This window comes from Cryptomeria japonica, chromosome 8 (assembly GCF_030272615.1).
Source record: "Cryptomeria japonica chromosome 8, Sugi_1.0, whole genome shotgun sequence".
Lineage (NCBI taxonomy): Eukaryota > Viridiplantae > Streptophyta > Pinopsida > Cupressales > Cupressaceae > Cryptomeria > Cryptomeria japonica.
This window is the reverse complement of record NC_081412.1, coordinates 466,955,123-467,027,211: the sequence shown is the minus strand read 5'-3', so window position 1 is coordinate 467,027,211 and position 72,089 is coordinate 466,955,123.

Sequence of the window (72,089 nt, the reverse complement as noted above, 5' to 3'; positions counted from 1 at the left end):
TGAAGTGTAGGAGGATCATTAGGATCCTATGTTATGTTGTCCAAGCCCTGAAGATTTTCATTGATTGAGATTGGCTATTTCATAGATAGATTGCAGGTGAAATTTGTTTTCTCTTTTTTGAGAACAACAAAAATGGCGACTCTGCTAGGGAATAACAATGTCCTATAATTGCATTTTTAGTAAGGTTGAGAGAAGTTGTATTCACCTTGTTTATTACAGACAAACCCATGAGTCTGGCCAGTATTCATTTGGGGAAGAGTCTTAGAAGTTTAGAAATCTGACAGTTGTTTTCAGAATTGAAAGTGTGTGTCCTAGAGATTTTGTTGCTGAGAAATTTAAAAAAAAAATATTATGTGACTCTTGTTGGGACTCATTAAAATTGAGTCAAGTTTAGAGGCCCAATTCAAATTTTGCTTTGCATTTCCAAATAAGTCAGTTTGAATGGCCTAGTTTGCAAGAGTGCAAAATAGAGCTCAGTTAATCATGAAGGGGTTAGGCTCGAGATTCATGTCCTACACCTTTCATTTGGCATATTCAGTGATGTGCAACTTTTAGAATTCAATTTGGATAAGTTTATGAGGTACCCAGTTTGAGGGGTGAGCTGAAAGTAAACTTCATGTGCTCTCCCAAGTACAACAGCAACAATAAACTTCACACAATGTTTTTTGCAGTCAAATTTCCCCATATTCCTCCAACCTGGACATGGCGTTGAAGACTGCAAAAGATTTTAAATGTTTCTACATTGGCGTTGAAGGGACTTCAGAGGAGTGCAAAATAAACTCAAACAAACTGCAACAGCCTTCCCCCCCCCCCACATTTTTCATCTCTTCCTTGGCTGGACGTGGTGATGAGGAAGAGATGGCAATCAACTCCCCCTCCCACGTGACTGGTGAAAGGGGTAATTTTGAAACAGCAAATGCATTGGCAAGGTGTAAATTTCATGTCTTTCCTCCCTGCATTATGGAGTGGCAATTTGAAAACCTTTCACTAAATTTGCTGGTGGCATCAAGAAACTAATCCTCCCTCCCCTCCTGTGTGGAAGTGGCAATAATGGTTTAAAATCCTCAGGCGAATGCAAAGAGAATGGACGCCTCCTCCCTGTGGTGCATAGTATTGGGAGGGATTTAGAACTTTAAACAAGAGCATTTAGCAACAGGTGTGTCACCAAAATCCCTCTGCGTGGCAGACCTGTTGAGAATGGTAATGAAGGGTTTTAAAAAATAAAATAAAACAAAGTTTCAACAATGAAATCAGCCTTCCGTGTTGTGGCATGCTTGGAAAGGGCGCTTGAAACCTTCAAGTAAATGCAATTGGTATGCCAAATTCTCCCTGCAGATGAAACAATGGTGAATAGACCACATAAAACAATATTAAAACTCAGAGAGAACCTTCAAAATGCAGCTACAGGCAAAACGACATTATCCCACATTGACTGGGAAATGGTCTATTTTGGTGTTTATATGCAAAATCACACCCAACTATAATGTCAAAGCCTTTGGGCTTTTGACGGACGGTGCCTATGGGCACCCAAGGTGGGCCCACACACGGGCGCGGATCTCGAGGTGATAGAGGAGGTGATTGAGTGGCGACCAGTGGACCCCACGCAGGCATGCTTCTCGAGGCAAATAGGCAAATTTTGCAGAGAAAGGCCGGCTTAACTAGTGAGCATGTTGCAAAGGATCTGATGAAGCGCATGATTTTGGAGCCCGAAGATGCCTGCCAGTTAAACCCTGTGAAACAACAAAAAGAGGTAAAGATCGTGCATGTTTCGGGAGATCAGACGATCCGCGTTGTTTCGCGAAGGAAAGTTGCTTGCGAGTTAAGCCCAAGGCGAAAATACAAGGTTAAAGAGTGAGCAAGTTTGGAGCAGATCGACGACCTCCGCAGTTTCGTGAGACGAAGATGCACGAAACATACTGTCTATAAAATGGTGTTATATATTGTCGGAAAGCTCTCAGAATGAGGAATCTAGTCAAGTAGTTAATTTTGACAAATGTGGGATATTTCCAGAGTAGTTTTCACAGGAGTGAAATTCAGTTAGAGAGGAGATACTTGGCAATTTCAGTTGCAGATTTGATTTTCTTCCCTCCTCCTTCTTATTCCCAATTCTTCTCAGTTGTAGGGGTTCCAATTTTGGAGAGATTTTCTCCAAGGGAGAAATCTGAAATTGCAAGTTCCAGTGATGATATCTTTTTATTTGTGCAAATGACAGTGTGTTCTTCTATGATTTCAGTGTTGTCTTTACTATAGGTTTTGTTTCAATTTGCAGGCTCTCACATATGCAAGGCATGTGTGAGTTTCCATGAAATTGTCTCCAAAATGTACTCAGATTTATATAATTTCATATTATCAAGGATAATTTGAGTTGTCTCTTTTAGATTCCTCTAAGAGTGTAATGTTTGTCTTTTGGGTATTCTTCAAGGAAGGATTTAAATCCTAAAACCCAGCATTAATGATTTTGAATGCATATATATATATATATATATATATATATATATATATATATATATATATATATATATATATATATATATATATATAAAAGTATGGTTTTGTGACAGAGCAGAGGATTGTATTAATGTAAGGCAGTGATACATGAAAATTTAATGTTGAAAAGAACTTGCATCTGAGATTCCTCTTCCAGTTTTATGCATGACTCTGTGGCCTGGATAAGAAACTGGTCTATTGTAGCATTGAAGGGTTGTCAGAACATCATTCAAAAATCCAAAATCAGAATATCTTTTTATATTTTATGTTATGTGGAAGTGTCCCTCCATCTCATGATTCAAAAATGTTGAGTTGCAAGTGTGGATCTAGCCCATCTGCAGTAACCTCCTAGTTTTTGAACCTTTTGAGATCCATCTGCTTTTGATTGATGTCGTCTTGTGTGTAATAGGTCTGATTAAATGCATCAAAGGTATACTCGCCTAGGTTTTGCAAAGCCTGAAGAGTAGAAGGATTTATATCCTTGTCATGTTGTCCAAACCCTGAGGTTCTTCATAGATTGAATTGGCTACTTCATAGATCAATTGCAGGTGTTCTTGGGTTATCACTTTTGGTGAACAACAAAAATGGCGACTCTGCTGGGGAAGCTGAATAGAAATTGCCTAATTTCATCCAGTTAGTCAGTCCATTGTGTATGCACAGAGTGTAAATCTATTTTATGGTGAAGATAATAGTTCTTGTTCTAGATCTGTAACATGATATGTTTTACATGTCATATATTGTATGAAGGAGTAACAATAAAAGTTATATTGCTTAGTTGTGAGCAAGTCCTTGCAGGTGTATGCAAATTTTTCCCCAATTCCTTATTGGGTGGCGACTCTAGTCTCTGTATCGGTGCTTGAAGGAAGTTTGTATTCCAAGACTTTCACAAGATTAGTAGATAATCTTATGAATCATATTAAGGTGCAGATGGTTTAATTAGTAGATTCACAGATAAGTGCTTTCATCATAAAAGCTTGAGAAGAAAAGTGCAGTAATAGCCTAGAAGAGTGAATTGGTTGCAGCGAGATTGAAGGAGACAGTAAAGAATTTGAATGTGTGTTGAATGGTGTTCTGCTGTTCAAAATATCCTCTGTGCAAGAGGTGGCGACTCTGTGATAAAAGACCGTGCTGAAAGTGGAAGTTAATCTCTAGATCTACAAGTTTTATACAGCTGCAAAATCTCGAGGTATTTTCAGAGGTTTCAAATGCAAAACAATTTCTTCTGAAAAATTTGAATTAGTAAAATAGTTTTCCTATTTAGTGATCAGCACTAGTAAAGAGGGAAAGAGCGGATTTCAAAGTCCATTTGCATATTTATTCTGCTGAAATGTCTAGAGTATATGTTCTTCTGTTATAGTATGCAAATTTGGAAAAGCTCTGTGTCAAGCAATGTTATGAACAGTTTTAGTATAAGGATACTTGCTTGAAGTTTTTATCCAAAGTTATATAATCATTTGTGGAAGTAAGGAAGAAATGTGTAGTGAATTTTTTCAGCCCCAGTTATTTCCACATAGAGCCATGCCTAGTAAACCAGAACAACCATGTAATAGGAAGAGTTTTAGTATGAGGTATTATACTGCTCTAAACTTTGAAGGTATTCTGGGTTATCCAAATCCCATACCCACAGAAATTAGGAAGTATTTGCCAATTTTTAGTGGGAATAAATCAGAATCAACATGTCAACATTTGAAAAGATTTTTAGATTTGGTAGGAGAATTCAAAATTTGTCAAGAAGATATATGTATGAAATTGTTTATTCAGTCATTGAAAGAGGATGCAAGAGATTGGTTCTCTTTCTTGCCAGTGAATTCTATTACCTCATAGGAAGAATTAGTTTCAGATTTCATGGATCAATTCGATGAGAAGGTGAGTGATTATGACTTGTTGAAAGAATTCACTTATATACAAATCAGGGAAGATGAATTGGTACCAACATTTAATATCAGATTTTCACAAGCTTTGTCCAAAATTTCCAAAAAGTATAAACTTGATCATAAAGTATGTCTGGATGTTTATATGAGTGCATTTGATGAAAAGATGAGCTTCTTATTGAAAAACAAAGAACCCAAGACTTTGTATGAAGCTTTTAACACAGCTAGGGATATGGAAAATAACTTGAAGTTTGGAATCTTGAAGAGATTTGTGTCTGCTGTAGTTTCTCATTAAAGCACCTTCAATGGTGAAATACCATGTGAGACTCAGCAAATCATTCCGTGTCTAGGTGCATCAAGCTTTACAATTCCAAATGGTTTTGTTGATGCATGTGTTTCAGAGTTAAATGAGAGTCGAGAACCTCTGCTGTTAATGTCAGTTGTCTCTCATAGTAAGGATGGAATGATCAGTGGGAAGTGTAGTGAAAATGTTGATATAGAGGTAGACATATACAAGGGATATGTACCATTTGATTTGTATACCGGTTATGCTGATTAGGTGGCTGCCAACTACCAAGTGAATCATGCATCTCTCCAGGATAATATTAATGAAAATAATGATGGTGATGGCCATCAATCTTTACATGCTGCTGATGTATTTGATGTTGAAATACCAAATACAGAGGGATTACTAAGTGTTGATGTTTGTGCAAGTGAAAATGTGCAATATGATGAAAACTATAATTGTTTAGTGCAAACAATAGTTGATCCTCACTTAGATATTAATAATCTCAATTGTGTTGAGGATGAAGTAAATCTATTTTCAGATTTCACTTCTTCTAATCATGTTGATAATCTTTCTATTTTGAAAGTTATACACAAAGTTAATTCATAAAATTGTAATGGTACACATGATTGCGATAAAGATATAGCACACATGGATGGAGAAAATTTTACGGAATCTCACATGGAACAGCAAAGTGCAATGCAAGTCCAGAAGATTTTAGAACTTAAGAAAGCTCATGAGGTTGTGGATAAGAAGGTTCAGATATTGGAGAGCCTTCGAGCTGTTGATGAAGACCTTTTACAATATAGTGAAGAGGATTCTTTGGAAAAGGACTATGAATTGAATGCTTGTACACTTGATGAACATGCTGATCTAACAGATGGTTTTATGATAGAAAATTTTAGTGAACATGCTGAAAACTTATCTAATGAAGTAAATTGCAATGATGTTCATTTTCATTCTTTGGCTAATGATGAGTGTTCTATTGGTGAAGAAGATCAATTGTGGCAAGATAAGTATGATTATCTCAATTTTCAAAATGATGGTCATAGGATGAAATCTTATGAATGTGAAACATGGAACATTGAGGATTGTTCCAACCAAGTTTCAATTTCTTCTTTGTCTGATAAAGATGATTATGATGATTGAATGGATGGTGTCTTTAGCAATTTTACTAATGTTTTATTCAATGCTAATATAGATACGGACCAACCACTTCAATGTCATAATGTTCGTAAGGGGATTCTTCATTTTGTTTCTAACCCTTTGTATGAAGAAATAACTGATCAACCAGATGTTGTAAATGATAAACCAATCCATAATACTAATGAAATTATGAACAACAATAGCATGGGTTGTAAAAAATTACTTCATGATGAAGGTAAGAAGCATGGGTTATGTGATGATCATTTAAAACCACAAATAAAAGTGTTTCAGGTGGATGTAAGCCTGAAAGAGAAAGAGTTAGCTGAGGATTTGCTTCAACCAGAGGTATGCATTCTTTTCCATGAATGGGATGTTGAGAATGCAGAGGTTTTCAGTTTGATAAGCAAGGAGAGTACAGAGTGTGATCAACATAGTGAAGTGTCACATCCGGGTTGTAACATTCATGTTCCTTGTTTGCATCAGTTGGTTAGTAGTGTCCCTCATTCTATTGATTTAAATGGTAATAAGGCATGTGCTGATAGGAATTGCAATGTTGAAAATGAGTGTTTTATTTTTCAAGTTCAACATGATGATGTCCTTGCAAATGATAGAGTTGAGTGGGATAGTGAAGTGTATGGCAGCTTGTGGGAAAGCCTTTACGGTGAATTGTCTCATGTTTTTACTTGTGTTGAAGTAGTGTGTGATTACAAAGTTCAAAATCAGACCAAGGGTATGCACACTAGCTTTTTCAGTAATGAAACAAAAGAGGTGGATTATAAAAGTTATGCTCAGTTGTTATTGAAAGGTGCCTTTGTTTGGATCATAACATCAAGAGATGAGAATAAGATTTTTGATAGAGGTAAATGTTAAGATTGTTTGAGCAGCTTATATTCAGTTTTAAGCATGTTTGTATATCTTTTATAGTTGCTTTGCTTCATTTGTGTGGTTTTCAATAAAGTGCCTTGTTGTTTGGGTAGAATAAGGAAGCCCTGTTTTTGAGAAGAGAAGAGAAGAAGAATGATCTATTTTTGTGTGGTCTGCTGAACCATTGATTCTAGATTCTTGTGTTGATCTTGCAATCAACCATCCCCAGTCAGAGCCACTATTGGGACTCATTAAAATTGAGTCAAGTTTAGAGGCCCAATTCAAATTTTGCTTTGCATTTCCAAATAAGTCAGTTTGAATGGCCTAGTTTGCGAGAGTGCAAAATAGAGCTCAGTTAATCATGAAGGGGTTAGGCTCGGGATTCATGTCCTACACCTTTCATTTGGCCTATTCAGTGATGTACAACTTTCAGAATTTAGTTTGGATAAGTTTATGAGGTATCCAGTTTGAGAGGTGAGCTAAAAGTGCATTTCAGGCACAAATGCAGATTTTATTGAGTAGCCTGCTTTGAGCGATTACATCTTTTGCCCTATTGATCGTCATGGACAATTTCAAAATGGATTCAATTATATGCATAAATGTGAGTCAGTCTACAAAATTTCAAGTCTTAATGAATCCATTTTCTCAGTTTTTGAAGATCAATCCATTTGCAGTTTGTGTGGTTTGACTAGTCCCTGTTTCGACAGCTAGTCGAAGCCCTGTTTCGCAAAGTGTAAAAGTTGCCTCAGTAAGCGTCATGCCATAATGTTTATTTCGAGTTAATGCTGATATAAATGATGAGCTACATTTCAAATTTCAAGCCTCTGTTAATCCATTTGATCGGTTTTCAAAAGGGTTCATTTAGCCATCGTTTTCAGTTATCCGTACTTTCAGTGCTATATCAGTTAATGTAGCCATTTTTGTGAGTGCACCATTTGCATCCTGTCAGTATTGTGATCGAACTAAGAATTCAAAGTTTTAATATGTACTTCAAGGTACCTATGTTTCAAATTTGAGGGCCTACGGAGGCCGTTTGGTATTTTTGAGAAAGGTGTCATGTGTTGCCAGAACATTGACTTCATTAGGTCCTTAGTGTCGACAAAGCTAGTTTGTCATTTTCGTCGATTAATATCTCTTCACTCGAGACTTGTCTTGAGAAACCGCTTGGCAGTGTTCATGCTTGCATATCAAAGTACACGCCTATAAATTTTCAAGCTCCAAAAAGATGTTTTGACCGACTTGAAAATTACGTCTTCACGATTAAATGCGAAAATGTGACGTAAGTGCATGAAAGTTGCCAAATTCAGTCTGATGATCCGAAAATGATGCCAATCATTTCTAGAGGTATGGGTAAGGTTCCTGAAGCATTTCGAAGGTCAGTTGCATGAAAACGAAATTTTTTTTTAGTCGGACCCACTTTGGGGCCCAACCTGGCTCATGCCCGTGCATTTTTTTTTTGTGGCATAATGTTCTAAATTTTGTGACATTTTAGCTCCCTGGAGATAATGAAGAAAAGTGATTGATGCTATGGCTTACTCAAAATTGAATACGCCACATTGTTATACTAGAGATTCCAATCTTTTCTAGACTTAAGGAATGATGCTTGTAGCTTTTCAAAGCGGTACATAATGAGGATGCGAGGAACTATTTGGATATGCTCAGATGAAAGGGAGGTCTTAAAATATTTTAAGAATCTTCAAATAAAAACTTCAGCATTTCGCATTATTCTGTATTCTTCTTCCAATGACAATGTTTGTTCTAGAAGCACACGTGTCATTTAAAGCCTCCTCCCTGTTGAGTCCAGTGTGGTGTTTGAAGTGCTCCAGCAGTGGCTTCCACTCTCACGTGCTCTCCCAACGACAGCAGCAACAGTAAACTTCACACAATGTTTTTTGCAGTCAAATTTCCCCATATTCCTCCAACCTGGACATGGCGTTGAAGACTGCAGAAGATTTTAAATGTTTCTACATTGGCGTTGAAGGGACTTCAGAGGAGTGCAAAATAAACTCAAACAAAGTGCAACAGCCTTCCCCCCCCCACGTTTTTCCTCTTTTCCTTGGCTGGATGTGGTGATGAGGAAGAGATGGCAATCAACTCCCCGTCCCATGTGACTAGTGAAAGGGGTAATTTTGAAATAGCAAATGCATTGGCAAGGTGTAAATTTCATGTCTTTCCTCCCTGCGTTATGGAGTGGCAATCTGAAAACCTTTCACTAAATTTTCTAGTGGCATCAAGAAACTAATCCTCCCTCCCCTGCTACGTGGAAGTGGCAATAATGGTTTAAAATCCTCCAGTGAATGCAAAGAGAATGGACGCCTCCTCCCTGTGGTGCATAGTATTGGGAGGGATTTAGAACTTTAAACAAGAGCATTTAGCAACAGGTGTGTCACCAAAATCCCTCTGCGTGGCAGACCTGTTGAGAATGGTAATGAAGGGTTTTAAAAATAAAAATAAAACAAAGTTTCAGCAATGAAATCAGCCTTCCGTGTTGTGGCGTGCTTGGAAAGGGCACTTGAAACCTTCAAGTAAATGCAATTGGTATGCCAAATTCTCCTTGCAGATGAAACAATGGTGAATAGACCACAGAAAACACCATTAAAACTCAGAGAGAACCTTCAAAATGCAGCTACAGGCAAAACGACATTATCCCACATTGACTGGGAAATGGTCTATTTTGGTGTTTATATGCAAAATCACACCCAACTATTATGTCAAAGCCTTTGGGCTTTTGACGGACGGTGCCTATGGGCGCCCAAGGTGGGCCCACGCATGGGCACGGATCCTGAGGCAACGAAGGAGGTGACTGAGTGGCGACTAGGTGGACCCCACGCAGGCATGCTTCCCGAGGCAAATAGGCGAATTTTGCAGAGAAAGGTCAGCTTAACCAGTGAGCACGTTGCAGAAGATCCGACGAAGCGCGTGATTTCAGAGCCCGAAGATGCCCGCCAGTTAAACCCTGCGAAACAACAAAAAGAGGTAAAGATTGTGCATGTTTCGAGAGATCCGATGATCCGCGTTGTTTCACGAAGGAAAGTTGCTCGTGAGTTAAGCCCTGCAAAATGGCGAAAAGCCCAGGGCGAAAATACAAGGTTAAAGAGTGAGCAAGTTTGGAGCAGATCGACGGCCTGCATGGTTTCATGAGGTGAAGATGTATGAAACATACCGTCTATGAAATGGTGAAAGCTAGGTGGCGCACAGGTGGCAGGTTCAGTCAGCGGTCCAGTAGGTGAGCCCGGTGAGGTGGCAATGATGTGGCGCCTAAGTGGACGACAAGCAAGTGGACACGTGGCGAAGTGACGAGTTGTCATCCCAGGTGGCGCCCAGTGGACCCCATCGACCAATCAAGTCCTTCCACGTGGCAAAGTGTCAGAGCAAAAACCAAAATTAAAATCAGTTAATGATATAGTTTAAACTATATTAAAATTCAATAATTTAAATGATGTGCACATGTTGAGGATTAATTCGCTCAGGGTCTCATTTTTGCTCAAAATATGACGTGTTATATATCGCTGGAAAGCTCTCGGAATGAGGAATCTAGTCAGGTAGTTAATTTTGACAAATGTGGGATATTTCAAGAGCAGTTTTCACGGGAGTGAAATTCAGTTAGAGAGGAGATACTTGGCAATTTCAATTGCAAATTTGATTTTCTTCCCTCCTCCTTCTTATTCCCAATTCTTCTCAGTTGTAGGGGTTCCAGTTTTTGAGAGATTTTCTCCAAGGAAGAAATCCGAAATTGCAGGTTCCAATGATGATATCTTTATATTTGTGCAAATGACAGTGCGTTCTTCTATGATTTCAGTGTTGTCTTTACTGTAGGTTTTGTTTCAGTTTGCAGGTTCACACATATGCAAGGCATGTGTGAGTTTCCATGAAATTGTCTCCAAAATGTACTCAGATTTATATAATTTCATATTATCAAGGTTAATTTGAGTTGTCTCTTTTAGATTCCTCTAAGAGTGTAATGTTTGTCTTTTGGGTATTCTTCAAGGAAGGATTTAAATCCTAAAACCCAACATTAATGATTTTGAATGCATATATATATATATATATATATATATATATAAGTATGGTTTTGTGACAGAGCAGAGGATTGTATTAATGTAAGGCAGTGATACATGAAAATTTAATGTTGAAAAGAACTTGCATCTGAGATTCCTCTTCCAGTTTTATGCATGACTCTGTGGCCTAGATAAGGCACTAGTCTTTTGTAGCATTGAAGGGTTGTCAGAACATCATTCAAAAATCCAAAATCAGAATATCTTTTTATATTTTATGTTATGTGGAAGTGTCCCTCCATCTCATGATTCAAAAATGTTGAGTTGCAAGTGTGGATCTAGCCCATCTGTAGTAACCTCCTAGTTTTTGAACCTTTTGAGATCCATCTGCTTTTGATTGATGTCATCTTGTATGTAATAGGTCTGATTAAATGCATCAAAGGTATACCCGCCTAGGTTTTGCAGAGCCTGAAGTGTAGAAGGATTTATATCCTTGTCATGTTGTCAAAACCCTGAGGTTCTTCATAGATTGAATTGGCTACTTCATAGATCAATTGCAGGTGTTCTTGGGTTATCACTTTTGGTGAACAACAACTCTGTTGTGTGAGACCCATAAATCTGAAAGTGTTTTAGAGTGAAGATCAATGGTAAAATTTTATTCCTCTTCAGGGAGGTGGTGACTCTGTAAGAACGAACCTAAGATTTGGAGATGCTCTTCAAATTTTCAGTCAGAAGTGAAGTGAACAACAACAACAAATATACCCAGGTATTCCTCAAAAAATTTATGAGATAACTTTGTTCCTTATAAGGTGAAGCAAGTCACCAGGAAAAGGAGTATTGGTTCTAAGATTACATACTTCTTGTTTTGAAAAGTTTCAGTCAGAAATATGGTGAGAAGTATGTATGGTTATGAAGTTAATGACTGCATGTGTTTTGCAACAAAAAAAAAAGTTTGTAAAACAATAAGATGCATTGTCATGGTAATGGTTCAATAGATGTTTCAAAAGTGATGGATCTAGATGTGGTTCCTAGATCTAAAACTTCTTTGTCAAAGTTGAAAGACATTGATAAGGAGATTGAAATACATCTTCAAAAGCTCCAAGAAAAGTGCATCTTGTTTTTAAGAAGGAAAGTAGGGAAGAGGAATGAAGAATCATCATATGTTTTTTATGAAAGACTTATTGCTGCATTAAATGAGCTTCCAGATGATGTTAGACCCCATGAGTCAGTTTGGATTGAATTAGTTTTAGAGCTTGATGAGCCTAACTCAATTAATTTGTCTTCAACTTTGAGGGAAGAAAGTGTTGACAGTATTAAAGAATGGATAGATGGGATTGAAATGACTAGATCTGAAAATACACATAGTATTGAGTATAGTGATGGAGATGAATCTGTGATTGGAGATATCTCATATGATGCTAAAGATGATTCTTACTCTCAGCCTGGTAGTGTAGATGTGTATTCAGAGCAAGAAGAAAATTGTGAAAGTACAAGTTGTTGTTCAGGTAGTCAGGAGCCTGTTGAGGTTTCAGAGCTGAATGATATAGATCATCTTGTTGTTAAGTTCAATCCACAAAGTGTTTGCAACCAAGGTTATGAAACTATGTTGCAACATATAGCAACACTTTATGATCAACATGATAAAGGTCATGATGCAGATGCAAGTTGTTGTAATGAAAAAATAAATGTGCACAAAGACATGAGCACTGCAGATTTAATGCATGCATCAGATTGGGACAAGGTTTACAGTACAAAAGATGAAGCCAAGGAAAATGAAAATGAAGGAGAAGGTTCACTAAGTAGTGAACAAATCTCATAACTCTTAGTTGTTGATCTTCAGAGGTATACATCTAGAAATGTTCCCAATCTCTCATACCCAATCAGTATATGTTTTGATATTGATGATGTTCTTGAGGGTGTGAGGTATGATACATATGATATTTCTTTCCCTACATTTGATTTGAATAATGGAAAAGATGAAAATGCATATAAGGTTGATAAATGTGATAATGTGGATTCATATGTTGATATGAAATCAGAATTTGATATGCATTGTGTGGATCTTGGTGTTAAAGAGAAAGACAAATCTGAAGTGGTTTTCCCAGATTTGCAATTGGTAAATGAACAATTGACAGATGATCATGCATTTTCATTTTGCAAAAGGTTGATATAAGGTGTAATCAGCATGCTAAATTGGAGTCATTTTATGAGGAAATATTCCTCTCTATTTTGCAAGCCTGTATTATGGATGAGTGTTTTCCGTTTATGCAAACTAGCAATCTGCATGTGCCTAATGTTCACAGTGATCAGATGGAGCAGGGTTACTTTTCTCTTCAGCTAGGAAATAATTGTAAAGAATATGACAATTATGTGTCATTTGATGATCAGGATTCAGGGGCGGGTTTTGTTTTTCAAAGATTGAATGATTACCAGCATGTTGATTATCTTTTATGTGATGAGCTAATGAGAAGTTGCATAGTTTGTGATCAGGCAAATGTAAATGAAACTTCTAGCCTACCCTTGATTCATGGAAATGAAAATCATGTGTTTGACAAAGGTAAGAATTGATTCCAATTTCGATGGCTTGGGGCCATTTTGTAAATAATTTCTATATTGTATAGTTGCTTTGCTTCAGTTGTGTGGTTTTCAATAAGGAACCCTTGTTTTGGTGAGTGAAGCTCATTGAAGAATTTAAAAGAAGAAAAGTGATCTGTTTTTTTTGGGTGGTTTGCTCTGCCATAGATGTTGAACTCTTGTGTTGATCTTGCAATCAACCATCCCCAGTCAGAGCCATTGTTGGGACTCATAAAAATGTGGTGAATTTTAAGGGCACATTTCAAAAACTTCATCCTGGCGTGGTTTATGGCAGTTTTTGATTTTTTGCCTTATCAGCAAAACCTACCTCGATCGGTGGGACTTACCTCGATGAGGTCGCTGGAGTGTGGAACAGACCAGAGTAAGTTATCAGGTATCGAGGCGAGTAGTTTCAAGCTACCCCGATGATTCGATGAACAAGCATGGGCACAAAGTGGTTGTATCAGGTATCGGCTGGCAAGGTTCTCCCCTATGCTGATGACCCGATAGAAAAGTGGATAGACCAGAGTTGAGCCATCGGGTATCGGGTGGAGCGGTTTAATGTTACGTCGATGACTCGATGGAACTGCGGAGCACAGAAAGTCATCATCGGCCATCGGAAGTCAGGTTTTGATGTCTTCTCGATGACCCGATAAAAGGTGTGAGCAGAGGAGGTAGACATCAGTGACATCAACCATCAGAATAGCGCAATGTATTACTACACGATGACCCAATGTAACATCATGAAGTGGAGGAAAATGGCGTCAACCATCAGGATAGCATGTTTGGAGGGATCTCGATGACCCGATGGAAAGGCCTAGACATAAAGAACCTTTTACCCACATTGGCCATGGGGATGAGCATTTTGGTTTTTATGTAGAAAGCTCCATGCATATCAGGTGTCAAAGCTTAAGGGCTTTTGAGAAAGTGGAAACTTAGCGTTGGTGGGCCCCCCGCATGCGCGTACATCTCAAAGCGGCCTAATTTTGTAGCAAAAGGGGAGATTAACAAGTGAGCAGGTTGCAGATGATCAGACGACCATTGCTATATCATGAGATAATGGTGCTCAACTGTTAATTGCCACGACTTGGCGACAAACCACTAGTGGTGAACTATGGCCGGCAGTTAGTGCAAGCAATTAGGGCGGATGGTTAGGAAAATATTTGTTCCGACAGTTAGCTCGGGCCATGCTGAGGTGTCAGGAGAGGGATCCCAGAGCGAATCACAAGGTGCCACGTGGCAGGTAGGTGGTAGATAGGGAGGTCCAAGTGGTAGCCAGCTAGACACGCAGACAAACCAAGGGTGACTTATCGAACAGACTGTGGCTTCGATGGATCACTATAAGGACTCGCCGAAGGCATCAGTTTCATCAACATAAAAGGTATCGATGAAACTAGGGTTTCGATGAGACAAGAAAATGGCTAGTTGAAGAGGAAGTTTGGCCGAAAGAATGATATCCAACAGAACCAAAGATGACCCAACAGATAGGTAGTGCCCAGGCAGATCTCATGAGCAAACCAAGTGATGCCACGTGGTGACATGCGACAGAGAGGAGCAAATCAACCAAGGTTAACGGTCGGGCAGATCAGAGAAGATTGGATGGTGATGCAAAAGATCCGATGGCGGTCGCTATACCACAATAAAAAGATGTCCATCGAGTTATCATCGCGACTTGGCGACTAAGCACATGCGGAAACGGAAAGTAGCTCGCGTGTTAAGGACCAAGTGGTGGGACCCATAGAAAGAGTAATCCAGAGGAAATAAAGAGCAAGCAAGTCCGAGGGAGATCGACGGTGGTAGATGATCTGCAATCTGAAGATGCATGAAGAATATCCATCACGGATCAGCGACAAAGAAAAGACAAGGAAGGGCTTCATTCTGGAGGTGAGTCTAGGCCGTGCTGAGGTGGCAGGACTAGGACCCTGAAGAAAATCAAGATATGCCATGTGGCAGAGCGTGGAAGAAGAACCAAGGCAATCCCAAGTCCAGTGGCAGGCCTATGTGGCGGTTAGGTGGATCCGTGGGTGAACCAAACGTTGACACATGGCACAAATGGACAAAGCGATAGAAGGAACCGCTCAAAAGAGATAAAGATCTAACAAGTCAAGGATGATCTAACGGTCGAACGAGTTGATCAATAGTTGTCACCAAGTTGCAACAAAAAGTAGCTCGACGGCTATCGGCGTGACTTGGTGACCAAGTGGTGGGACCCGACAGGAAAGCGATCCTAGTGAAATAAAGAATGAGTGGGTTGGAAATGATCCATTTGTGGTCATTGATTGGCTATGCGAAGATTCACGATGAATAATCATCGTGGATCAGTGACAAAGAAGAGACAAAGAGAGACAAGGAAGTGGTGGGTCCGGCCATGCTCGAGTGGTGGACAGGTGGTGCACAGAGGGACTCCAAGGCCAATCCAGAGGTGACATGTGGTAGAGATATGCACAGGAAAATCAAAATTAAATATATGGTTCAGACTATAGGTAGAAATGTAGAAGATTTAAATAACTGTTGTGCCTGGTTGGTCGGAAGGGCCTGAGAGATTAATGCACCTAAGGGTTGAATTTTTGCCCAAGTATAGGCATATTGCATATCGTTGGAAAGCTCTTGATTCGAGGAATCCATTTTTATAGTCAAGTGTAACCCACGGCAAGTATTTTTGGGGTAGTTGCCTTAGGATCTCAGAGTTTATTTCTCGGTCAGAAAGATTAGATTTTCTGCAGGCTATGTGTGTGGGTAATTAATGAGAGGATAGGGTAGTTGCCACGGTCAGAGAATGAAATCTATTTTTCTTCTCTGGGCCTTCTTATTCTGAATTCTTATATTTTGGTAAGGGTCTAGATTTTTGTGAGAAAGACTCCATAATATTGGTTTCCAATTCTGAGTCTTTTCAGAGCTTGTAATATATTGTCCTTTTCAAGTAATAGAGTATCTTCTTGCTGCAAATGTTTTCTATTGCAGGTCACATATATGTAAGGCATATATACAATTTATTGGATTGTCTCTAGGCCTTCTCTTATTTTCAATAAATCTAGTTTTCAAGGGAGTTTAGGTTTGTCCTCTCAAAGTGAGAGTGCAATGGGTGTTCTTAGGTACTCTTCAAGGAGGAGTTTAAATTCTATGAATAATCATTTTGGATTCAGGATAATGTCTGGATATGTATGATCCTTTGTTTGAGTTTAGAATGTATTAATGTCGGGCATTAATACAGGGATATCTTTCTCAATAAATTGGATTTGCAATATAGGTTTTCAATTGCAGATTGACGTATGACTCCATGCCCGTAGATAAGGCACTGATCTTGCAGATTTTGGTGATTCTTAGAGAGTTTTAATAATGAAATATCCTTTTACTTTTATGTTTGTATTTTTGGTTATTCTACCTATCTCATGCTCCAATCTAGTTGAGATGTCTATGTAGATCTAGCCCATCTGCAGTAACCTCCTTCTTGGTTAGCCTTTTGAGATTCATCTACTTTATTGATGCCATATGTTTGTAACTGGTTATATTTTATGCATCAAAAGGGTGTCCCCCCTAGGTCTAGTAGAACCTGAAGTGTAGGAGGATTATGAGGATCCTATGTTATGTTGTCCAAGCCCTGAAGGTTTTTATTGATTGAGATTGGCTATTTCATAGATAGATTGCAGGTGAACTTGGGTTTCTCTTTATTGAGAACAACAAGTTTTGCAAGGCTTGATGAATTACTGAAGCATCAAAGAGACACTGGAGACACTAGAGGTCTTGGATTTGAGCATGGAGAAAGCTCCGGTATTGCAAATCAAGGGAATCCACCAAACAACTAGAATAAGAAATTATCGGTAAGGCAACCCAATGCACATTGATGCTCTGCAAAAAGAATTAGAAAATCTGTTTGATGGCAACACACACAAGAGCACAAGAAACAAAGGTTAGTGTTAGCAACAAAAGATTATCCTAAACAGACATATCAAGAGAGATATTAAGCATGAAATAGAAAGCATACAAACATAGAATAGATAGACTATACTCCTCCAAATGCTAATAAAGATGATCATAGTTGCTCCTCTCTTGTTCCTCTCCTCTCCAAGTTCCACATGAGTGTAGCTCTCAGCTTTTAGCACTAGCCATAGATGCCATATGGAGATTCAAGATGGTTGAATATGATAAGCAAATGCTATGCAAGTGTAGATAGTGATGCTATGAAAAAGCTCTATGCTAATACCAGTATAACAACAATACTCTAATGCTTCCTTCTTTGCTTGAGGAGAAGGGTTCTATTTATAGAAGAAATGGGGAAATGAAGGGTTAAGATTGAGAAATCTTAACAAGGGTTAGGATTGAAAGATATTCAATCCATGTGAGACTTTCAACCCAATCCCATGTTGACAAGTGTCACCATGAGGAGGCTTGAGAGGAGAGATAAGGAGCATTAAATGCTTGAGGGGACATGATTGTTATCCAAGGGGGTTGGGTTACGGTTAGGTTAATGGATATTCCTTTTATCCAAGGGATAAATGAATGTGCAAGGGTTAAATGATTACCTTAGTCAAAGAAATAAATGATTTGAAGAGACCCTTGAGTCAAAAGGATGGTTAAGTTAGAGAAAAGGTGAGTTAACCATAAATGGTTATGTAAGAGCCTTTAATGGTTTGGAAGACTTTAGAGGTTAACCATTTGAAGACATAAAGCCTTTAATGGTTATTGAAGACGTTGGAGGTTTTTGAGAAGTGACTTCTTTTTATTTAGGAATGTAACAATATTTAGGGGATGGATTAGGCTAATTAGGAAGTGGTTAGAAGAATCTAGAAGGGGGTTAGGATTGCAAGTAGATTTTGTAGGAGAATGCAAGTTGGAGGAATTTTGGGATTTTCAATTAAAATAAAATCATTTATTTCAATTAAATGGTGTAATTTGCATTTGGATAGATATTTAAATAAATATTAATTTATTTAGATGTGAATGTGAATTTTGGATTTTATTTAAATAAATCTTAATTTATTTATATGAGAAAAAGGAAGATAAAGCATTTAAATGCTTGAAGACTTTAAGGGAACCATTAAAGGCTTAAGAAGACTCTAGAAGGAAGCCATTAAGTTTGAAGACTTTAAGGGAAACCATTAAAGGCTTGAGAAGACTCTAGAAGGAAGCTATTAAGTTTGAAGACTTTAAGGGAAGCCATTAAAGGTTTCAAGTGGGTGAGGATAAATGGGATTTTAAATAAATAATTTATTTATTTAAAATAGTTGTGCAACTTGCATTTGTAGGAAAATGCAAGTGGGTGGAGGATAAAGGTGATTTAAATAAATGTTAATTTATTTAAATGTGAGAGATAGGATTTTGGGGGATTTAAATAAATATTAATTTATTTAAATGTGAGAGAAGATTTAATTAAACAAATACGACTTATTTATTTAATTAATGGTTTGAATTTGGTTAAGTGAATTAAATCAAATAAATTGAATAATTTATTTAATTGATAGGAGAAGAGGGTTAAGATGAATTAATTATTGATTGATGGTTAAATAATCAAATAAATACTAAATATCCATTTAATTAAGTGGACAGATTTATGTGACTACACACATAAATTTAATGGTAGATACTTTGTTTGTAATAAGTTTGGTCATAGAGAAAGTCAATGCAGAAATAGAGCAAATCGGAATAATAATGTTGTTCCCGGTTAGTGTTCAAAGTGTAATAAATATGGTCATAGGACAAAAGATTGTAGAATGAATGTGAGATGTCATGCATGTGGAAAGTTTGGACATATGGCTAATCAATGTAGGTCGAAGAATGGTCAAGGACTCAATAAGGCAATTCAGAAGAACAATGTTACTTGCTATGCATGCAACAAAATAGGACATATTGCCAAATATTACAGAAGCAAGAATACACCAGAAGGGAATGACACATCAAATGAGAAAGGAAAGCAAAATGTTGATGAGATTTAGTAGACTCATGATAAACACTGGATTAGGAAGTCTGAAGATCAATCGACAAAGGTAAATTCTCTAGTTACCCAACCAACAGAGAAGAATGTTCTTGCACCGACGGGAAACTTATCTGGTAACTAAGGCCTTAGCCTTAGGGGAAGGCAAATTAATGTCAAATCCTACATTGCCCCCGGTAGTGGTCTAAAAGCTTGTTTCAGATCTTGGTGAAGATACTCTGGAGATTCACCGGCGCTGGGATAATGAATTTTGTATCTGGTATCATATGTCGACATGCATTGATGTCAATGGGAAAATTAGGGTTTCGTAGGTTAAAAGGGATAAGTTTCTTCATTTCTGATCACATAACACTCAGAGTGAAGCAAAGCGAGTTTAAGGCAATCAAGGCGATTACTTGAGCATTTTCCAATGATTTCCAGTATTCTTTGTGCCAATTTATCAAAGGTTTTCACTGGCTTTGGTTGTGAGGTATTTTCCCTATTTTCATGTTATTTTTCTGAAATCAAAATGGCTTCTGGATCTACTCCCGCTTTGACAGATGTGGTTGTCCCTATTGTGGTGGATATTAAGGATCATCCACGTCTAGAATTCAAATAATGCCCTCAAATTGCAAAGGTCGATGACTCTATTGGTGCATTTTTTAGGGTTCCCAACGGAGTTCTTTATGTTGAAGATGTGAGAGCATATATTCATTGCACTCTAGAGGATTTGGGTTCATCAGAGATTAAATCAATGTATCTGTCTACTTTGCTGAACAAGGATGAATTTCTTAAACCGGAATTTTAAATTTTGAAGGATCAGGGTTTCATCGACATTCTGGAGATGCCTGAGTTTGAGGATGAGATGATTCAGTATGTGCTGAGCTGAGTCCATGGCGAGTTCATGTGGCTTGATTGGCTCTATAAAATCACCAAGGAGGTGATTTGTTCTATCACTGGCTTACCCCAGGTCAGATAGACATCAAGTAGGTGGAAGATTCCAAACAATCAGATGAACAAGCTAACTGGTGCCACCTCTGACAACCGGTAGATGGGGATTAGCACTATCAGAGATAAAGTTGTTCAATTTGCAAGCATAGTAATTGGATACAAGGTGTAGTATCATAAAATTGTGACCCTAGAAATTTATGACTGCATTAGGGTCCTCACGCATGCAAACTTGAATCATCTAGCCTAATTGGAGACCAGAGAGTGCTCGACTTGTGAAAACAGTTGCTTCCTTGGCCTCCACATCACTCTGTCTGCACTCTGCCTTAGAGAAAGGGGTAGGATAGGGGCATTGTGCCCCTGTCCACCCTTGGACAGGGGCATGGTGCCCTTTTCCTCCCAGAACAGGGATGTGGCACCCCTGTCCCTGCCCTATTTTGAGGCAGGACCTTTCTAGAGCATGCATTGTGGGTTGTGCAGTGAGCGAGAAATCTCCCCAATATCGACCCGTGATGAAATTAAAATCCTTCAAACATGTATTTAAGGGGGCATTCGCCCTCTCATTTGCATAAGTTCGATAAGTTGGAGAGGTCGAAGTTGGATATGTTCAAGCGATCAAGCATTCAAGCATTCTTTTCTAGCGTTGAGCATTCTCAAGTCTCCCTTCATGGCTAGGTATTGCATTCAAGTCAAGGATTCAACCATTGAAGAAGAGATTGATTCCAACATACAATTCCCTACAAACATTTCTATCAACATTGCTACTACAACCTCCCTTGAGGTGATTTAGAATTTTGTCTTTCATTTACATCTACTTGCAAGTACTTTATTTCTTTACTTGGTTAATTCCAAAACTGGGGTTTGACTTAAAGGCAAACCCCCAATCCCAACACATTTTCCTATCTTTTATGTGTGTAGGTTGCAGGTGTGTAGATGTACTTTCAAATTCGGGCTTCATTTGCAAAGGTGGAAAAACCCTTTTTGTCAAATTCGCAGGGCGACTTCGTCTCGACATTTTACTGTCAAATCCAGGTGCATAGCTTCATCCCATATTCCGATCTCAAGTTAAAATCGATTCTCTGTCACTTTTGCACTACATAATTCAATCAATTTCCTTTCCAAATAAAACAAAGGAATAAGGGGATCAACTTAACATTCTTAATTCATTCAGAATTCAATCTATCATCTTTGTGTGGAGATTGAATCTAGTGAATTGTCCCTTATCTTCCTAATGTAATGGTGAAAAGTGCTTGAAGTATAATCAATAGTGAAACTCTCATCTCACTTTGAGGGAAAGGGTTAGTTTTCCTCTTGATCTATCACTCATCATTTTACCACCATTACACAAGGTAACTCAATCAAACTGGTTGAATTCTATTTCTAGTTCCTGTATTTTCTATGCACACTAGATGGTGAAAGAAAATGAGAAATATGATCTTTGTCAGTGGATGTGTGATGATTTGATTTCTAATTTGGGAAAGATTAAGGGAGATAAGAAAGATACATTCCGGTATGGAAATCTCATTGTTTGTTTGATGCTTTTCTTTTTGAATGAGATACTGGGATCTGGTAAGAGGCAATGGGCCTTTGATATACCAATAGGTAAACAGATCAAGGATGCATTGAGAAACTTGGGACAAGACAGAGACTCCATTTTGTAGGGTTATTTTAAGGCATTTCAGAGTGCTATGAAGAAGAGGGAAAGCATTCCTAAGCATATTGTTGATCAATACTCTACTAGGATATGTTTCATGGTAAAAAATGATGAAGCTTTGATGGAGGCAATGCAACCTAGGACTATATGGGTTACTAAGATGGGCTATGAGGTTGATGCACAGATCTTGGACCTTTATTCCAAGATTCTTAGACATACCCTGGTTGATGAGAAGGAGAAAACATTTGGCACAGCTAAGAAGAACGAATCTAAGGTGAAAATTGGTTTCGTCAAGAAGAAAAGGGAAGGGCTAATCAAGAAGGTTGGAAAGGTTGTCCAGAAGATGTCCTCTGAAATCAAACAAATCAATGGTTTGGCAGAGACATCTCCTTCAGCAGTCGTTCAGGCTTCTTTGGCAGTAGGAACCGGTAAGGGTTTATCTAAGAGGAAGAAACCATAAACATTTATTGCTCCTATTAAATTTGGTTCTGAGACTAAGGAAGAAATCTCGAAGATTCGTAAGATATATATGAGGATTCAGAGGAAGAAGCTCGAGAAAGGGAAGCTGCAAAAATCCATAGTCACTCCTCTGGTAGCTAAGAAGAAAATTTTGAAGGAGAGGAAGCCTACTGAGAAAAGGAAACTGACTAAGGAGTCTGCTCCCACCCCCGGTAAGAAGAAGAAATCAGATTTAGATATTGCTCTTGAATCTGGTAAAAGTGTAAAGGTTATTGCTCCTCTTTATGTTGTTGAATTGATTGATCAGATCACAAAGGATGGTATTTTGAGTAACATACAACACTATTATGGTGATATGGATGAGAAGTAACAAAAGGAGATTGAGGAATCAATTTTGTTATATTTACACATATATAAGAAATCTCTAATTGAAATTGAGACTCAAATACTGGCAGATTTGTATAATAAGTTAGATGCTAGGAGATTATCGACTATTAAGGAGGATAAGCATATTAAGATTCAGGAATTGCTAAATGTTTGTGGTGCTATAACTGATGAAGAGATGCAGGAGTGTCTAGAGTTTTCTAATAAAACAATTTTCTGGAGTAGACATCGACATACAAGTCTTATGGTGGGAAGAGTAAATGAAATTGTAAAGGAAACTCATGAGGCTTGGGTCAAATTCTTTGTGGATAAACTAGGTTTCTTTACATCATCGGATATTTCACCTAAGTTTGACATTCCAGATATCTCGGTTGATGCTAAAGGTAAAGGTATACTAGGTGGGGATCCACCTGTTTTGGAATGAAAAACATCTGAGGAGATTCCTCTAGCAATTACACTTGTACTGGATGTTGAGATCAATAAACTGGTAGATAATCCTCTGGTAATTGATGTTGATACGGTTGAAGTTCATGAGGTTGAGGCAGTGGAAATAACTGCCCCAAGTGGCAAAGCCACCAATGCTGAGGAGGTAAAGGATAAAGTATATCAGAAGACTAAAGTTTGGGTTGATCAAAATAAGGTCCGGGTATCGGCACCTTCATTGGCCATTGGTCCCTCATTGTTGGTACTTGACTCATCCAGTCAAGAAGATTTTGGTCATCTTGGAAACGAGAACATTGAGCCGCTGAGAAGTTTTGAATTGATGTTTGTTGTAGCTCAAGGGTCAGAAGGTAAGCAAGTTATTGAGAAAGCTATTCCTCTTTTGTTGCAGCTTGCACCAGAATGCAAGATTGATTAAGTAGCTAGTCCATCTGGTAAGTTTAAAGGTTTGACTGAGCACATTACCAAAGAGTATAAAAATCTTCAACAAGTGTCAAATTGACAGTTGGTGGAAAGGTATAATGCAGCTAGGAAGGTCACTTGTGATAACACGAGCACATCCGACAAGGCTAAGCTGACAAATGAAATGACAAAGATTGATGAGGCCCTTCATCAATGCAATCAAATATACTAGTCTTGCACTAACACAACAAAACTAACAAGAGACCTAGATAAAAAGGTTAAGGATGATAAGGACAAGTTAGAGTTCAACTTGTGGTAAGTTTTGATGGTACTGAATCATTGACCAACATGGTTGATGGTCAGATTTTTCTTTTAGAATCTGAAATTTCAGCCCTGGAGAAGGAAAAAGACAAGTTAATCCGGTGGGCCAAAGGGTTGAGAGGTTTAGTAAGTCTCTGACTAAATAATTTGTTACTTCATAAGCGAGAATGTATGGAATAGATGAGTTTTCCCACACCGGCAACCCTAACAGAGGAAGAACTGCACGCTTAAATTCTGAATGGTTTTGTATCTCTTTTGAGAACTTTGAAATCCAGTTGGGATACTTCTTTGGCATTTTGAAGGGTGCTTATCTATATATTTTCAAGTATATTTAGATACGGTAATCACACTTTGGTGTGTACAGAATTTCATTTCTTGTTCTTTTTGCCTCGCTCTTTGGCATTACTGTCAAAGGGGGATAGGTGGATGTGAAAAATGTCTAGGGACATAAGAAGTAATGTATAGCTCAAGGGGAGTAGTTTTCTGAGATCAGTTTTGGGCGATCAGTTTTTGGATGGGAACCGGTACAACACTTCAGCGATTCATTTTTCACATGAGTGTTGCCATCAATGCCAAAGGGGGAGATTGTTGGCAATTGACACTCATTCGGGTTACAAGTGTTGTCATTGATGGAAACACACTTCATGGGAGATCCGACAATCAAGGTAACTGACATTCACTTCACCAGCATTCAGGGAACCGACAAACTTGGAATTGGTATTCTAAGGCTGACATAGGAGATTGATCCAGCAAGCATGGAAGCGATAATGGTCATATTGTTTTATGTTTATATTTTATCTGAGCCGACATGGGTCTTATCTTTTGTGATATGTTTGTAAGCCGACATAAGGAATTTATGTTTATTCATCTAAATGGGTATATAAGTTAGTTCGGGTTAGGTCATTATATAATGAAGTGGATATATGGGAGATAAGTGATGTGAAAGGTTTTGTGATGTTATCTTGATCAATAGAATGTGAATGTAAAGATTTGCAATCGGTCTTGATTATTGGTCTAGAGAATTGGGAAGCGATCTAAGATACCAGTAAGGGAGGTTACAGGTTAACCGGTATAGACAGTGCTTTAACCAAAACTCATCCAACATAGCAGATGTACATTCAAACTTCAATTTTTGTTTGTAATCTAGTATTTGGATTTGTAGTCAGTGAGGCTCCTTTTGTGATGAGTAGTGTGCTCTAGGCAGTGTTCCTTTCGTCATGTGCAGGCCCCTCTTGTAATATTTATTCGTTTGGCCAGTGGATAGATATTGTGGGTCACCAATCCCACCGTGGTTTTTCATCTTTGAGGTTTTCCACATATAAATATATGTGTTATGGTGTTGATTCATGTGGTTGCATTGATATTTCTTGTTGTTACTTTCTTTTATGCATACCGGTTAATAAGTGTATTTGTTAATAAGCTTAAAATTTCTCTATTTGGCAGAACACCAATTCACACCTCCCCCCCTCTCAGTTTTCTTGGATTCGAACAATTGGTATCAGGTCCTTGTGCCTCAAAATAAGTCTAACAACTTGAGGAAGATCCTGAATCCAGAATCCATGGAGATGAGTCTACAGAAGGAACTTAAAGTAGCACTTGAGGACTATGATGTTGAAAGGTTGAAGAACTTGAAGCTGCAAGATGAGTTGAATTCTGCAAAGGAATTCATTATTACCTTGCAGGAGAGGTTATCATCTTCTCAAGCTAAAAGGAAGGAACTTTTAGAAAATTTAGATCATGAAGAGAAGAATATCCTTAAGGAATTATGGCAGAAGTTGAGTCAGGAGAATAATGTCATGAAGAATGAAATGCAAGCCATAACTATGAGGATGTCCAAGGATATTGAAGACTGAAAGAAGAATGAAGAAAATCTTGTTATATCTCAGAAAGATAGATATGAGGAATGCATTAGGTTGGCGCATGAGAATGATGTGTTGAGAAATGAGTTGGTGCAATCACAAAGCAATGAGAAAGAGTTGGAAAGAATGATGGCAATCCTCAGAAGTGATTTGGATGCCGCAAATGAATACAAAGAAAAGTTTAGGGTCAGTTCTGCAAGGCTTGATGAATTACTGAAGGATCAAAGAGACACTGGAGACACTAGAGGTCTTGGACTTGAGCATGGAGAAAGCTCTGATACTGCAAATCAAGGGAATCCACCAGACAATCAGAATCAGAAATCACTGGTAAGGCAACCCAATGCAGATAAATTTAATGGTAGATGCTTTGTTTCTAATAAGTTTGGTCATAGAGCAAGTCAATGCAGAAATAGAGCAAATCAAAATAATAATGTTTTTTCTGGTTAGTGTTTAAAGTGTAATAAGTATGGTCATTGGACAGAAGATTGTAGAATGAATGTGAGATGTCATGTATGTGGAAAGTTTTGACATATGGCTAATCCATGTAGGTTGAAGAATGGTCAAAGACTCAACAAGGCAATTCAGAAGAAAAATGTTACTTGCTATGCATACAACAAAATAGGACATATTGCCAAATATTGCAGAAGCAAGAATACACCAGAAGGGAATGACACATCAAATGAGAAAGGAAAGAAAAAGGTTGATGAGATTCTGCAAACTCATGATAAACAGTGGATTAGGAAGCATGAAGATCAATCGATAGAGGTAAATTTTTCGGTTACCCAACCAGTAGAGTAATTTGTTCCTACACCGACAAGAAACTTATCCGGTAACTAAGGCCTTAGCCTTAGGAGATGGCAAATTAATGTCAAATCCTGCATTGCCCCCGGTAGTGGTCTAAAAGCTTGTTTTAGATCTTGGTGAAGACAGTCTGGAGATTCATCGGCACTTGGATAATGAATTTTATATCCGATATCATATGTCGACATGCATTGATGTCAATGGGAAATTAGGGTTTCATAGATTAAAAGGGATAAGTTGCTTCATTTCTGATCACACAACACTCAGAGCGAAGTAGAGAGAGTTTAAGGCGATCAAGGCGATTAAGAGCATTTTCTAGCGACTTCCAGTATTCTCTGTGCGGATTTATCAAAGGTTTTCACTAGCTTTGGTTGTGAGGTATTTTTCCTGTTTTCACGCTATTTTTTCAAAATTGAAATGGCTTCCGAATCTTCTCCCGCTCTAGCAGATGTGGTTGTCCCTATTGTGGTGGATATTAAGGAGCGCCCACATCCAAAATTCAAACAATTCCCTCAAATTGCAAAGGTCAATGACTCAATCGGTGCATTTTCTAGGGTTCCCGATGGAGTTATTTATGTTGAAGATATGAGAGTATATATTCATTGCACTCTGGAGGATTTGGGTTCATTAGAGATTAAATCAATGTATATGTCTACTTTGTTGAACAAGGATGGATTGCTTAAACTGGAATTTCAAATTTTGAAGGATCAGGGTTTCACTGACATTCTAGAGATGCTTGAGTTCGATGATGAGATGATTCAGTATGTGCTGAGCCGAGTCCATGGCGAGTTCATGTGGTTTGATCGGCCCTATAAAATCACCAAGGTGGTGATTCATGCTATCACTGGCTTACCCCAGGTCAAACAGACACCAGGTGGAGGAAGATTCTGAACAATAAGCTAAACAAGCTAATCGGTGCCATCTCTGACAATCGATCGATGCAGATTAGCACTATCAAAGATAAAGTTGTTCAATTTGCAAGCATGGTAATTGGATACAAGGTAACTCAATCAAATTGGTTGAACTCTGTTTCAAGTTCCTGTATTTTCTGTGCACACAAGATGGTGAAAGAAAATGAGAAATATGATCTTTCTCAGTGGATGTGTGATGAGTTGATTTCTAATTTGGGAAAGATTAAGGGAGATAAGAAAGATACATTCTGGTAAGGAAAACTCATTGTTTGTTTGATGCTTTTCTTTTTGAATGAGATATCAAGATCTAGTAAGAGGCAATGAGCCTTTGATATACTGGTAGGTAAACATATCAAGGATGCATTGAGAAACTTGGGACAAGACAAAGACACTATTTTGTGGGGTTATTTCAAGGCATTTCAGAAAGCTATGAAGAAGAGGGAAAGGATCCCTAAGCATATTGTTGATAAATACTCTACTGACATATGCTTCATGGTGAAAAAGGATGAAACTTTGATGGAGGTAGTGCAACCTAGGACTATTTGTGTTACTGAGATGGGCTATGAGGTTGATGCACAAATCTTGGACCTTTATGCCAAGATGCTTAGAGATGCTCGAGTTGATGAGAAGGAGAAAACATTTAGCACAACTAAGCAAAAGGAATCTGAGGTGAAGATTGGTTTCGGCAAGAAGAAAAGGGAAGGGGAAATCAAGAAGGTTGGACAGGTTGTCTAGAAGATGTCCTTTGAAATCAAAGTAATCATTGGTTTCGCAAAGACATCTCCTTTGGTAGTTGTTTAGGCTTCTCCGGCAATAGGAACCAGTAAGGGTTTATCTAAATGGAAGAAAATGGAAACATTTATTGCTCCTATTAAATTTGGTTATGAGACTGAGGAATCAATCCCAAAGATTCCTAAGATCTATATGAGGATTCAAAGGAAGAAGCCCGAGGAAGGGAAGTTGTATAAATGCATAGTCACTCCTCTAACAGCTTAGAAGAAAATTTTGAAGGAGAGGAAGCCTACTGAGAAAAGGAAACCAACCAAAGAGTCTGCTCTCACCCCTGATAAGAAGAAGAAATCAGATTTAGATATTGCTCTTGAATCTAGTAAAAGTGTAAAGGTTATTGCTCCTGTTGTTGTTGCTGAATTGATTGATCAGATCACAAAGGATGGTATTTTGACTAACATACAACACTATTATGGTGATATGGATGAGAAGGAACAAAAGGAGATTGAGGAATGATTTTTATTATATTTAGACATATATAAGAAATCTCTAATTGAAATTGAGACTCAAATATCGACGGATTTGTATAATAAGTTAGATGCTAGGAGGTTATCAGCTATTGAGGAGGATAAGCATATTAAGATTCAGGAATTGCTAACTATTTGTGGTGCTATAACTGATGAAGATATGCAAGAGTGCCTAGAGTTCTCTAATAAAACAATTTTCTGAAGTAGACACCAACATACAAGTCTTATGGTGGGAAGAGTAAATGAAATCGTGAAGGAAACTCATGAGGCTTGGGTCAAATTCTTTGTGAATAAACTAGGTTTCTTTACATCACTGGATATTTCGCCTAAGTCTGACATTCCAAATATCCCGGTTGATGCTAAAGGTAAAGGTATACTAGGTGGGGATCCACCAGTTTTGGAACGAAAAACATCTGAGGACATTCCTCCAGTAATTACACGTGTACAGGATGTTGAGATCAATAAACTGGTAGATAATCCTTTGGTAATTGATGTTGATACGGTTGAAGTTCATGAGGTTGAGGAAATGAAAATAACTACACCAAGTGGAGAAGCCACCAGTGTTGAGGAGGTAAAGGACAAAGTATATCAGAAGACTGAAGGTCGGGTTGATTAAACTAAGGTTCGGGTATCGGTACCTTCATCGGTTGTTGGTGCCTCATTGTTTATCACTTGAACCATCCAGTCAAGAAGATTTTGGTCTTCTTGGAAATAAGAACATTCAGCAGCTGAGCAGTTTTGAATTGATGTATGTTGTAGCTCATAAATTAAGGAAGGGTCAAAAGATAAGCAGGTTATTGAGCAAGCTATTCCTATTTTGCAGCAGCTTGCACCAGAGTGCAAGATTGATCAGTCCATCTAGTAAGTTGAAAGGTTTGACTGAGCACATTGTCAAAGAGTATAAATCTCTTCAACAAGTGTCAAACTGACAGTTGGTGGAAAGGTATAATGCTACTAGGAAGATCACCTATGATAACATGATCACATTGGACAAGGCTAAGTTGATAGATAAGATGACAAGGATTGATGAGGCTCTTCATCAATGCAATTGAATATACTGATCTTGCACTAACATAGCAAAACTAATAGCAGACCTGGATAAAAAGGTTAAGGAGGATAAGGACAAGTTAGAACAACTTGCGGTAACTTTTGATGGTACTGAATCATTGACCAGCACGGTTGATGGTCAAATTTTGCTTTTAGAGTCTGAAATTTCAGCCCTGGAGAAGGAAAAAGACAAGTTAATTTGGCGGGCCAAAGGGTTGAGAGGTTTGGTAAGTCCCTGACTAAATACTTTGTTACTTCATAAGTAGGATCGTATGGAACATATGGGTTTTCCCACACCAACAACCCTAATAGAGGAAGAACTGCATGCTTACATTCTAAATGGGTTTGTATCTATTTTTGGAACTTTGAAATCCGACTGGGATACTTATTTGGCATTTTTGAAGGGTGCTTATCTAGATATTTTCAAGTATATCTATATCCGATAATCACATTTTGGTTTGTATAGAATTTCGTTTCTTATTCTTTTTGCCCCAATCTTCGGCATTGTTTTCAAAGGGGGAGAGGTGGATGTGAAAAAGGTCTAGGGACATATGAAGTAATGTATAGCTCAGGGGGAGTAGTTTTCTATGATCAGTTTTGGGAGATCAGTTTTTGGATGGGAACTGGTACAACACTTTAGTGATTCATTTTTCACATGAGTGTTGCCATTAATGCCAAAGGGGATATTGTTGGCAATTTACACTCATATGAGTTATAATTGTTGTCATTGATGGCAACACACTTCATGGGAGATCCGAAAATCAAGGTAACCGGCATTCAAGGAGCTGACAAACTTGGAACTGGTATTCTAAGGCCGACATAGGAGATTGATCTAGCAAGCGTGGAAGCGGAAATGGTCATATTGTTTTATGTTTATATTTTATCTGGGTCGACATGTGCCTTATCTTTTGTGATATCTTTGTAAACTGACATAAGGCATTTGTGTTTATTCATGTAAATGGGTATATAAGTTAGTTCGGGTTAGGTCATTATATAATGAAGTGGATATATGGGAGATAAGTGATGCAAAAGGTTCTATGGTGTTATCTTGATCGATAGAATATGAATGTAAATATTTGCAATCGGTCTTGATTATTGGTCTAGAGAATTGGGAAGCGATCTAAGATACCGATAAGGGAGGTTATAGTTTAAACAAAACTCGTCTAGCATAGCAGATGCACATTCTGAGTTCAGTTTTTGTTTGTAATCCAGTATTTGGATTTGTAGTCAGTGAGGCTCCTTTTGTGCTGAGCAATGTGCTCTAGGAAGTGTGCCTTCCTGCATGTGTAGGCCCCTCTTTTAATATTTATTCATTTGGCCAATGGATAGATATTGTGGGTCACCAATCCCACTATGGTTTTTCCTCTTTGAGGTTTTCCACGTATAAATATATGTTATATGGTGGTGATTCATGTGGTTGCATTGATATTTCTTGTTGTTACTTTCTTTTATGCATACTAGTTAATAAGTTGATTTATTAATAAGGTTAAAATTACTCTATCCAACAGAAAATTGATTCACCTCCCCCCCCTCTCAGTGTTCTTGGATTCCAACACAAGTTGGTGTTTATATACAATATCTAGTGGGAACATCAAAGTTGCAAACAAGTTTTACAATAAGTTGAATAGCCAAATAGAAATCACTCTAATGGATGATTCAAAGCTCAGTCTTTGTGATGATGACCTCTTAATTCCAACACACCAATTCTCTTTCACACCCATTAATGAGATCATGATTAAGAATAATAATTCTTCAGTTGATCTTGTTGGAATTGTCATATGTGTGGACCCCGCCTCTACAATAAGAAGAAGAGATGGAACTAAGATTCTTAGGAGTATCCTCCAATTCATAGACATTTCTACCTCCACTATAAATGTGACTTTGTGGGGACAAACAACTCAAAAGAAAGGTTCACAACTTCAAGAAATATACCATCTGCAAAAGTCAACTATGCTTGCAATTAGAAATGGGCGTGTTACATATTATAATGGCAAGGTGGTAAATACACTTGTTACTTCTCAATTTTTTATTAACCCTGATATTCAAGAAACAAAACAACTACAATCTTGGTTTGCATAGAATGGGAGTGATCTTCTCACGCCAACAACAAACCTACTAGATGTGCCTCTACTTTTAACACGAAAGACAATTGCCACTATCCAAGATTAGGCTTTAGATATGACAAAACCCCTCCAATGTATTATAAAAGAAACAATAGTTTTCATCAAGTCAACTTTATTTTGTTATCCAGCTTGCCCTATTGAGTTTGAGGGAGAACAATGTAAGAAAAGAGCTTTACATAATAATGATGGAAAATGGTATTGTTCAAAGTGTGACGCTACCTTTGAAGACTGTGATTATAGATATGTTCTTCAAGTCAAGCACTAAGATCACACAGGTACTATATGGGCAACTTCTAAGCAACAACTAAACTCATTGACATCCCTACAAAAGAATTGTATATGCTACAATTCAATCAAGAAGCAGAGGCAACTACTGAAGAGGTTATTAAAAAAGCACTATTCAATCAATTACTATTCACCCTCTCATGTAGAAAGGAAACATATAATAATGAAGCACAGTTAAAATCAACGATCTCAAAAGTTGATAGAATTGGTTTTGTTGATGATAGCAACTTTTTGTTACATGAAATTCCTATGTTGTGTGTTGTCAAAGAGAACTAAACTTTCAAAAAATGAAATTGTTTTTTAAGGTATCTTCTACCTACCTCCTTTAATCTATCTTGTATCAACTACTATCTATATAAGATTTTTCCTTGTACAAGGTTCCAAAACCCCTTCAAAACTTTCTTTTTGCCCTCCTTACAAACAATGTTTATATTTATGATCACAATATGAAATATAATATGTAATGTTCATGATATAAATGATGATATGGATGAGTATTTTTGGGTTTATTTGTATTATCTATCACACTATTTATGTTTTTTCTTCATATTATATCACTTTGGGGATAACTTACTAACATAATTTAATCTAGGCCTTTTCTTTGAATTTTATTATGAATATTTGATTTCATTGCTAGCATAGTTTGTTAGTACACAAATGTGAACTAAAAAGCTCAATAAGAGAGTTCTACTAAGAAATACTTTCAAGAGATCAATTATTATTTATAATTATGATAGGTTACAAAAACAATATGTGGCAATGGTCTACAATCATATTCAAATAAATGTGATTATTGAGAGCCATCTAATCTAAATAGTAGCATTTTTATTTTTAAAACTTGTATGATTTTTCAACATAGAAAGATAAAAAGAGTACATACATTCTTTTTTTTTCTATTTTAGATGGTGAACTCAAACCTACAAGATTTTGTAAGACAACCGAACCAAAGTAAACCCACAGATCTACAATCTTGTAAAATATGTTGCTTGTATTATGCTCACCATAGAGAAGAAATAAATGTTTGTTGTAGCATACATGGACAAAAAACTTACAACAAACATTAGATCATCCTCTACCTACCCACATGCAAGCTTCCACAAGTTCTCAAAATCAACAAACTTCTACTCTAGTTGAGGCACATCTACCTAAACAAAGGACTGAAAACCCAAATTAATTAACAACAATGATATGAATTAGTCCACTGACTTTATAGAGACATTTGACAAAATTAGAAATAGAATAGATGCATTATCAAAGGTACAAACATGTACTATATGTAAGGAATGCTACCCTGGTATGCATGTTTGTTCATCAAACAACAATCCTACTTGTAGAAGATGCATTACTGAGAAAGGAATACATCGATTCTCTTCAACTAACTATATGGACCCATGTGAACAACCAAATGCATTGAAAATTCTCACTCAAGTAGAAGAGATGATCATTGCACGTGTTAATCCAATATTGCAAGTTACTCATGCTCATGGTGGACAATACAAATATAGTGGTCACACAATTAGCTTCAACCAAGATATCAAAACAATAACAAAATCTCTACCACATAGAATTGAAGAGTTGGATGTATCTATAATTCGAATAATTTATACACATGGGAAGCATTATGATTGCTATGTTAGTATAAGTCATGTTCATAACACATTGGCATACAAAACAAATATGACCCCTACTACAAGGATGTTGAAATCAATGTTGATGCATTATCACTACTCCCTAATTCTACTACTAATATTTCAGAAATGCTTCGTACAATCCAAAGTGACAACGAAGAAACAACATCAACAAATGTTGAATTTGAAAATATTCAAGGTGATCTAGAGAGTGAAACAAAATATTCAACATCATTTATGGTAAGAATACCAAATAAACGTCGTGAATTACAAATCATTAAAGAAACTCTACAAATAGAAAATGAAAACGATACTATTGTTGATTGGCCCCACATTAGTTCAACCCCCATAAATGAGTACACTATTGAGGGCTTATTTGACATGACATTTTCCACTCTTTTCCCAAATGGAAATGCATTGCCCATGTAACCTCGAGCTAGGGAAGTGCAACTTCATGAATATCCCTTACATCTCATGAGATTTCATAATAATAGATTTGGATAACATCCACACTTTAGCTACTTCCTTCTAAATCTTATGATGTGTCATCATAGCCAATCCCTTACAACAGTATTCATCAAAAGAAAACTAGAAGACAATATACCGACCACTATTGAAGACCTTTGTGCCCACTTAAATAAACTACCAGACAATCAATTGGTAGAAGAACTCATGCATTTTGGCTCTACCTTGCAAGGGACACGCTTGTATTGGAACAAATATCATTGTGATTTAACAAATATGATCAACCAAATACGTTCACTGACATTGAACTCTTCACACTAAGTGTAGGAAACACAAAGTAGCCTCATTTACATAAGCTTATTACAACCATCAATATAGCTGCCTTGGTCTCTAACAAACAACACACCGATAACGTGATTAAAAATCCACACACCACATCCAAATATCTACATCAACAGTTCACAATCTTTCATGAAGAGGTCCTCGAGAAGGTCATGCATGAAAAAAATTATTAGTATCGATATGAATTGCAACATCAAGGATCCACACATATTCATGGATTCTTATGGCTAAGCAATGCACCAAACATGGATACCCTAGATTGGAAAAATACTATAGAAGTGACTAGAGAAAAAGAATTCTTTGAAAACTATGTCATTGCTTGGAACCCTCGTTCTAAATCTGAAATATGCTACATGATACATAGAACTCCAATAGATGATCCATGCCTACTAAAAACATTCGAAATATTTTCTATGGATCCCTACACTAATTATGAAGAGTTAGTTAATCGTGTATAAAGACACACTAAGTGTACTGAGAGGACTTGCCTTTGTAAGAAAGGGAACCATGTAGAATGTAGATATAAATCTCCTTGGAAAGAAACATTGCTATACGATGATTCAAGACACAAATTTTACGAACCATTAAGAAATGATGATAGGTTAAACATCCATAACCCAGATATGCTCTCCATATGGAGAGATAATATAGATTAACAACCTGTCACCTCACGACTTCTTGTTCTCAAATGCATTGCCAAGTATGCATCTAAAGCTAAAAGAAAAGCAGAGAGTTGTGTTACCATATTGGCAAGAATTTGTTTAAATGAAAGATTAGAGATTGTGCTTTAAAAGAATACCAAATTTTCATGGCTGAGATTGTTGTAGAAAGAGATATCAAAGTACAAGAAACATGTCATGTGCTACAAAAATTACCTCTTGTGCTTTGTAATCGTCAATTTATATTATTGAATGTAGGGAAAAAAGTGTTCCACCACGTTCAAAAAATAGTCGATGGTAGTGAGATACAATCTAACTACATACATTCCTACATGCATTGTCCATCTCACCTAGAAATAGTAACACAAATTGAGTTAGCAAGATCTTTCACATATGCTGCTTGTCGCAAAGGATGCAAATAGCGATATAGAAAAGAACAAGCAATAGACCAAGTATTTCCAAGGTTTTATACCATCCCAAAAGAAGACTCTAAATATTTTGAGACATTTTGTTGGAGTGAGTTACTTATATATAAACATTTTCGACAAATAGACAAAGATATAGGTCTAAATAAAAAAGAAATCATCAATAACTAGAAGCACATGAATACACAAAAATATAATGAATGACATGTTGATTGCACAGATCAAATTGAAGATATCCTTGATGAGGGAAACTTTTTTAATGAAGAGATGGATAAACAAGATACTCTACAAATGAATGAATGGAAGTTATTGTCTCAAATGGGCCTTGCTAATGGTGTCAATTTATAAGAACTTGACATGTTGGGTCGACATGATTTTGACAACAATAACAGATGGGAAAACCACAAAATTCCTATAGATTTGCATGAAGTTGCAGCTCAATTTGTAAACACAAACAAGATTTCCCAGCAAGATATTCATTCCCCCTTAAATTTCAACAACCAAAACTATAAATTATCACCAAAACAACAATTAGCACTTACTCTGAAAATTATCCAAAACAACCATTATATTTGGTCATACACGGAACAACAGAAACTAGAAAATCCTATCTAATTAGTTGCATAAGAAATGCACTTCAAAATCACGTACCAACAAGAGAAAACTCATTCCTTGTTCTTGCTCTAACAGGAATTACAACATTTAATATACAATCCTCAACTATACATGCAACCCTCAGGATTCCAATTAGAGATATGCAACCATTGCAAGGCCAAACATTGACAACATTCCAAGAAGACATGAAAAATATACAATACATTCTCATCGATGAGATGAGATTCATTGGGCCAAAAATACTATTGCAAATTGATTACAGGCCACGTGAAGCAATCCCCTAAAAACAAATATATGATTTGGTGGCATTTCTATAATTCTTGTAGGAGACTTCACCCAAGTACCACCTATAATGGATAAACCCATCTATGCATCACATGCATTTGCAAATAATCTATGGAATAAATTTGATATAGTTGTAATATTACAAAAATTATTTAGACAATAGGGTGATGATCCACTACAAATACAATTTTGTCATATACTATAAAACATGCGCAATGTAGAACCAATAGAGAATGATTGGGAATTATTAATGACTAGCACAAACAAGCAACTAACAACAACTAAATAAGAAGATTTTGACCAATCAATACATATTTTTTTCTACAAATGAGCTAGTAGCATCACATAATAAGAAAATGTTACAACAATTAAATGTACCTATTGCACTCAATATTGCAGTCAATACACAACGTAAATTAGCTGCTACTGATAAAGAAGACTAACTATCCCAAGAGGTGTTATTGAGTATATCTCAACATGTAATGCTTACAACAAACCTATGGATCCAAGTTGGCCTTGTAAATGGATCTCTTGGAGAGGTCAAAGATATTGAATATCCCTTTGGATCAAAACCACCAGAGTTACCAACATATGTTACAGTCACATTTGAAAACTATAATAGTCCACCATGGGATGAAACAAATCCCAAAACTATACCAATAAAACCAATATCCCGAGGAAATCATACACAAATACCGCTACGCATGGCATGGGCTATCATTGTACACAAATCACAAGGACTAACACTAGATAAAGCCACAATTGATATTGGTAAAACTGAAAGACAAGGCCTCACATTTACAACAATCTCTAGAGTCAAATCCATAAAAGGCCTTCGCATAGAGATTGCATTCTCTTTTGAACGCTATTCAAAAATGAAAAACAATCCATATAACATTATTAGAAAGAAAGAAGAAGATAGCCTACAATTTCTCTCACAATAGCAAGTTCAGGTATGTACAATTACTTATATACTTTCATAAATTTATCGACTTATAATCACTCTCTTCTTAAATACAGAAAAAATACTTAGATTAACAAGTTTAAGTATGTGCAATAACTTGTACACTCTCATAAATTTATACTTTTAATTATTATCTTCTTTGATAGAGGTTGCATTATCTTTGGAGTACTATTTCAAGATTAAAAAATAATCCATACAATAGTAGTAGAAAGAAAGAACAAGATCACCTACATAAAAAGCTTATTCCAATTCCTTCAAAAATAATCCCCTTCCATCTCAAGACCAAAGCATTCTTTCAAATACCGTGCATAATCCACTCCATGATAAAGATCATGGTATTCCTTCCGCGATCCTCTCCCATGTCAAGATCAAAGTATTCCTTCACCTCCATGTCCACCTCAAGATCCCATCTCTCTAGATGATCTCATTGTCCCTCCTAATTCACTTCATGAACTAATTCCTCCTGCCTCCTTAGATGATGTCTTTACCCTTCGTAATACCAAAGCTATTTTTGAACCCCTTACATATCAAATGGGTTCATTCACTTTCGTTTGATCTGGTTTGCTTCACGATCCTTTCATTCCTCCCATACAATATCCTCCTCAAAGTGGACTCACATTTTGTTTCAAAATAAATCAATATCCAATTGGTACAAATATTTGTCAAAGCATGCATTATCAAGGAAAAGTGTTAGCCCTCCATGAACAAGGTATATTAGAACCTCTTCATATCAAAGTAAATCCTAAATGTCATGGCGTTGTCTACATAGCTCACTCCCAAGATGTTGGTGCATGTCGGAAATGTGGTATCAACCTGCAAGAGGGGAAAACATCTCAAACATACACATGAAACATTATGGTAGAGGTTAGAAATCAAAATTCAAAACCAAGAAGTTATCTTGAAAAACTAAACTCTAAGCACATCCCATGTTCCTCTATCTCTAAAGATCCTTAAGATTCAAGGTGACCCTCACTTGGAAGAGCACATGATCTCTTTGATGACAACCTAGAGAACGAGATTTATGAGAATGATTCTAGGATAATAATGGATGCAACTAAGATCCTACCGAAATGCTAAGATGAGATGATGAAGATGAAATGCAAAACTAGATGATTAAGATGCTAGATGAGTTCCAAATTGAAAGTTAAGATGATGCTAGATGAGTCAATTAAGCTATGTGAGTATGCAATGCTAGAAAAGATGTGGAATTAAGCTAAAAGATGAGCTAAAATGAATCTAAATGCTCTGAGATGGATGCTTGATGTTAATTCTTGGATGCTTGAAGATGACTTGGATGCTTGAAGGTGACCAATGATCTCCTTAACCTGCAAATTGACTATAATTTGGATGCACAATATTGTTAGATTATTTGAAGAAGGAATAGGCTCTATTTATAGGAAAAATAGAGAAATGGATGGTTGAGATTGAGTAATCTCAACAAGGGCTAGGATTGAAAGTTATCAATCCATGGGAGAGATTCAATCCAATCAGAAGTTGACAAATGCACCTTGAAATGGCTTGAGAGGATGCTAAGAAAGCATTAGATGCTAAGAAATTAATTAGGGATGACCCCAAGGAGTGACATCATTGGATAATGGCATTAGCCAAGGAGGCATGCTATTACCCAAGAGGCAAACTCTTGTGCAACATGAGAAAATGGTTAAAGGGACAACAATCATGGATAAGGGGTGTGGGCTTATAAGAGGCATTAAATGACTTTTGAATACTTTGGAGGCTAACTTGCTCCAAGAGGAAAACCACTAGTGGTTTATGTAAGAGCCTTACATGTTTGGAAGACTCGACAAGTTAACTTGTTTAAAAGATAAAGTCTTAAACGCAATTTGAAGACTTTCTTCCAAATTTGGAGAAGTGACTCCCCCAAATTTAGGGAAAGGACGTGATTAGGAGATTAGAAATTATTAGGATGGGATTAGGAGGTTTCTAGAAAATGATTATGGAGGCAAGTGGGAGATGTAGGAGAATGCACTTGTGGGTGAGGGAAAATAGGATTTTTAGTTAAATTAAAATGATTTAATTTAGCCAAAAGGGATGCAACTTGCATTTGTAGGATTTTGCAAGTGGGGGGATTTACAAATAAATTTTGATTTCTTTAAATGCAAAGGGATTTTTAAATTAAATGTGAATTTAATCAAAAGGAGGAAAGGGGATTTCAATCAAATAAATAAGATTTATTCAATCAAATGGCTAAGGGTACTTAATCAAACCTTAGTTTAATTAATAGGCTAGGCTAGAAGAAGGAGATTTAATCAAATTTTTAATTTGATTAAAAGGTCAATTAGAAGAATAGGGATATTAATTAAATCTTAATTTAATTAATTGGAAGAATTAGTGATAATTAAATGAATTAAATTCACTTAATTCATTGTGCAACTTTTAGGTGTCTACAGTTGGTATCGTTGCTAAATCACATATCATTTCTTCCAAACCCCAAAAATACATCCCCCTTCATCCCTTCCATCCATTTTGGGTCCTTATATAGAAAAAAAAGCCTGCATTCCTTCCATTTGTCTTCGGTCCTTATATCCTCCCATCCACTATACATACCGTCCCTACCTAACAATCTGCTTACCCAACAATAAATGAAGATCAACAAAGACACACATACTTGGGAACCTTCCAACCATCTACGTACATAAACCCATCCAAAAGATCTCCATATCATTCCTATCCACTCATAAATCCAATTCCCTTCAGAAGCAATTTGGATGCCAAGCATAAAATTCATAAGTCAAAAAAATCACATACATTCAAGGATCAACATGTCCCATGTAAAAGACATGTTAAAAAAAAAGGAAAAAATTGATCCACAAACAAAAAGAAAAAAAACAAAAGGCTACGAAGGCCCATCAAGCAAAAAGGTGAATCAAAAACCATGTGGATTGCTAAGTTGCTCATAGAAGCACTCCATCCCAAAGAAAAATCAAATTTGGCATCCAATCTTGCTCTTGCAAAGGCTCCCTTCATTCCTCTATTTAAAATCTCCCACCTACCAAATCTATTCCGTCATCATGTCCTTTATTGATTTTGGGTCCTTATGTCCCAAAAACTATAACCACTCCTCCATCAACATCTCAAAATAAAAAATCCAGTATCCGTTTTTTCTCCACTCCACCACCACTCAAGGTGTGTGCCAATGTTGATCTTGTCAAAAAAATTATCTCCTCATGCACAATTATCCTAAACACCCCATCCATTATCCAACACCCATTTTCTATCCTTCCATACCTTCCATCCAAACCTTTGCATAAATCCTTACCCCATTGCATCTGCTCATCTGTTTCATCCCCCTTTACCATTACCCTACCAACATTTTTTAGCATAACTTCATAGCCATGGTCCATTGCAACACATATCTCAAGGCTACTATCTAAATAGCGATACACTTGACTCTTTCCCCATCTCCTATCATGCATATGTTGTCATCTAAAATCATAAAAGAAAAAAAAAGAAAAAAAGAGAAATATGAAAATAGTAAAGAGAAATAATCCATCCACTGGTGAAAATCAGCTCTTGTGGCACCTTGGGCAAGTACAATGATGAAAACCGGGTAAACAGGCATCATGTGTAATCCATTATCCTTTTGCACTCTACACTTGGGGGCAAGTTTCATCCATGCTATCCTACCTACCACATCCTTCATGTTGCCTCATCATCTCCTATCCACTATTCTATCTACATCCATTATCCCTTTTTGCACATTTGATCTTGACAAGGCTAAGGATCTCCATTGTCATCATGAATCCTATCCAATTCTCCTTATCCACACCATTCATTCCATATCTCTTATCCTATCCATTTCTTATTTGCATCATCTATTACTACCTTTGATCTTGCTTGTCCTATTCAAAATCCATTCCTTCATCTTGGATTATTACAAAGAAAGAAGAAGTTCACCTACAATTGCTCTGACAATAGCAAGTTCAAGTATGTATGTAATTACTTGCACACTCTCATAAAGTTATGAGATTCTATTTATTCTCTTCTTCAATAGATTGCTTCCAATAACAAATTCAATTATTTGCAATTCCTTGTACACTCTCATAAAGTTAGACACTCCTAATTATTCGTCTTCGTTGATAGATGCTACATTCTCTTTGGAGAGCTATTCCAAAATTAAAAAGAACCCATACAACATTAGTAGAAAGAAAGAACAAGCTCACCTGCAATTACTCTTACAAAATAAAGATTAGGGATATGCAATTAATTCTAGTAAAGTTTTAGACTTCTAATTATTCTCCTTTCAATAGCAAGTTCAAACATTTGCTATTAGTTTTAAACTCATTTAAGTTATAGACTTATAATTATTCTACTTGTATATTTACAAATAACGGATTTCTAATTTGTTTCATGCATTAGAATGACATGATTTTAGAAGAGGGGCTACTAAAAAGGCAAGCAATTGGACACTCGATGATCAAGAAAAGGAAACAAACAAGATTTATCATCTTTATCTTAAAAACTAGTTTCATTCCTGTAAATATACATATATTCTGAAACAGTTACAAGTAAAAGATTTTCTAATGTGTTTCAATGCTTTTGAATGATAGGATTTTTAGAGAGTAGCACAAAAAACAAAAAAAGATACTACTCTAACTTTGATTCATACTCAAAACAATGATAAAGTTTACCAAAATTATGTATAAAATTATATTATACAATGATACATGTTTATAGATCTATACTTTTATACAATTCTTTATGTAATGTTAAAATTAATTTATATTTTCCCATCAATCACCTATTGGCGTATCCCTCGCACCTCCTATGGCTACAAGTGCTAGTCTTCCACGAAACACTTACATGTAACCCAGACCCACGTCAAGCACCCACACGTGATATTTGAAGCCTGCAAATCTTTATTTGCACTCAAACTCATATTATAGTGCTCGACGCCTAACTATTCTTGAACATGTCGTTTGATTGCATGTACTTATTTGCAGGGAACTGCAAAAAATACCTTGCCATGGATATGATATAGTCATGTTTTTAAAAATAATACAAGTCCAAACTTACGTTGAGATCACATCCTTTGAAAACTAATTGAAACGAGAGCTCAATTAAATGAATTTAAACTTGAATAGGTAATAATACAAGAATATCCTCTTACAAACAATGATGAATGCCATGAAGCAAGTGAAATTAACACTAATAATGATAACACTAGAACTAAAGGAAAAATAAAGGGATAGATTTTTGGTGAAAATTATTATCATGATTCCCATTGAAAGGATTTTAAATATTTTAATGGCATCTTTGGATCATCTAAGCATTCAATTTATCAATAATTAAAGGATGCCCTTAAATTTCTTCAACTAGGTTCACCTTCTTCTAAAGGATATACGCCCAAAGAATTATGCCCCTATTCATTTATATGTTAAATTACAAATAGAGGTTATTTATGTTAATTTTGTGGATCAAAATTAAAATTTATCTTCTTCTATGTATTATCTATCACTGAATTGTTGTATAAATCTGATTGTCTTCTTTTATGTTGCAGGAGAGGAGGAGCATTTTTTATTTCAATGTCCATTCTCACACATTTCATTTGGTATATGTAGTGGGTTGGGTACAGTCAAGCGATGCCTTGACCGGCCATGTCTTTTGGACATGGCCGATCAAGACATCACTTGATTGTGCCCCCTCGTGATAATAAATGTTTGAATGAGAGACTTCATGTATCTCTCATTCAACCATTTATCTTACCAAGGCTATCATGCATTAACAATTTCTACCTTTGATAAGATCAAAGGGTTGGTCATTTTTTTACAACGATTAAGACAATGTATAATAACTAAAATGAGAAGCCCAAATTAAGATTTCAAGTAAATGAAGTTTAAAAGAAGATGTAGGCATATAAACAAAGGGTAGGAATATAATATTTATCCCAATAATGCCCTCGCATATCCCCACTAGTGTGATGGAAAGTGGTGTATAGTGTGATATATATATATATATATATATATATAACAACACTATAGGTATAGCATAGAAGGCAAGACAATACCGAAATGATTAGTTAGAATATTAAATTATATAATTACAAGTTAAGATAGCATCAAAGACATGGTATAAAACAAGGTCATAGAAGACAAGAAATGTATCGAATCGTGTACAATAAAATATGAGAGAAATAGAAAATATATAACATGTATACAAATAATAAGTGAAACATTAGAAATCAAGTGTGGTAGAGAGAGGGAAGAGCATAGAGATAAGAACATTGGTTTATAATTGGAGTGTTAGAATATAGATACAAGTTTGGAGGAACATTAAAAGTATGAATAAGTTGAGGAAGTGAGGAAGGAGATGGTGTAAACTCATAGGGAAAGCATGTAAAGAAAGTTCCTTGAAGTCTAGAGGGGATAAAGTGCTAACAAGTTACATTTAACATATATGGTAGCATGTGATACTTCAAAGAAGGTATTAGATAGTTGAACATGACTTTATTTTGCATTTTTGGCATAAAAATATCTAGAAAAGTATTTAGGAGATGGTTATTAAGAAGTGTAAAATGTGTTTTAACAACCAATGAATGACCATCATATTCTATAATATATCTATTAGAGATTTGCTTTCATTATACCACTTGTTTAAGATGAACAACAAGGCTCATTTTGAGTTGAAAAGTATAGATGAATGCACGCATTCTATTAGAAAATGAATTTACGAAGTCATGGGTTAAGGTGCAAGACTAATTAATACTAATGTTCAAAGTGCAAGAAAATTTAACTTGGTTGAGATTGGATCCTCACTTTTATAAGTAAAGCACTAAGTAAAAATTTTATACATGATGCAATGGATTTCCCCTATAATTATACTTATCAAAATAGAAGGTCCCATGTCAAAATATAAGGGATATCATACTAACTGTTGGGCATATTGGATGGTGATAATCATAAGATTGGCTTAGTGAGAATATATCTTAGAAGAATTGTGTAATGAGGCACTTAAGTAGAGGGGAGGTATGGAAGGGGAAGTGGATAAAGATAGGTTGAAAGGGGGAGTTTAAGTTGAGGGATGGAATTGAGTGGACCCATGCTCATAATGGGTTCCTTTGGTATGAGTGAAGGAATGATCAAGATAATATCAATTAGGATAGTTGATATTTAAGAAATTTTTGATGATGTTATAATGATCAATATTTTTATATGATCCAACTCAACAAATGAACAAATGAACAAATGAGTCATAACATCTCATAGGGAGGATGCACTAAAGGTGTCAAAAGAGAAAGTGCCAATAGAAATGTAACAACTTTTGGAAGTTGAAATATTGAGAATTCTAGGAGTAACAATAATGGTAGTAAGGAAAGGTGAAGAGGCCATAGAATCTCCTAGTAATTCCATAGGTTGGAAACACATTTGAGTAGAAGGAAGGAAAGTTGCTAGAAGGGCAATAAAAGTTGTGTATGTTGTGTTATTTTTTATGTTAATATGAAGGAACCAAAGAGGAACAATTTGGACATTGTATTATAGGACTTATGCTTGAGAGGACAAGTTGGCCAGAGGATATCAATTTACTCCTCTTTTTAACCAAAGGAATTTAAAGCCTAATGACCTGTAACTAACCCATACAAGGCAGCTCTAACCATAGGGAAAACACTTATAACCCTAGGTTGTAGACACCGCCCCTAACATATATAGCAAAAAAATAGGTTTCAAACTTACAACCATTTTTTGTGCTTCAATGACTCAACAATTGTCTTGAATTGTTAAAAACACACTCCTCTAGTATGATCCTATCCCCTAGATGCAATAATGTACAACACTTATATGGCCATGTCCTCTAAAAGATGTTGCATCAAACCTATAACCTAATTTAATGGTATATGGGTGTCCTCGAATTGCTTCTTGAATCTAGTCAATAAGATCCCATGTTTGCTTTAGCAATTTGGTTGTAGAAGCTTATAGTGTGTAAGATAATAGGTGCAAGGGTGGAAAAGTTATGCGTGCAACAAAGGGTGAAACTCTAATAAAGTTTTTGTTGGTCCTTAATGTTCATAACAACATGCTAGCATGTGTGGAGTATATCCTTGACTCCATGAGGTTGTCTTGAGGGGTGTACAAGATGTTTCATCAAACATACAACCTTCTTTAGTGGGAAATTTTGATGCCTCATGATTGCTTTTTGAAATTGGCCTCAATAAGATCATAGAATAGTCGATTTAACAATTTGATTGTAGAAGCTTAAAGTACACATTAAGATAATATGTGCAAGTGTGAAAAAGTGATGTGTGCAACATAGAATGGAGCTCTAATAGAGTTACTATGACACTTAGATATTTGTGATAGTTTGTTAGAGTGTGTGAGACAAGTTGTGCAAGTAATACTTTATTTTCCTTAAATTAAGCTTTTATAAAACATGCAAGACATTTCTAGTTTTTGGGAAAATTAGGGTTAAGGTTGAGTGAAAGAGCAAGCATTTAGACAAGAAAAGTAAATTTTGAACATGAGGGACACTACCATGTGCACTCGTATCTGAAAAAATGAATGTATGTGTTAATGTCTTTGATAAATAAATAATTAGAAATAAGACATCTCCATATACGAATAGTAAAAATATGATTAGAGAATGAATTAAAAATAAGATTTAAAATAGACATATAAAAAAAATATTAAAAACAAATCAATAAAAGTTAAAGAGTCTCTTTGTGCCGTACAAAAATATAAAGACCCCAAACCAACCTTGGATGAGTTGTGCACACAATACTAAAAAAAACGATGTGTTTTCTTGCCATCCAACCCCTACGGAAAACCGCTTACATTACAATTGCGCTCGCTTCCTGTCATGTTAGAAAACTACTGGAATTCAATTCCTGGTTTAGAACGCCGTATGAAAGGGAATCCAAATGGAACTGAGGGTAGCCGGCGGTTTTGTCTCACACAACTCCCTCTTTTTAATCTTCCTCATATTCTCAATTTTGCTATCGTAACACAGAGATCATCACTTACCAAGCTTTTCATCTGAGAAACTGTTATCCAAGCTTTTCATCTGTGAGAGGAAGAAAGGGAGAATGAGTTCAAAGGAATTTATTAGGGTTTTAAGAGAAGAGGGTTTAAAGCTGAAGATCTCGTCTTTGTCATTTGGTGTTCCATCTTCTGCTGTAGCGCTTGGATTCTTCTCCTCATACAAACCTCAAGCTGAAGAAGCCGCCGATCTACATTGCCAAAGAAGAAATCAGTCTGAGGAGGCACTGCGACAAGTCATGTATCTCAGCTGTTGGGGTTCCAATTAATTACTTGCTTTAATAAGCTGAGAAATGATCAGGGGTCGCGAAGGCTTTCTAGAGTATTTCCATGCCTCCAACTCTGCAGCGGATTTAATTGTAAAATTATGTATTGATTTATTTTTGGGAAGACGAGAAAATTACAAGATGTTGGGAGGTCAAGGGCAAGGAGCCCTTCGGTTTGTTGTTCAAGTCCACCTGTGGAAACGAGGGGATCGTTTTGTGTTTACCTCTAAAATTGTTGATACTCTGTTACAAAGCTTAAAAATGATATTTTGTGCCTACTATGCATTCCCTGAGATCAAATTTCTTTGGACATTTTGTCAAACAGTTTACGTGCATTGTCTATTATTCCACATTTTGCACACATCTTAGACGGTGTCAATTGTTTTTACTGGAAAGCTTCTGAAGCTTTATCAATAAATCTGTTCTGTACGTTTCTGCCTACATTGCATTCCTTCGAGCCATTTTATCAAATAGTTGTCTATGGTTTCATATTCTGAAAACATGTCTACCGTAGCAGTTGCAATTTATACATTGGGTGAAACCCCGTTATTACGTCGAGAGGTATCTACAATGATATCAAAATGTTCATAAACAAAAATTCAATTTTTAAAAAAATTGACATACAAATGAGGTAAATGCATGAAATATGTCATCTTTTGATTTTTGTGGAGGTATTATTTTATTATTCCAAATAGAATAGAACCCTCGCCACTTGTCTCCAACTATATGAAACCATATCTGACGATTCTAAATTCTAGGTTCATGCTATCGTCTTAGATAATGCTGGTACATACTTAAGCAACTCTATTATTATCCATATTTTTGAAACTCTTGTATACTAACAATCATCCCTTCAATTATAAGATATCTCTTGGCATAATTTAACTATATTTTTAAAATATAGATATACTAGTCATATTCACAGTCATCCTTCATGTTTCCCGATATTTATATTATGTCGAGAGACATCTACGATGACATCGAAATGTACGTAAACAAAAATTCAATTTTGAAAAAAATTGACATGCAAATGACAGGTAAATGCATGAAATATGTCATCTTTTGGTTTTTGTGGAGGTATTATTTTATTATTTCAAATAGAATAGAACCCTCACCACTTGTCTCCAACTATATGAAACTGTATCTGACGATTCTAAATCCAAGTTCATGGTGTCGTCTTAGATAATGCTAGTACATACTTAAGCAACTCTATTATTATCCATATTTTTGAAACTCTTGTATACTAATAATATCATTGCAATCGTCCATTCGATTATAAAATATCTCTCGGCATGATTTAACTACATTTTTTAAATATAGATACACTAGTACTTTTCATTGTGATGCATGCCATACCTTGTTTCAGAGTTGTCATTATGTCAAATAGTCCACTAGCTTTGTCTGTGATGGACCATGGTAGCAGCAACTTCCAATACAGTTCATCTTTGGTCCAAATGCTCACATCAAATCCTGAATCTATTCTTAATAGTTCATAGACTATCCATAACCTTATCTTGTGTTTCCATATAATCAACGCCGATGTGGAAACTGTGGGCTCCTAACAGCCATTTTTTTCTTATGTTCTCTTGTATCATCTGATCACGTTGATGCAAAAAAGTCTTTGACACAATCTAATCTAGAAATATTTTTACAATTATTCATATGGATTGTGGAAATCTGATATCATTAATATATTAATGTTTAAGATTTTAATTATAATGAGATACATGTTCTATGTATTGTTTAGTCTCACTAAAGGCACTATGGCACATAGAGGTTGGTTCTATTCCAAGCATTACTTGAAAAATGTTGGATTTTTTTTTAAGGAGAATTATCATTTTGAATCAAAAGAAATTTGAAACAAAATTCAATTCATTTTTTATTTGATGATATTTAAGAACCACAATCATTTTAAATTTGATTTATTTTTTATTAATCAAATTTGATTTGAATACATTTATTGGCTCCATATTTTTTTAAGTAAATTTGCTTCCATTTCATATAATTTCTATTCATCTAATTAGCACTCTATTAGCATGATTATTTGTCACGTTGGGGGGGGGGGGGGGGAAGCGAGACCAGGTAGCTAGGACCTAATCCCACTTTAGCTAACACATTGGGAATACGAAAGAGTCTAGGGAGATAGCTCACTTTGGCCACTTCTTGTGAGAAAGAGAGAGCCAAGGATTATCTCTTAGGGTTTCTATTCCTCTTGTTGTAAATGAAGATAAGGTGTGAAAGATTAATCAACTAGACTAGGAGATAAACAATGAAGCATATATGAACTGAAATTGTATACACTTGCAGATCTGAAACTGAGATACTGAAAGCAAAGAAGGGGAGGAATTTGAATGTGTACTTGGTGTTGAGAAATGAGTCAAAGACAGTTGCAATTGAAGACCAGCAACTGATGTACCAAGCTTCCACCCTGCCAAATTTCACCTGAAACAAGGTGGACCAGGGCACCTAGAGAGGACCAGGGCACCGAGAGAAGACTAGGGCGCCCAGAAAGGACCAGGGCACCCAGAGAGGACCAGGACGCTCAGGGAGGACCAGGGCACCACACCCCCATCCCGATGATTTCTGCTCAAATTTAATCTTCGAAACTGTGCCTGTGTGCTCGGTCGGACCTGAAATTTGCAGCGACGATCGGATCCTGTACCTGCACCTGCAACTAAAAATAGGGTTTTGAGTGGCGATATAGGGTTTTGCCTTAGTCAAACCCCTGTGTTGGTGATTTTCACCTCCACAAATAGCTGACAATGTACTGAAAATGTGTGTGCTAGAACCTTGTGTGTATGCAAGATCCTAAAATGAAATGCAAACAATCTAGAGCAACCCTAAAGAGTAAACCTTAAATGCTTGTAATTGACAAAGTAAATGCTCTAAATCAATGATGCAAAGTGATCTAAAGCATGAATGTAAATATGCAAATTGATGTAATGAAGCTCATATAAAGACATGAAAACAACATGAAACCATACCCGACCCCTAAGGGAGGGGTACAAGCCAATTGCCAGTCGGTGATTTGCTATTATTCTTCAATGTCTTCAAGGCTCCTAGTTGATGATGAATGCTTGACAAATACTTGATGAATGCTTGATGAATGTTGATGAATGTTGTTGAAGACTCCACATAAGCTTCTATTTCACTACATAGAAGGCTCCTTGTGCTCCAAAAAACCTGCTCTTAGATTCTTAGATAGATAGATGCCTTCAAATGAAGAAAGAGAACTCTTATGTATGAAACCCTAGATCTTAATTTCATCTTTAGGCCAACTTAGAGATTGAATTTCCCACCAATTTCTTGGGGTTAATCATTATAATATCATAGGATTATGCTCCCGAAATACCAGGAAAAAAGTTGGGGCACATGGCCCGACCAATTTTTCACCAAATTTTAAAAGTCGTTAGATATGATGATATTAGAGCGAATTTCAAAGTTCCAGCTGATTTCGAGATGTTTTGATATGTGAAATCGGACCTTAAAAGTCGAAATAGGACATAATTAGGGTTTATGATTAAATGATTTATTGAAGGAATAAAATAAAAGGGGTACACTTAGGGTAAAGGGCCCAATTTTATGATGTATGAAGTGATGAAATATGACTTTAGATTTAATTAAATTAATTAATTAAATGCTTAAAGGGAACTCACAATGCAAGATGCAAACACACCAAGGCGGGTGCTAAACTAAGTGTGGAATTGTACCACCCTAGCAAGGGTGTACAATTTACGACACTACAATCACAATCATTTTTTTTAAATGTCTACTTTCTTATTGATGATTGATAAATATTAGAAGATCAATTACTTAAATTATGTTTGTTTAGTTGGTCTAATGGTGGAGAAGTTGTGCTCTTGAAAGAGGGGTCACAAGTTCAAATCTTGCGAGAGGTAGAGTATGTATGCTTCATTTGTAGCATAGTTAGGTGCCACCCTAACCTCTCTGGTGGTGCTCTCATTAACAATTTGAGCTTTCAGTGTAGTGGCAATTGGTACATGTGTTAACAAAACTAGCGAGTACTAGGGAGGGTTTGACTCTCGCCCTTGACAATATACATGTCTTGTGTTTGATTGTGTCCAATACAAACCTCTCAACTTGGGGGGCTAAATTGTTGTCATGTGGGACCCTCAACCCTTCCCAACACCCTAACCTCTCAAGTGGTGTTCTCATTAACAGTTTGAGGTTTTGGTGTAGTGGCAGTTTGTTTGTGTTAACAAAATTGGTAACTTTGTTGGGGAGGGTTTGAATCACATTGACAACAACTTACCCGCCTTGTGGTCGTCTGTGTCCAATACGGACCTCTTGGCTCAAGGGGCTAAACAATTGTCATGTGGGACCCTCAACCCTTCTCGAAACCCTAACCTCTCCAATGGTTCTCTTAGTAATAGTTTGAACTTTTGGTGTAGTGGTAGCTAGTATGTGTTGATTCATTGTCTTATGTTTTGCATTATCATGATCACGCTCTCATTTTACATTCATAGTGGCTAATGGCTATTTCTCCATTCCATGTTGAATCTTTCTTATGTGTTCACTCCTTCTCTATGTCATGTTTTTTTCCAAAACCTTATGTCTTATTGTTATAATTTTGTATAGTAGACTTCAAATATTTGTGAGGGGGGTTTTAAGGGGGCCTTCATGCTTGAAGATTTATGACAAGTTTCCTGTTATCTTTAGAGACTCAAGTTTATGTGTATAGAATTGAGCAACAACCTCATGTCTAAGGATCCATAAATGCCCAAGTATAGAGTGAGCAACAAACCTCATTTCCTCTACATTTTCCAATTTGGTGAAATGTCAATGTCCAAGTGATACCTATGTATTTCCATGACATGGGTATCATATGTGTTAAATTTTAGTCACTTGCCCACAATTGGGTTGTTTAGTTTTCATTTTAGGAAGTTGGATGAACCCAAGGCTTATATGCATTAGAGTTGAGTGAGTCTTTCAAATATGAGGTGGAATTATTATGACCCTAGGCTCTATGTATAACAAACTCAAGTGTTCATTTCACTAGGATTTGGAGAGGAGCCACACATTTGATCATGGTTGTATTTCATCATTATGGTTCAAGAAAACCCAACAAGGTTTATAGAGTGGAGGTTAACAAATGATTTTGGGTTTTTAATGTTATAATTTTTTTTTACATCTTCTTTGCCTAAAAATTATTTTGATGCAATAGTCTATTCTTACAAGATCCCTACCTCAATACTAGGTGGGAGATATTCACATTGTGTCCATCTTTGCTATTTTTTTCTACAATTTCTTCTACAAAGTGAGTGGTTTCTCTTTTAACAAAAAGTAAAAATCAAAGCAATCATTTTATTGTTTTCCTATTATTGCAACATCTTTGTTCTTGTACGTTTGGGGTTCCGTAAATGGCTAATTAGTGAATTGTTTCTAATGTTTGAGAGAGCATTCTTTTTGTTGTTGAATTGAAGTATATTCTAGTGCAGGGAATTTATTACCCTAAGGATAATTTTCTTTTTTTGTGGAGGTAAATAACATGTTCTTAATCAACAAAATATGTTATGTAACAATATAGAGTTTTTGAAATGAAAAACCCCAAAATTTGCAAAATCGTGGTTGGAATTGAGCATTACAAAAACGATTAACTATTACAATGAAATATCAAGTATTCATCTTTACAAAAACTTTTGAGGTATGCTCCTAAAATATATTGAGATTTACAACACTTCTTTTATGTTAAGGATTAATAAAATCATTTTATTTTCTTCATGGATGCATTTATTTAATGTGGAAACCACATTTAATTTTCATAGCTATATCACACATAAATTGAGTTGGAGTTGTTAAAATATCTTGGCAATAGTGTGACATAAGTGATTTCATATTTAAATGATTGATAATAATTTCTAGGTGCATTTATTATTTCTAATACTCTTTACTTGTCCAACAAATATTGTATGCTGATGACCTAAACTTCAAAACTATGGATGCTTGTTATGCAATATGCCATAAAAAGACTCAAGACTCAAAAAAGCTAAAGTTGTAATAAAAACATAATTATGCTTTCTTGTTACTCATTTTTATTTGTTTACATGATTGAGCTACATACTCATATCCAATAAGTGATCTTAAGAATCATAAATGATGTCATTCATATTTCTTAAGCTTGTGGTAGTAAATTGTATCCCCTTAAAATTTCACTCGATTTTGGGCCCTTGCTTTAGTGTGCTCTCTCCTAGCTCACTTCAACCCTAATTTGGCCCTATCCTATCTGATTGCCATCATATGCTAATGTTGTGACTAGAACCTATGTCATGGGTTTGGATACTTTGCAACCACCTTTCTCTAGTTGTTCTTTAAGAGGACTAGGGCACCCAATGCCCTATTTTGAGTGAACTAAGGCACCCAATGCCTTAGTCCCTCCAAAAGGGGCCTAAATTCAACTGTGTATGAGTTTTGGCTCTCACCATTTGTGATCTAATATCGATAATTATATTTGACCGTTGGATGTCATCGTAAATTTGAAAATACCTTGTGAACACTATATAAAGAAATCATTTATCATTCACAAAGCATGAGACATTCTAAGATGCATTCCAGTTGAGCAAGCATCTTCATGTATGAGTATAAAGAGCAACAAGCTACAACAACCAACATGCAATCATGATTTCATGATCGATTTTGTTATGTCTTGTCATGTTATTACATCAACAGTTGAAGGACTTGTCTAAAGAGTATTGCATCGACATCATTATCAAACCTAGCGTAATATCATTTCATTTTAACATTAGTTATAATTTAGTCTCTTCCCTACCAGGGGTAAGCTCTCTTTTTCATCATCATATCTATTGTGGAGGTGGCAACACCAACATGGGGTTTGACTTAGGAAAGCCCCTATACAACACAATGATTTTTCCTTCTTTCGTGTGTGCAGGATAGATTCGAGATCTAAGTTATAGAATTGCATAGAGTAGACAACAATAGACAATATCTTAAGATAGATATATATAAGGTTTTAAACTTGCAACCAATGTTTGTGTTTCAATGGCTCAACCATTGTCTTGGATTGTTAAAATGTGCTCCTCTATCATAAGAGGTGTGATCCTATCCCATAGATGCAATGATGTACAAGAATTAGATGGTCATGTCCTCTATAAGATGTTGCATCAAACCTATAACCCAATTTAGTGGAAAATGAGTCTCCTTAGACTGCTTATTAGATCTAGTCAATAAGATCCCATGTTTTCTTTAGTAAATTGGTTGTAGAAGCTTGTAGTGTGTAAGAGAATATGTGCAAGGGTGGAAAATTTATGTGTACAATAAAGGGTGAAACTCTAATAAAGTTTTTGTTGTTCCTAAATGTTCATAACAACATGCTAGCATGTGTGGTGTAAACTCTCAACTCCATGGTGTTGTCTTGAGGGGTGTGGTCCTATCCCATTGATGCACTAAGGTATTGTACTTAGATCGCCAAGAACTCTACAAGATGTTGCATCAAACCTACAACTTTCTTTAATGGGAAATTGATACCTCATCATTGTTTTTTAAATTTCTCTCAAAAACCTAGAATAGTCGATTTAACAATTTGATTGTAGAAGCTTAAAGTGTTTAAAATAATATGTGCAAGTATGAAAAAGAGATGTCTCTAATAGAGTTATTATGATACCTAGATGTTTGTGACAATTTGCTAGAGTATGTGACAAGTTGTGCAAGTGATAATTTATTTTCCTTAAAATATGCTTTTATAAAACATGTAAGATGGTTTTAGTTGCTAAGAAAATTAGGGTTAAGATTGAGTGAAAGAGCAAGCATTTAATAAGAAAAGTAAAATTTGAACATGGGAGACACTATTATATGCACTCCTACCTAATGAAAATGAGTGTAGGTGTCAATGTCTTTGATAAATGAATGATTAGAAATAAGACATGTCTCCATGTAGAAATCAAATACAAACAAGAATAGATAAAAATATGATTTAGAGACTGAATTAAAAATAAGATTTAAAATAGACTTGTGTAAAAAGAAAGATTAAAAAAAAATGAAGAAAAGTTAAAAGTCTCTTTGTGCCATACAAAAATATAACCACCCCAAACCAAATACCTTAGCTGAGTTGTGCACACATAATACTTAGGCGGGAGTCCCATGAGAGGGGCTTAAACTCTATTTTCAAGGAAGAGGCGATCCCTTGAATAAAAAAAAATCTGTGTTGCGAGATTATTTGGAATCTTTAAAAAAAATAGATAGAAGCCCATACTTTTTAGGCCTGAAAAAGAGGTGGGGCTAGAAAATGCCCCACCAGCTTAGGGATGTTATGTGCCACTTGTCAAACATCTAAATTTAATTTCTATTAAAAAATAGTTTTGGAGGGAAATGAATTATTTTTACTTGTTTTTATTATGCACATACAAAGATGTTACATTCATGAGACAAGTAGCTTCCTAAATTTTGAAGCTTTTTTTTTTTAGCTTAACTACATTACAAAATTCATGGAACTAACAGCTTTGAAATTTTCCTAAAAAATCTCAACAACTCCAGCTCTATTTTTTAGGAAGCCCCCTCCATAAGACCCCAGCCTAAAAATGATGTCTGTGCTGCCTCTCCAAGCTCTACAGAAAACCGCTTAGCTTATTTTGACAACAGCTGCTCAACTTTTGCAATTTGTGGAGAAGGTGGCCCCATGAATAGTGGGGACATGGGGCTACTGTCATGTTAGAAAAATACTGGAATTCAATTCCTGGTATACAACGCCGTATGAAAGGGAATCCAAATGGAACTGAGGGTAGCCGGCGGTTTTGTCGCACACAACTCACTCTTTTTAATCTCTCCTCACAACCTCATTTTTGCCATCCAAACACAATATCATATCTTATCTCTTTTCATCTGAGAAATTGTTATCAAGCTTTTTATCTGATTTAGGAAGAAGGGAAAAATGAGTTCAATGGATGTTATTAGGGTTTTGAGTGAAGAGGGTTTGAAGCTGAAGCTCTCATCTTTATCATTTGCTGCTCCATCTTCAGCTATAGCGCTTGGATTCTTCTCATCACGCAAAGCTCAATCTGAAGAAGCTGCCGATCTCCATTGCCAAAGAAGAAAACAGTCGGAGGAGTCACTGCGACATGTCATGTATCTCAGCTGTTGGGGTCCCAATTAATTTTTTGCTTTATAATTTCTCTGAACCTGAGAAATGAGCAGGGGTCGCGAAAGCTTTCCAGAGGATTCCCATGCCTCCAGCTCTGCAGCGGATATAATTGTAAAATAATGTATTGATTTATTTTCTGGGAGACAAGGGAAAAGTACAAGATGTTGGCAGGTTACGGGCAAGAAGCCCTTCGGTTTGTTGTTCAAGTCTATTTCTGGAAATGAGCGGATCGTTTTATGTTTACCTCTAAAATTGTTGATATCTGCCAAACCAAAGCGAGGAATTAGAATCTCATTAGCACAGAGGAAGGATTGTATTTTGCTCCACTGTAAATAATATGTTCAGTTGCAGAAAAATATATTGACTTTATTTCTATTTCAATTTGGGTTTCCACGAAAATGAGTTCGATTGGAAAGTCCAATAGCACTTGGTTTTTTTTTTCACCGTTCGATGAATTGGGCTGCAAAATGGCCCTGTAATCAAACGTAATTTTCTAAAATCTCTAAAGCCTGATCAACACATCCATTTAATGTGCGCCCTACTATGAGGCATCATGTCAAACGATGTGCTTCCAAATTTTTGCACACATTTCTATCAGGGCGGCTGGAAATGCAAGTGAATAATTTCAACACTCACAGATTCCCATACTCTGTTCCAAAGCTTTAAAATTTCATTTTGTGGTTACAGTGTACGCCCTGGGGTCAAATTTCTTGTAAGACATTTCGTCAAACAGTTTATGTGCCTTGTTTATGATTCCATAATTTGCATACATGTTAGACATTTTGCGTGTCAATTGATTTTACTGAAAAGTTTCCAAAGCTTTATCAATAAACCTGTTCTGTAAGTGTCTGCCTGCAATGCATTCCTCTGAGCCATTTTATCAAATAATTGTCTATAGTTTCATATTCTGAAAACAGGTCTACCGTAGCAGTTGCAGTTTATACATCAATTGGTTGAAGCCCATTTATACTTTTCATTGTGATGCATGCCAATACCTTGTTTCAGAGTTGCCATAATCTATACTTGTCGACTGCAAAAAGTTTCGAAGGTTCTTTTGAAAAAATCCCTTCTGCATATAATATCTGTTGGTGTTGGAAATAAGTCACGCTTGGACCGACAATGGACTGGTCCAAGAGGTGTCAGTAGCTCAGTGGTAGAACACTCCAGCGGTGTATAGAAGGCCTAGGTTCAAGTCCTAGCTGGTCTATGTCTCAACATGATATCTGAGCATTATCATTTTGAATCAAATAAAACTCGAAACAAAATTCAATTCAAAGTAATATGGAATTCACCATTTTCAATCAGATGATATTTAAGAAGATCAAACATTTTAAATCTGATTTCTGTTTTATAAATTTGCTTCCATTTCATATAATTAACATTCTATTGGCATAATTGTTTGTCACAATCATTTTTCATTTTTTTTTAATTATCTATTTTCTTATTGATGACCAATCTAAGTTCTAATTATGGTGGAGAATTTGTACTATTAAAAGAGAGGTCACAAGTTCAAATCTTGCAAGGGGTGGGATATGTATGTCTCATTTGTAGCACAATTAGGTGCTTCTTTCATGGAGTATGGGGGACTAAAAAAAAAAATGTCCAATATTGTAGACTATAAAAGGATCTATTTACATTTCTATTTATTTGGATTTATTGCCTTGTGTTTGCATTATCATGACTAGGTTCTCATTTTACATTCATAGTGGCTAGTGGCTATTTCCCCATTTCTCATTTTCATAGTGGCTAGTGACTATTTTCCCCATTTCTTGTTTGCACCATTCAACACAAGTTCTAAGTCCCTTTGTCTTTCTCATGTGCTCAATCCTTCTCTATGTCATGTTTTTTACCATAATCTTACGACAGACCTAAGATATTTGTGAGGTGGGCTTTAAGGTGACCCTCATGTTAGAAGATTTAATTGTAAAGTTTCTCGTTGTCTTTTTAGACTCAAGTTTATGTCTATATTTGAGTTGGGCAACAACCTCATGTCTAAGAATGTACAAATACCTTAGTATAGAGTGAGCAACAAACCTCATTTCCTTTATGTTTCCAAACTTGGTGAAACTTCAAAGTCCATGTGATTACCTATGTATTTCCAAGACATGAGTATTATATATGTTAGATTTTTGTCACTTGCCCACATTTGGGTTGTTTAGTTTTCATTTTAGGAAGTTGGATGAACCCAAGGGTTTTTATGCATCAAAATTGAGTGAGTCTTCTAAGTCTAAGGTAGAATTCTTAGGTCTCTAGGCTCTATGTATAATAAACACAAGTGTTCATTTAAATATGATTTGGAGAGGAGTAACACATTTGATTATGGTTGTATTTCATCATTGTGGTTCAAGAAAACCTATCGACAATTATAAAATGGAGCTTAACAAATGATTTTCAGTTTGTAGTGTTATTATTTTTAATGACATCTTCTTTGCCCAGAAATTATTTTTAATGCAACAGGGTATTCTTACAAGATCCCCACGACAATACTAGGTGGAAGATATACACATTGTGTGTATGTATATCTTTACTATTTCTTTTCTAGAATCTCTTCTACAAAGTGCATGATTTATGTTCTAACAAAAAGTAAAAATGAAAGCAATTTTTTAATATTTTTTTCCTATTTTTTAGATATTTTTTATGTTCTAACAAAAAGTAAAAATGAAAGCAATTTTTTGTTAGATACTTGAACAGTCCCAAAGACACTGAAAGATTTAAACTTGTTTGCAACTTTGTAACCCAAATTAATATATCAGTAAACAAATAATAATGCAATAAAGAGAAATAACAATATAATCATCAATGCACACCATAACACAGATATTTTTGGTGAGGAAACCCAGTAGGGGAAAAACCTCTGTGGGATTTGTGACCCACAATATTTACTCACTAGCCAATATGAATAAATATTACTTATGCAATAGGGGTCTGCACATGCAGGAAGGCCAACGGCCTAGAGCTCACTACTCAATCACAAAATGGAGTCACACTAACTACTATAGACGTATAAAAATGACCACTTTCCTAAGTGAATATTTAATATTCATTTTAACCTCATTCCTCTATTTAAATTAAAAAAAATTAATTAAATTATTCACATTCATCTATTTGATTAAATAAGTTATTCAATTTATTTAAATTAAATTCACCTAAGCCTTTCATAGCCTTTAAATTAAATAAATCATTTTATTTAATTAACTCCCCTTTCTCCCCTTTTTATTTAAATTTACATTTAATTAAATTGTTCATTGCAAATTTATTTATTTAAATTCCCCACTTATATTTATGCAAGTTGCATCTATTTTATTTGAAATAAAGTAATTTATTTTAATTCAAATTACCCTCCATCCACTTGCATTTTCCTACATATCTCACTTGCCTCTCTAAACCCCCTTCTAGATTCTTCTAATCCCTTCCAATTTAGCCTAATCCATCTCCTAAATATTGTCACATCCCTAAACAAAGGGAAGTCACTTCTCAAACCCTCATTTGAAGTCTTTGAAAACCATTAAAGGCTTTATGTCTTCAACAAGTTAACCTTGAAAGTCTTCCAAACCATTAATGGTTAACTCAACCTTCTTGCATGATTAGAGACTTTCTCTCTAACTCAACCCTCATCTAACCCAAGGGTCTCATCAAACATTCATTTCTTTGACCATGGTTATTCATTTAACCCTTGCACAAGAGTTTATCCTTTGGGTAAAAGCTTTATCCATTGGATAACCCTAGCCTAATCTTAACCCTTACCTCCTGAGGTAACCATGAGGTCTTCTCAAGCATTTAATGCTTCTTACATCTCCTCTCAAGCAGTCTTATGTTGACAATTGTCACCATTTCATTAGTGAGAATTGAAAACGTGGATTGATAACTTTCAATCCTGGTCCTTATTAAGATTATCCAACCTTGACCATTCATTGCCCTATTTTTCCTATAAATAGAGCCCTTCTTCTCTCATTTTAAAATCCAAGTCTTTAGTATCAAACTTATAAACATTATACTAAGCATCCAATCTAAATCATTTTAATCAAAGCATTTAGCCTCTCTTTGAATAGAAATCATCTAAATAAGAATTTTTAGAAGCATTTCTAATTATCATAGCATTATCATATTAGACTAGCATAGCATGTTAGGATAGTCGTTACTAACCATTTCATCTTATTATCATATCCAGGCTAGTTTAAATCATGTTAGATTTAGTATCATGCATAACTAGGAATGCATTCATGCTAGATTGATCATTATCCCTCGTTTTCATGGTTGCCATCCCTAAGTCACTTTTCTCAGTGATATGAGAGAAAAAGCATTGGTTTGAGGGGTATTGTGAGATAGAGAACAATGGAACATCCCTTGACAAGTTGAGGTATTCAATATAACTTCATAACTTGCACCAAGAGTCTCATTGGTGTGTGGACTAGTTTTGAAATCACATTTTCCGTTTCATCCCCCCACTTTTCCCGCACACAACTACAAAATTGGATGATTATATCCAATGACAATGTACTTCTCAAAATAGCATCTGCAATGCTAGATTTAGTACCGGTTTAAGCTCTGTCAGATACCTCTGACATAAACCTTTCTTTGCTCTGCTCTTCTCTTATTCGCTCATAAAATAATTACATCATAATGCATATATAGATATTCGCTCTCCTATACCACTTATATTCATTACCTATGCACATTTCACTTATTTACAAAATGCCCTACAAGATCTCATACATATATGAGTCTTTACAATACATCATGTCGGCTATACAATATAATTACAAAGAAAAATATAATTTACATGTCGGCTCAGAGTGCTGGTAAGAACTTTTGTCGATGTAGAATGGATGCCGGTGAGAATAATCTTTGTTGTGCCTGTCGGTGCCTATAGATGATTTATATTGCTGGTGTAACCTATGAACCATGTTACCAGTTGGTTGCCATCAAAGTCAACATCAACTATTCTCATCTGAGTGTATAATGCCAACATGTTCTTGTATGTTTGGGGTTACATAAATGACTAATTAGTGAAGCATTCCTAACCTTGGAGGGTGTGTTCTTTTTGTTGTTGAATTGAAGCAATTCCTCTTCTTGTTGTAAATTGCATCATCCATCTCTAGAATAAAATCATTCGACATGAGTCAAACTTTTCTTCATAATAGAGATACTATGTATTTGAGTTGATAGTTTAGAAGGTAAGGTTTTCCTTGCATGCCTACAATAGACAATTCATTTCCTCTTGAATTTTTGGGACCTATGGACAAAAAATTAAGTGTGCAAACTATCAGTATCCATTATTGTCTTTGTTTATAATTATTATTATGATTTAATTGCTTAATCATTGGAACACATAGTTTTGGTATTTTGTAGTGTAGGGAATTAGTGGCCTAAGGATTTTTTTGTTTTGTGAAGGTTAATAACATGTTCTTTATCAACAAAAGATGTTATGTGATGACATAGAGTTTTTGAAACAAAAAAAAACATACTTTGCAAAATTATGGTTGGAATTGAACATTACACAGAGAATTAACTATTACAAGGAAATCTCAAATAAATATCCTTTTGAGGTATGATCCTAAACTATAGTGAGTGTAGACACATAAAATTGATTAAATTAATATTTAATTAATTACCCCTTTATCACATGATTAATTTAATTAATTGTATTATCCTATTATTATCCCTAAATTAATTGAATCATATTTAATTAATTGCCTCCTTTCTCCTAAAGTTTGATTTATTTCAATAAATCAAACTTAGTCTTAGGGATATTCCAATCCTATTCCTAATCTTAATTAGATAAATTAATTCATAATTGATTACGCTAATTTTGTGATTCCTACAAACCCACATGTTAATTCCCCCATTAAGCTAATTAACTTAAGCCTAATCCCTATTAGTATTTATTCAATTTTTAAACACTACACATCTACCCAAGTCCACATGTGACTCCACATGTCTCACAAAGTCAACCTACCCCTTACACATGTCATTTTCACAAGCCTCTACCTTTTCAACATGTGACTCACAAGTAACCTCATAGCCACCTTATCCCTTACACATGTGATAGACATGTCCCTTTCATAGACTTACTCTTGCACCCCCACTTCTCCTTGTGACACTTGTCACAAGGCTAAGCCTTAAAATCTTGGACCACACTCCCTCTTAATCTCAACCCTTAAATTGAATTTTAATCTTGACCATCTGTTTTCAAACTCCAAACTCTATAAATTGAGCCCTTCTCTCTTATCGCATCATCCACTTTTCATTACATCATTATGTTGGCCATTTATCCATAATCATTGCATCCATCATGTTGCCCTCTTGAGAGCATAATCATATCCATTATCCTACAATCCTCATCATGTCAAAATCCCTATCTGCACATCCATATGTTGTTATGCAAATGTGAGCAATCCACATTTCACCCCATCTATCTCTCCCACTCTTCATTTGTCAACCTCGAAGCAACGCGGACCGTGAAGATGAGGAAGACAAGGAAGAATCACAACAATAGGAGCATCATGAGGGAGTGTGTCTATTTTTGGTCATGTCTCTTATGCTTTATTTCAATCTTTCTTGGTATACTTTAAAGTGGTTTGATTTATGAATATTCACTAATCCTTACGAATCATTTTGTTGTTTTACAGTGAGTTTTACAACACTTATTCTATGTCAAGGTTTAAGAAAATAGTTTGTTTTCCTTCATGGATGCATTTATCTAACTTGGAAACCACATTGATTTTTCACAACTATATCACACATATAAATTGAGTTGGAGTTGTTAAAATATCTTGGCAATATTGTGACAAATGATTTAATATTTAAATGATTGTTAATAGTTTTAGGCACATTTATTATTTCTAATACTCTATAAGTCCAACAAATATTGTATAGTGAAAACCTAAACTTCAAAACTACTAATGCTTGTTATACAATACACTAGACAAAGACTCGATACTCAAACAAGCTAAAGTTGTAATAAAAAAGTAAACTTGTTTGCATTTGTTTACATGATTGAGCTACATTCGATCTACTCTTGCCCAATAGAGTGATCTTAAGAATCATGTAAATGATGTCACTCATATTTCTCAAGCCCATCTGTGTATGCTCTTTCTTTGTACCATAAGACAATCCTGAAAATTAGAAATTAATTAAAAATTCCTTATTTTAGTTTTCTTAGGAGTTTAGCAACTTGGATTTCACATCGAGTATGAACTTAAGCTTGTGTTCCAATGGGTTATATAATTTCCTTGGAGGGGTTGTCATTCTTAGTTAAGCAATTATGTGTGTTGAATTTTAATTACACCATGAAGTCAGGTGGTCTAATCCACTAATACTCAAGCATCAAATGTCACCCTTGTATTATTGACTTGGGCCTCGTGCAGTTTTAGGTATATCAAAGATTCGCTTAGTCGAAAATTATTTAAGCACATATTAAGAAATCATTGGTTATTTGTAACATGTGATGCACCAATAAGCAATTAGCCCATAGAAGTTACTTGCTCACACCTTTAAGGCATTTCAATCATGTCATAGGCCAAGCTCGTCTACATAATTAACATAGTTTATGTTTTTATGGGGTGAAAGTTCAAAGTTGTTTACCGCTTCAAGCCAACTTATTAGCACAACTCAATTTCAGTATTTGTTACTAAATTTTTTGGTCAAAACAACTTCTAGATGCGTTCATTTTAGATAAATTTGATTTGGACTATAATTTCTCTCATAGGTAGTGTCCATTAGATACATATGTAGAATTAACTTTGGTGACAATTTACCCAAAATAAAATCATTTGAAAAACTTAATGTTCTCAAAACACCTACTCATAATACATATACATAAGATTTTGAAAAAACAAAAAATACCCTTTCATACATCTATAAGTTTATTCAAAAAACAATAATATTTTAATTAGTGTTTATATTTATATTTTTTTACTTAAAGTAAGTAATTAACACCTAAATATAAGGTTGATTATCTTCTCAAGAAAAAATACAAGGTTTATTAAAAAAAATTAAACCTTCAATGCACTAGAGGAGAGATTCTTGATTCTGGATTGTGATGATATGATTTTTCTTAGATAAATAGTTAAGACAAAAAGTCTATTGAAATAGTTTTGTTTTTAGTTCACAAGACTTTTCAAATTTATTTAAAAAATATATTTATTGAAATGTAAAAAAATTCATCCATACTCTAACTTTTTAAGTTATAAAATATGAAAAAAAGAGGAAAAAATGATTTAATATACTATACAAAGGTGGAGTCCAGCTTCACCTCTTTTTTAGTATTATATTAGCAACCAAAATTAAAAATATTTTTTAAAATAAATTCATTTTTTTTTTAATATATAAATATAATATACACTAAAAATCTACATATGGTTATTTTACATCATTTAAAAATTAGAAACATCGGTCCCTATCTAGTGATTCAAATTAAAAAGATAAATTGTGGTTGGTTATTTCCTTTATAAAAGTGAGGCGCAACTTTGAAATTTCATTCTATGCCAAACCAAACCCAAATAAGAGTCATGCTTATAACAAGACATCAAGTTGGAACAAATTTTAACTTCAATGAAGAGATTCATTTTATTTCAACCTCTCTTTATGATGATGAGCCCTCTTATCAAATCCAACCTAAAGACATCCTTGAAAGTAATGATAGTGAGTCTTATAATCCAAAGAAAATACAATGATATGTTGATATGTTGATAACTCGACATTGTCATCCCCAAATAGACCAATTTCTATTCAAAAATAAAAATGATATCCTTATGCAATGCAAATATAGGAGCCAAGCTTCTTGTCGATTACAACTTTGAGAATCTTAACAACATCATAAGACAAGATCCCCAAAACATATATCATGTCAATATTATTGACTCTATTGGCCAAGGCAAAACAACCATCAATACTCTACATGTCCATGCTACTACTAGAGACCCTACTGGCGAAGACAAATTAACCACTAATATTCCACATTTTCTTCATATTAAAAAAATAAATCCTAGCACAACAAGATCCCTAGAAGCAAAATTAAATCATGTTTGATCAAATATAGATTTAAATTAAATAGTTAGGTAACATAGCCTCACATGTAGGTTCTTCACCACCCAAACATTCACAACATTAGTAACCTAATCAACAACCAAACTTTATCTACCATCATCACCATGTCAAGATACATCATTCACCTAGGAGTGAAAATCTATAGAGGATATTTCTCAAGGGCTTCATGTGCAGAGTCATCATAATACATAAATTAGATGATTTATGTCGTCATTATTTATATAGAGTCATGCTACAAATACCTTTTCACCCTTATTTTGAACCAATCAAACTTTACAAGCAAAGGAAAATGTAATCTAAGAGAACATTTGAAGGAATTTTTCATGGCATGTAAAGAATTAGCTTATAGTGATGACTAATTGGTCAAACTATTCTCTCAAATATTAAGATGTCAAGCCTTAGAATGGTTCATGCATCTTTTTAGAGGATATATCATAATGTTAAGTGGAAAGAATTGTCAGATAATTCTCGTATAATGTTGAACTTGAGCTTACAATGGTGGAACTATACAATGCTAAAAAACAAAATGACAAAAACTTCTCATCATTCTTGTAAATATCGAGAGGCCTAGCAGCAATAGGTTCCCCTAGTAAACTCTAAAAATGTAGTTGGTCAATATCTTTGTTGTCAACCTTAATACAAAAGTGGCCTTTCATTTATAGGTTCATGGTGCTACAAAACTTTAATGAATTCATATAAAAGAGGTTTTGAATCAAGAAAACTCTTTTTGTTAAACCTGATTGATAAAAAAATATCATAAAAACCAATAGATCCAGACAAACCAAATTTCATTAACAAAAATAAGAATGACATTAATAATAGAGTTACGTATTCAAAGCACACTCAGGTAATTCAAAGTACTCCTAACATTACTATCCCTAGCGAGCAACATAAGAAAGAAATCATAAAGAAATATAATCCTCTAGGGGAGTCACTGTAAGTCATTTTTCACAAATTAGTTGTTACAAACATGGTCATTTTCTCCATACCAAACCCTTTGATGAAATTACACCAAAACCAATGCGGTAAAAAGCCCGTGACTACTATAAATTTCACTAAATCTAAGGTCATTTAACATATTGATGCATGAAATTAAATAATTGCATACAAGACTGACTAATAAAGAAGATATCAAAATTGAGGGAAGTATATCTACATCAAAGAATCAACAATAAGGCATATATGATGATCCCTTTTCAAATATATTCAAACAAATACACAATAGGGTCAAAACACCCAAGCCAATAGTGTTAGTTATAACAAATCCAAATTTTTGTGACAACTTCCTTGAGTCTATGGGGAAATTTGTACAATTGCTTATTTTGTGCTAAGAGATACTTCATTTTTCCTCAACATATACTTTCAAAAAACATCTAAGACATTTATAGTTGTTTAAGAGTTTAGAGTTGACATTAAGTTTGAGAGTAGGCATTTAAACAAGAAAAGTAAAATTTGAACATGAGGGATATGTGCTAGTACAATGGTAGATGGATCATTCGCAATAGAACATGTCTCAACATTAGTATAAAGTAGACTCAAGAACAAAAAAAAAATATGAATTAAAAATTTCATTACAAATAAAAACATTCAAAAAAAATAATTTGTTAAACATATTTATTAAAAAACATTAAACTAAAAATATATATATAATTAATGCCAAGAGGCATTCTACAATGGCAACAAGCAGTGGAGTGTAATGATGTGTATGTGTTAATGTTAACTTTTATATTTAACTTAAATTTGACAACAATTCACATGTATAAATATTAATATTTTTGAAATAAACATTATATAAAACAAAATATACCCTCATCAAAATTATATGTTTGAAATAAATATATAAATATAAAAATAAAATAAAAATAATTTTAAAAAACCTATCATTTCATAATTACAATATTGTTTAAAAAGAAAATATTTTATTAATTTTTATTTTTAATATTTTCTTAATAAGAAGTTTAAAATTTAAATATAAAATATTAGATGTCCATTATGGATTGAAAAAATTATTTTAGAAAAAAAAACAATAATATAAATACAATATAATTTAAATGTTTTTGTATGTAGTATATATAATTTTATGAAAGATAAAATAATTTAAAAGCATACCTAAATGAGTTGTTGTAACCCCTACGGAAAACAGCTCGCATTACGATTCCGCTAACTTCCTGAATTGCTGGAAAACTAGTGGAAATCAATTCCTGGTATACAACGCCGTTAGAAATGGAATCCAGGGTGACTGAGGGTAGCCGCTGGTTTTTTCGCCGCAAGCTCACGCTTTTTAATCTCTCTCACATCCTCAGTTTTGCTATCCAAGCACAGATTTCTTCTCTTATCTGTTTTCATCTGAGAAATTTTATTAAAGATCTTCATCTAAGAAAGGAAGAAGGGGAAAATGAGTTCAAAGGATATTATTAGGGTTTTGAGAGAAGAGGGTTTGAAGCTAAAGCTCTCGTCTTTATCATTTGCCGTTCCATCTTCTGCTGTAGCGCTTGGATTCTTCTCCTCACGCAAAGCTCAATCTGAAGAAGCCGCTGATCTCCATTGCCAAAGAAGAAAGCAGTCTGAGGAGGCGCTGCGACAAGTCATGTATCTCAGCTGTTGGGATCCCAATTGATTATTTGCTTTTATTAACCTGAGAAATTGAGCAGGGGCCGCGAAAGCTTTCCAGAAGATTTCCATGCCTCCAACTCTTCAGCGGATACAATTGTAAAATAATGTATTGATTTATTTTTGGGGGAGACACCTGAGAGAAAATTTATTTTTGGGGAAGTCTTTTTCTGGAAACGAGCGGATCGTTTTATGTTTACCTCTAAATTTGTTGATATCTGCCAAACCAAAATGAGGAATTTGAGTCTCATTAACCGAGAGGAACGATTGTATTTTGCTCTGTACTGTAAATAATATGGTCAGTTGCAGAAAAAAATATTTACATTATTTCTATTTCAATTTGGATTCCCACTAAAATGAGTTTGATTGGAAAGTTAAATAGCTCTTGGTATTTTATTCACTGTTTGGTGAATCAGGCTGCTAAATGTCCCTGTAATCAAAAGCAACGTTTTTAATGTGCGCCCTACCGTGAGGCATCATGTCAAACGGTCCACGTCTTTTTTGTGCTTCCAAATATTTGCAGACATTTCTATCAGGGCGGTTGCAAATACAAGACAATAAGATTCAAGGCTAAGAGATTCCCATACTCTGTTCCAAAGCATTAAAATTTCATTTTGTGCCTATCATGCATACCCTGAGATCAAATTCCTTTGAGACATTTTGTCAAACAGTTTATTTCCCTTCTATTATTCCACATTCTGCATACATGTTAGACGGCGTCAATTGTTTTTACTGAAAAGTTTCCGAAGCTTTATCAATAAACGTGTTCTATAAGTGTCTGCCTACAATGCATTTGTCCGAGCCATTATATCAAATAGTTGTCTATGGTTTTTCATATTCTGAAATCATGTTTACCGTAGCAGTTGGACTTTATACATTGGGTGAAATCCCTCTATACTTTTCATTGCGATGCATGCCATCCTTGTTTCAGATTTGCATAATCTACACCTGTCGACTGTAAAAAGTTTCAAAGGCTATTTTAAAAAAATCCCTTCTGCGTCCTACGATCGTTGCAATCCATTGAGTCATTATGTCAAATAGTTCTTGAGCTTTGTCTGTGCTACATCATGGTTGCAGCATCTTCCAACATTGTTCATACTTTGTTCCAAATGCTCACATCTAAATCCCAAATCCATAGAAACCGTCAAATAACCTTATATGTGTTTCCATATATCAACGCTGATGTGGAAGCACTGGGTTCCTCAACTGTCTGTATTGCCTATGAGTCTCATCAAAGGCCTCACTATAGCAGAGAGAGGTTCTCTTCCAAGTTTTTCATGATTTTTAAGGATAATTTATCATTTTGAAGCAAAACAAATTTGCATAGGTGAAACAAAATTCAATTCAAATTTATCTGGAATTTACCGTTTTGAATTTGATGATATATACAAACAGCAATCATTTTAAATCTGATTTCTTTTTAATTAATCAAATTTGATTCGAATACATTTATTGGTTCTATGTTATGTGAACATTTTTGTAAGTTAATTTCTTCCATGTTCATCTAATTAGCACTTTATTGACATGATTGCATATCATAGTCATTTTTGTTTTTTTTCATAATTATCTATTTTCTTATTGATGATCGATTTAAGTTCTAATTTCCTTTTAATAGACCCCATTAGAAGGTCAAACACTCAAATTATTTCTCTTTAGTTGACCTAATAGCGGAGAATTTGTACTCTAGAAAGAGAGGTCACAACTTCAAATCTTGCAAGGGGTAGGGTATGTATGCTTCATTTGTAGCACAATTTAGTGCCTCTTGCATGGAGTATGGAGTAGTCCCATATACTATAAATCATCCGTAAACCCGGAAACATATCCCTTTGTATCAAAGACTATAAAAGGATTTATTTTCATTTCCATTTATTTGGTTTCATTGCCTTGTGCTTGCATTCCCATGACCGGGTTCTCATTTTACATTCATGGTTGCTAGTGTTCGTTTTTCCCACTTCTTGTTTCACCATTCAACACAAGTACTAAGTCCCATTGTCTTTCTTATATACTCAATCCCTCTCTATGTCATGGTTTATTCAAAAGCTTATGTCTTATTGTTATAATTTTGTTTAGCAAACCTAAGATATTTGTGAGGTGGGTTTTAAGGGGACCCTCACATGTGAAAATTTAATTGGCAAGTTTCACATCTTCTTTGTAGACTCAAGTCTCTATGTATATTTGAGTTGAGCAATAGCATCATGTCTAAGGATGTATAAATGTCAAAATATAGAGTGAGCAACAAAAAGTTGGTGAAACTTCAGAGTCCAAGTGATACTTATGTATTCCAAGATGAGTATTGTGTATGTTAGATTTTAATCACTTGTCCACATTTAGGGTTGTTTTGTTTTCAGTTTAGGAAGATGGATGAATCCAAGGGTTTTTTTTATAAAATGGAGTTTAATAAATGATTTTGGGTTTGTGGTGTTAATATTTTGACGACATCTTCTTTAGTGAAAATATTCTTATAAGAACCCCACCACAATACTGGGTGGGAGATATACAAATTGTGTACATCTTTGTTGTTTTTTTCCTAGAAACTCTTCTACAAAGTGAATGGTTTCTCTTTTAACAAAATGTAAATATCAAAGCAATTTTTTTATTGTTTTCCTATCATTGCAATGCCTTTGGACTTATATGTTTTTGGTTTCCTAGATGGATAATTGGTGAAGCATTCCTAATGTTGGAGAGAGCATTATTTATGTTGTTGAATTGGAATAAGTCATTTTATTGTTGTGGATCACATCACCCATCTCTAGAATAGAATTATCCAACATGAATTTTAACTTTGCTTCATAGTAGAGATACTATGCATTTGAGTTGATAACTTTAGAAGGTAAGGCTTGCGTTGCATGCCTACAATAAGCAATTCATTTTCTCATGAATTTTTGGGACTCATGGACAACAAAATAAATGTGCAAACTGTCAGTATGAATTATTGTCTCTATTTGTGATTATTATAATGATTCAATTACTTATCATTGGAACATGGTTTTAGTATTTTCTAGGGTAGGAAATTGAGTGGCCTAAGGGTAATTGTTTTTTTGTTTTTTTTGGAGGCTAATAAATTGTTCTTAATCAAAAAAAGGGTATAGAGTTTTTGAAACAAAACACCCAAACTTTGCAAAATCATGGTTGGAATTGAATATTACACAAACAATTAAGTATTACAAGGAAATCATTTGCAACACTTCCTGTATGTTAAGGATTAAGAAAGTAGTTTTATATTCTTCATGGATGCATTTCTCTAAGTTGGAAATACATTGATTTTCACAACTATATCACACATATAAATGAGTTGGAGTTTTTAAAATATCTTGGCAATATTGTGGCATAAGTGATTTCATATTTAAATGATTGAAAATAGTTTTTAGTTACATTTACGATTACTAATACTCTTAATTCCAACTAACATTGTATGGTGAAGACCTAAACTTCAAAATTACTAATACTTGTTATACAATACACCAAAAAAAAGACTCAAGACTCAAACAAGCAAAAGTTGCAATAAAAAGGTAAATATACTTTCTTGTTATTTTGTATTTGTTAACATGATTGAGCTACATATGATCTACTCTTGCCCCATAAATGATCTTATGAATCATAAATGATATCACTCATATTTTTGAAGCCCATGTGTGTATGTTCTTTCCTTACACCATAAGACAATCTTGGAAATTAGAAATGAATTGAATTTTTTATTTTATTTTTCTTAAGAGTTTAGCAACCTAGATTTCATACCTAGCATAAACCCAAGCTTGTGTTCCAATGGGCTATATCTTTACAAAATGAAAACATTCCAAAAAGTTTGTTAAACATATTTATTAAAAAAAAAACCATTAAACTTAAAAAAAATAATAAACATTTTGAAATTTTATTGTAAAAATTGATATAATTTTATTATATATATACAACCACAAAAATAAATCAATAGAACCAAACCTAGATGAGTTGTTCTACTTCTAACCCCTACGGAAAACCGCTTACATTACAATTCCGCTAACTCCCCGTCTTGCTGGGAAACTAGTGGTATACAACGCCGTGAGAAATAGAGTCCAAGTGGAACTGAGGGTAGCCAGTGGTTTTGTTGCACACAATTTCGCTTGCCACTCGCTCTTTTTAATCTATCTCACATACTCATTTACGCTATGCAAACACAGATATCCTCTGTAATCTCTTTTAATCTGAGAATTTGTTGTTCAAGCTTTTTATTTGAGAAAGGAAGAAGGGAAAAATGAGTTCGAAGGATTTTATTAGGGTTTTCAGGGAAGAGGGTTTGAAGCTGAAGCTCTCGTCTTTATCATTTGCTGCTCCATCTTCTGCTGTAGCGCTTGGATTCTTCTCCTCACGCAAACCTCAATCTGAAGAAGCTGCCGATCTCCATTGCCAAAGAAGAAAGCAATCCGAGGAGTCACTGCGACACGTCATGTATCTCAGCTGTTGGGGTCCCAATTAATTATTTGTTCTCTGTAACCTGAGAAATGAGCAGGGGCCGCGAAAGCTTTCCATGCCTCCAACTCTGCAGCGGATTTAATTGTAAAATTTTGTATTGATTTATATTTGGGGGAGACGAGAAAACTACAAGATGTTGGGACCTTACAGACAAGAAGCCCTTTTGTTCGTTGTTCAAGTCTACTTGTGGAAACGAGCGGATCATTTTATGTTTG